The sequence below is a fragment of the Salvia hispanica genome, chromosome 4, assembly GCF_029641045.1.
Source record: "Salvia hispanica isolate PSC_SH4W2 chromosome 4, Shi_PSC_v1, whole genome shotgun sequence".
Lineage (NCBI taxonomy): Eukaryota > Viridiplantae > Streptophyta > Magnoliopsida > Lamiales > Lamiaceae > Salvia > Salvia hispanica.
In genome coordinates this window covers 55,029,645-55,101,733 of record NC_142695.1, presented here as the reverse complement: position 1 = coordinate 55,101,733, position 72,089 = coordinate 55,029,645, and the positions used below count along the sequence as shown (strand labels likewise).

Sequence of the window (72,089 nt, the reverse complement as noted above, 5' to 3'; positions counted from 1 at the left end):
ATACAATGAAAAGGATTATTCGAATTTTCAAACTCATGTAACTATATGTCGTACACCCGAATCCAAATCCTGGATCCGCTGTATAAATTTAAGCTTGCTTGATCTCAAATATTTTGGAAAGAATCTTATTTTGCGCTTTCATTATGAAAATTTTGTGGTTGAGAATCACATGGAAAGTAACTTTTGTTTCTACTATTGAAATTAATTTTGATTTTGCAGGTGGATTCTATCTAATAGCGATATATTCCTTATTTATAACATTAAGATTAACTTAATCAATTGTGACAAATTTATTTGAATCCGTCTCTTATCTTATGAATGACGCTACCAAAACAAATAAAAATTTTGAAACTTTTTAAATGTGGAATGAAATCGACTATATTCAATAAGAATCTTTTCATGCTTAGTAGAGTATTTATTGTAGTCGATTGTTTTTAATGCCACTGAGTTATATATCTAAGAATTGAAGAAACGATAAATACCGACTAGTATTAAATAGATCCTTCAACAAATCTAAGAATTGATTAAACGATCATTCCTCATAAAGTATGTTTAATTCGTTTAGTCTAAACAGACCAATAAATAAAGTTTTGCCAAATTCATTAAAAATGGTACTAGTATTATATGAGGTCACTTGATCGCCGGAGCTTTGCAGAGAGGGCAGAAGTTCTGGCCGTCGACGAGCCACCGCCTTATGCAGTCCGGGTGAAACTCGTGTTGGCAGTCCAAAACAGTCACCGTCGCCGATCCACGGTACAGATTGTCGAGACATATGCTACAAACTTCTTCTTCATCATGTTGATCCGTATCTTAGCAGCGACGCGTCTTGACACCGGAGAGAACGTCGCCTTGGGGCGGATCGCGGGAGGACGGTGGCGGCGTTGGATTTGGGCAAGGGGATCAACAGCAGGCAAGGCCACACGAACTTCTCCCATGCTTGATGGCCACCATCTAGTAGTACTACTTTCTTCAAATTCAAGATCATCTATCTCTGTCTCTGTCTCGTCCATCGCCTTTGATCTTTGGAGAAATTTGAGAATTTAATTAGTGCTTTGAAAAGTATGAGGAATGAGGCCAGAGGAAGGTTACATATATAAATTTTCGTGATTATAAAAAAAACAAAATTAACGGTTATGGCCATGTGAGTGAGGGTGTAATTCTGGTGAGTGAACGAGAATGGCAAGGGTTTGAATATGGTGGAGGCGGATGATGATTTGCTGATTAGATAATATTAAAAATAGTTTAAATAAAAGATAAAACGTTATATTTGGGTTTGAATTGGATTTAATAATGTCTAGGGCTGGCAATTTTTGATCCGACACGATAATTCGACACGAATCCGCACGAAGTTAACCCGACACGAACACGCACGTTTAAGATTTGGGTCCTCTTAAACGTGCATGTTCGTGCCGGGTTAACTTCGTGCGGATTCGTGTCAGATTATCGTATTGGATCAAAAGTTGCCAGCCAATAAGAACCTGAAAATTTTGGGTTGGGTTGGGTCGGATGTGGGTCGGGTTGTGTTATCCGTTAACAAAAATTTTTTATTTTGATTATTTTTATTAATTAAAATAATATATTAAATTTAAATTTTAATTATTTTTATTAATTAAAAATATTAAATTTTAATATTATTAGTAAAAATATGATTAATACTATTATTAATTATTTTTTATGATAAAAAAATATTACTGCATACTTAAATTTTATTAAAAAATAATTATTTTAATTATTTTAACTTTCTTTGTTAGATTTAATTTTAATATACTTTAATTTTATTATTTGGATTTAAACATTATTTAAATAATTAATTATTTTAATTTTTGTAATATCTTATTTTATTGTGTAATATCAAATTTTAATTATATAATATCGTATGTCGGTCGTTATCGTATAACGTTTATATTGTGTACTAACTTACTATCATTAAAAGATGACCAATATTTTTTTGAATGGCACGAAATCCGCACGAATCCGACACGACCAATATTTTTTTGGATGACACGAAATCCGCACAAATCCGACACGAATCTGTTTGGGTTGAACCCGATAAGAACACGATGATTTGGGTTGGGTTGGGATCCGATAAAATTGGGTCGATATTGGGTTGACCCGATAGCGACTCAATCCGCACGATTTGCCAGCCCTATCTATGCTGATAGTTTCTTTCTTTATACTGTTAATATTAATATAATTTATATAACCAGAGCATAAACATTATTTAAGGAGCACGTTGTATAATTTACGCTACTAAAACAAATTCAGAAATAAAAATTGAAACTTTATTTATATATTGCTTTGATTTTATAAAAAACCACTACTAAACAATCTTTTATGTTTACTTTTAATAATTTTGACATAAAAATTACTAGCTCTATTAGTATTAATAGTTGTAGGGTATTTTTTAATGTTAGCATCGTCAGAGAGCAATTATGGAGATACTCCCTTATATTTTGCCTACATGTGCTATATTATGCGATAAATAATGCTCGACTCATTATATTATGGTACGTGAAACACGAGCCATGAATAAGCGCTTGACATACTTGGATTTTGCATGGTTTTAGAGGGTGGTTATGTATGAATTTAATCATATTTTGTCTATTATTGGACATGTTTATATCTACTTTTCTATTATGTTGGTATGTTGACCATTTTGTTAAGAATGTGTAGAAAAGGTACAAAATATGTGGATGTGCAGTAGCCTTGGTTTGAGACAATATTTATTGGAGATTTTGAAGTCCAATCAGCCCCTAATGCATATCAATCTCTTCGTCTCCGAAAGAGCTTCACGTGGGTATCTCGCACATCTCAATCGGAGTTCGGTAGAAGAAGTTATGGCCGTTACAAGAACACTGCGCTGTCCAGAAACTTTCACGCGGCCGGGTGAATTATTACAATATAAATTCACCCGGCCGGGTACAGCAATTCTGCGTGAAAAGGGTCAGAAAGTGGTCGAAAATGACCACCCGGCCAGGTGAATTTTGCTCTTTATAATTCCACCTGGCCGGGTATGCTATTTTGGCGTATTCTCTTGCCAAAAATGCTATTTTTGATGGGAGATTAAAGGGAAAACGCCTAGGGTTCATATCATTCAACACTTACCGCCTCCAACACCCACACACATCTCCAAGAACACTTCTAAAGAGAGAATTGAAGATTGAAGACTTCATTCCATAGATTCATTCTCACAGGAGTATCTTAATCTTTTCTCTATGTATTTCATAGAATCTTTTGTTTTGAACATGGTTTTTATGAAGAACATGAGTAGCTAAATCCCTTTTTGTAGAATTCTTGGTGAAGATGCACTAATTTCATAGTTTTTATCCAATTAATTTTGTTCTTACCTTGCTCTTGTAGTTATTTGATTATTCTTGGGTTTATTCCTTTCAATTGCTTGATCACCACTTGATTGTGTAGGATTAATTAGATTAATCGGGAGATGAAATAATTAATCTGGAAATAGGAATAATTCACACCTTAATCCAATAAAACTCGGGAGAGTTGAGGTTTTGAGTGGGGTCTTTGACCTAATCGAGCTTTTGGGAGTTAGGGGTTTAGGATTAGAAGGGGACTTCAATCCTAGCACCTAATCTACAGGTTTCTCAACTCGGGAGGGGGTTTAATCTATAATTGTGGTCGACTTAGTAATTCTAGAGACACCAAAAGGTAAGACAAATTGATTGGATAAGAGCTTGGAATTGTGCATCGGATCCTTGAGTTCTACAATTTTCTCCATATTATCTTTTCACTCCGTGTTTATTTGCTTTTATTTGTCTATTTATTCATTATATGCTTTTCGTAGCGTTACAACAAAACCAAAACTTTCCTGATTCTCTAGATAGTAGTCAACATTTGTTCGTGGTAGTTAAGTTGATACGAATTTGTCTCTGTGGGATACGATACTCCTGTTTGCTAATTGCTACACTAACCCCGTACACTTGCGGGTATCACTTGTGTTAAAATAAGTTGAGTCAGCGCTTAGATGAGAGTAGAATAAAGTGTTGCATGGATGCATGCAACACGTGTGAACCAAGGATCGAATCACTATAGGCGCAATTGCATGGGATCATAGTTAGTTAGTTTGTTGATTGAGTTGTTATTTCCGTACATGCAGCTATATAAGTTGCTTTATTGTTGTAATTTGACATATATGAATTAATGCAATAGGCGCGATTGCATGGGATCATAGTTAGTTGGTTTATTGATTGAGTTGTTATTACCGTACATGCAGCTATATAAGTTGTTTTATCGTTGTAATTTGACATATATGAATTAATGCAAATTGTATCTCCTTCTTAATTCTTCCTCTCTCTCGCCTATATGTGGTAATCACTCTCTACATATAGGTGGGATCTTGGTCAGCGTTCCAATCATCGGAGACCAATGCCTGGCACCATATTACTCCTATTAAACAAGAAAATACATACTCCAATAAACAACGAGTTGCTTAATACTCCCTCTGTCCCACATAATTTGTCCTATTTTTTCATTTCAGTCCGTCCCACATAATTTATCACATTTCACTTTTACCATTTTTGGTAGTGGACCCCATATTCCACTATCTCATTCCTACTCACATTTTATTATAAAACTAATATATAAAAGTGAGACTCACATTCCACTAATTTTTCAACTCACTTTTCATTATATTTCTTAAAACCCGTGTCCGGTCAAAGTGAGATGAATTATGTGGGACAGAGGGAGTATATCTTTTACGTTTTGGTAATATTGTGTTTTAACCTTGTGCTCTAGAGAGGCACTATCATGTCGAGAACCTTTGGATCTGATTCATGATCCGTGAGTTCGTATCACGTCTCATCTACTATCCGAATCCGAATCCAATCCTCAATAGCTTCGATCCGAACGAGCATATCCGAGTTAGCCGCAATTCATCAATGTCTATCTCTTCCTTCCCCCCTTGTTTAAATGTAGTATCGATTATATAAGACAATAAATATAGAGTTGGTAGATCAAACATGATATTAAATAAACAAATAAAGGTTTGCCAAAATATAAAAACATGACTATAACAAAAACATAGTACTACTATTGCTCTAAGAGAGAAGCTTGCGTTACGCGAGGTCGCTTCATCGGGAGCAGAAGTTCTTACCGTGGAAGAGCCGCCGTAAGCAGCCAGGATGAAACTCGTGGCCGCAATCCAAAGTAGTCACCGATCCACGGTACAGATCGTCCAAACATATGCAACAAACTTCCTTCTCATCTTCAATATCGGCATTGTCGTCGCAGCGACGCGCCTTGATGCCGGAGAGAACGTCCTCTGAGTCTTCGATCTAAGTTTTTAATCAAAGCATGTCAAACGTAAAATATATTTGAAGTCCATGTTTTATTGTTATATGATTGACGCTACTAAAACAAATTCAGAAATATAAGATTAAATAATGTTTAATACTACTCTCAAAACTTTTGGTTGCTTGTGATACTGAGAATATAGGGTCTTATTCTAATGCTTATAGCATCCTAATCAAAAATCAAGACTAAATCTTCACCCTTGGATTTTAAAATGAGTGGATGAGATTAAAGCTCACAAATCTCAATAAATAGTACATAAAATATCAACAAAAGGGTAATATGGTCATTATGTTATCATATGATAATTTTCGTGGGTGTTTTTTTATATCAACATTGTGTATTACAAATATGACATTAGAATATTAATACAAGGACAAGAAAATATCAACACATTTTTATTGAGATTGGACATGCATAATATTGAGATTTTGCCTACAATACATTGAGATTTTTTTTTGCATTTGTTGATAAAAGCTGCTTATCAACATGTACGAAAATTGAAATATAATTTATCAAATTTCATCACCCGAACATCATCGGAACATATGCAATTAAGATCTCGTTGGAATCCTTATTAAATTACCTTTAATTTGATATATTTTTTGCGAAAAAATAATTTAAATTGAGAGAGTTACGTAAATTTAAAGATTTGAGATGATTTTGAGGAGAGAGAAAGTAGTTAGTTATAATTACTACATATAGGATTTGACATTAATACCCTTTTAATTTAATTAATAATTATTTAAATTTAAAATATATTACACTTGACATTATATTAACCACAAGATCTTCTAATTTAATGGTTGAAAATTAGTCTCAATTTGAGATTGGTAATTAGTTAGCAATTGATTACATCCCTATATAAGAATTTTAGTTATGTTATCATATCATAATTTACGTGAATGTTTTTTTTATATCAATATATTGTATTACAAATATCAATAATAAGACATGAGAATATTAACACAAGTATAAGAAGAGGACCCTTAAAGCTTATACCCAACAAACATATTAAAATTAAATGAATGAACAATGAGCTAGGATTTTCACATGTTCACTTCAAGAAAAAGAAAATTTTTAGCTCAACCATTATTAACAGTTGCGGGTATTTCTCGGTTTAGCAAAGTCAGAAGCAGTCGTCGCGGGAAGAACCCTTATATTTTGCCTTTGTGTAAAATTTTTCATCACATACAAAATTTTATAAATAAGAGGATCGACCGTTATCACTTTTGTAGATTTTTAATTAGTGGAATGATAAATTCTAGTTAATACTATATTTTACTAGTTTGAAGTATTTAATTTTTGTAGATAATTGGATAATGCATTACTACTAATTAAGAAATTTGTGACATATAAAACCGATAAACTTGTATCAAGAATGGAAACCTGAATTGCATTAAATAATTACAATGAAATAAATACACAGAACTCCAAACACATGAACCATAAAACCATAAAAAAACCCCTTCTATATATAAACTTGGTTTAAACATTACAATATTCGTATCTCTCAGTTAACCAAAACACAACACAAAACATGGCATAAACGACACATCCAAACACTCGACTCTCCAAATGTGAATCGACGTATCCGATCAAGCAACAAAACCACGGACATCAAGTCTCGAAAACTTATAATCCCGTCGCCAAGGTGAATAACCTCAATATCAGATGCATTTGATGCGAAACTCTTACACACTTGAACCCCAAATCCGACCAGTCGGTAGCTAACGCACTTTCTAGGGCAGCCTTTTCCAGTTCACAACCTTATTTATATTAATCGGTAGAACGGCTTTCACACTTCTTTTTTTGCAGGCAGCTTTTCTGTCATGGCTTTTATACCGGTCAGTATAGCTCTGCGAAGGTAGCCCTTTTTCACCGCTTATTGATCTGATCAGAACGGCGGCTCCACACCAAGAACAGGCAGCTTTTTCCGTCAAAGGAAGGTTAACACGGGGCCCGATTTTTCAAGTTTCGAACCAAATGCATCGTCCGCTTAAGTTATACAAGGCGACAGTAAAATAAATAACCGAGACTCGACAGTATGTAATCTTGTATGCTAAAACCAGATAAATAAATTCAAACTAAGAGAATCTTGAATTCAAAGACATGAACGTGAATACCACGCAATGTGCTCTGCCTGGTCACCGGATTGTGGGAGCTTTGCAGAGGGGGCAGAAGTTCTGGCCGCGGACGAGCCACCGCCTTATGCAGTCAGGATGAAACTCGTGGCCGCACTCCAAAGTAGTCACCGATCCCCGGTACAGATCGTCGAGGCATATGCAACAAACTTCTTCTTCTTCTTGATCGGTTTCGTCGCAGAGACGTGTCCTGAAACCAGAGAGAACGTCGTCTTGGGGCGAATCCACGTGGTTGTCGGATGCAGCTGCGTTGTTGACGGCCCAGACGCGGATATACAATCCGTAGACATTGGGAAGAAGGGAAGAGAAGGCCATACGAGGGGTGCCAAAAGGCACGACCTCAACGGTAGTTCCTTCACGCTCGGCTAATTCATTAAACCTCATCGCGGTGCTTTGATACTCCTCCGTGGTCCATGGCCACCAGAGAATCGCTTGGGATTCAAGAACGAGTGGCTCTGTCTGTGTAGCTTCCATTGCCATTGATCTTTTGGGAGAAATTTGAGAGGGAGTTTTGAAAAGTATGAGGAATGAGGCGATAGAGGTTGACGATATATATGTAGAGTAACTTCAGCCCAAATATTTTGGGTAGAATCTGATTTTGTGCTTTGATTATGGAAATTTGCATGGTTAGAAGTACATGGAGTTGCTTTTTTTCGAAGCTTTGAAGATATTTAATTTGGGTTTTGCGTTTTGATTATGTGAATCTGGTTTGGATTTGATAATGTCAAAGTCGATATATTCCAGCTTATTTATAATATCAAGATTAATTTAATCAAACTTTAAACTTAATTATCTTGAAAGGCCATGTCGCAGAATTTATGCTACTGTAACAAATCAAAAAATTTTAATCGCTGATTTTGACTTATTTTTTTATAAAACAAATTTCACAACTATATAGTCTTTTATTTTTAATAATTTTATCTATTCAAATATTAAAGCTACCCATCAAACATAGTAAAAATATACTCCCTCCGTCCCACGTTACTTGAGTCACTTCTTTTTCGCACTCGTTTTGTAAAAATAATAATAAATAGTTAAAGTGGAGATAAAGTAAAGTAAGAAAGAGAATAATATAGTAAAGACTTTTAACTATATTATTCTCTTTCTTACTTTACTTTATCTCCACTTTAACTATTTATTATTATTTTTACAAAACGAGTGCGAAAAAGAAGTGACTCAAGTAACGTGGGACGGAGGGAGTACTTCAGAGCTAGGATTTTCACATGTTAACTTCAAGAAATATTTTTAGCTCAACGCCTCAACCATTATTAACAGTTGCGGGTATTTCTCGGTATTTCTGGGTGCTAGGAAGACCCCTTATATATTGCCTTTGTGTATGATTTTTCGTCACATACAAAATTTTAAAAATAAGAGGATCGATCGTTATCACTTATGTAGGAGTTTTAATTAGTGGAATGATAAATTCTAGTTAATAGAATTAATTACCACTGATTTTCAAGTCTCCAAGCCTCCAACCAGGAACCGATTCAAGTCTCCGATGTTCTTGAAAACAAATCGAGCATGGGCCACCATCCGGTCTCCGGAATTGTGGTTGCTTTGCAGTCGTCGAAGGCGCCCAGTGCCAAACCACGCACGAAATTCCGTCAGGCTAGGATTAGTATTTTTTTTTCTTGTTAAGTTGTTTTGGCTTTGTATTACTTAATTTAGTATATAAAAATACTTATGTGCTTATTAATACTCCCTCATCCAAAAAAAATAGGGCAATAAGTGTATGACATGAATTTTAATGTAGAATTAGTAAAGTAAGAGAGAAGGGAAAAAAGTAAGAGAAGGAAAAAAAAGTACTCCCTCCGTCCCAGATAATTCGTCCCAGTTTTCCATTTCGGTCCGTTCCACATAATTTGTCCCATTTCACTTTTACCATTTTTGGTAGTGGACCTCATATTCCACTAACTCATTCCTACTCACATTTTATTATAAAACTAGTATATAAAGGTAGGACCCACATTCCACTAACTTTTTCAACCCACTTTTCATTACAATTCTTAAAACTCATGCCCAGTCAAAATGACCCGAATTATCCGAGACGGAGGGAGTAAGAGAGAAGTAGCATTAGTGTAAGAGAGAAGTTTTAATTCTAATGGCACAAGTGGTAAATAAAATGATGTAAAGTTATTATTTTGTTGAAAACTTTCTGCAAATGAATGTGCTCTATTTTTTGTGGATGGCCAAAAATGATAAATGTGTCTTTTTTTTTTTTTTGGAAGGAAGGAGTATTATATTTGACTAGTTAAATTATGTTATTTAATTTTATTTAAAGAATTATAATATCATGCGTAAAATTAATTAGTTGTTAGCAACAACCAATATATTGAGAAGCAAATCATTATAAAAGAAATTGATAAAAAAAATAATTAATAATTATACATGCATGGATATCGATAGGTCCTTGACCTATCAAGCCTAAGTACCCAGATTTGAACAAACACGTAGAGTTAAAGATAAACCTAGTTGAGATGCTAAGGGGCGATTTCCGCCAGAACCGGGAATGAGAACAAGTAATACTTTATTTCTCAATGAATGAAAATACTGCAGAATTCTATTACCTCCGTCCCTGAAAGTTTGACACAGTTTACCATTTCGGTCCGTTTCTGAAAGTTTGACACACTTCACTTTTTACTATTTTTGGTAGTGGACCTCATATTCCACTAACTCATTCATGTTCACATTTTATTATAAAACTAATACTTTAAAAGTAGGACCCACATCCCACCAACTTTTTCAACTCACTTTCCATTGCATTTATTAAAACCCATATCGGATCAAAGTGTGCCAATATTTGGAGGACGGATATAGTATTATTTATAGAATTCTAAACTTTAAAATGTATCTTGCTAATCAAGCAAGATAATTAAATAAAGCTTACAGAATATATGGAAAATAAATAAGAATAACTAATTAAAATAAAAGATACTGAATCAAATAAAATCAAAAAAGGTACTCCCTCCGTCCCCCATTAGCAGTTACAGTTTGACCGGGCACGGGTTTTAAGAAATGCAAAGAAAAGTTGGTTGAAAAAGTTAGTGGAATGTGGGGCCCATTTTTTTATATTGGTTTTATAATAAAATGTGAGTGAAGTGAGTTAGTGGAATGTGAGACCTACTACCATTTATGGTAAAAATGAAGTGTGAATCTTAATTGGGGACGGACCGAAATGGAAAAGTGTGACTCTTAATCGGGGACGGAGGGAGTATATTGGAGATGACCCTATCAGGCATCCATACATCTAACATAAATCACTTGATCGCGGGAGCTTTGCAAAGGGTCCGGCCGCGGACGAGCCAGCGCCGTATGCAATCGGGATGAAACTCGTGGCAGCAGTCCAGAGTAGTCACCGATCCTCGGTACAGATCGTCCAAACATATGCTAAAAACTTCTCGTTTGTGTTGATCCGTATTGTGGCAGAGACTAGTCTTGAAACCGGAGAGAACGGGGTCTCGGGAGGGATCGTGGGAGCGGGGCGGTGTTGCATTTGAGAGGATAGGATCAAAGACCCCATTGAATCGTATAGGACCGGTGACTGCAATAAAAATTCTTCCATGTTCTTCAACTTGATTCCGTCGGTAGTCTTCCATGGTCCATGGCATTGTTGCTTCAGATGGAAGAGCATGTTGAATGAAGATCGTTGACTCATTAATTTACGGCTCAAGACTTATCTAGACTTAGTCTTTGTTAGTTTTCAAAATTCCTAATGTTTAGCTATTTTCTGTTTTCGTAGTGGTCCTATTTCTTAGCTATATTCAGTTTAGCAGTTGCATTTTTATTGTGTAGAGTGCCTATAAATAGCACCTCATTTCAATGGAATAAATAAGTCTTTTGAGTCATTCTTCTAATACACAAAGGCTACGTTTATTTCCTTCTTCTTGCTTTACTCTACTCTCTGTTTCCAACATTTGTGGCATCTAGAGCTGGGTTCAATTACGATGGCCAGCAACGGAAGTTCGATGAGTGCTACACAACCACTCATTCCAGTCTTCAAAGGAGAAGGCTATGAATACTGGAGTATTCGGATGCAGACTCTACTGAGGTCTCAAGATCTATGGGACTTCGTGGAGCAGGGATATGCGCGAACAGATTGCGGGAGAACAAGAAGAAAGACTCGAAGGCGTTGGCAATCATCCAGCAAGCGGTGCACGACAGCGTCTTCTCCAGAATTGCAACGGCGACCACCTCGAAGCAAGCTTGGTCAACTTTGCAGAAAGAATTCAAGGGAGATTCAAAAGTCATCGTCGTGAGATTGCAATCACTTCGACGTGACTTTGAAACGCTGACCATGAAGAATGGAGAATCTGTGGCTGATTTTTTGTCGAGGGCAATGGCAACAGTCAGTCAAATGCGATCTTGTGGAGATAAGATCACGGATCAGACCATCGTTGAGAAGGTGCTCAGAAGCTTGACTCCAAAGTTTGATCATGTTGTAGCTGCAATTGAAGAATCAAAGGACCTATCGGTTTTTTCATTTGAAGAACTGATGGGATCTCTTCAAGCTCATGAGTCAAGGATTAACCGATCGTTTGAAAAGTCTGATGAAAAAGCTTTTCAAGTGAAAGGTGAATTCTCCAATCGGAAGGAGTTCTCTACGGCAAGAGGACGAGGCAGAGGAGGTTTCCGAGGTCGCGGACGTGGCCAAGGTCGAGATCGTGGCGGTCGATCTGATGCAAAGCAATATTTTGGTGGACAGCAAGGCGACAAGAGCCAAATTCAGTGTCATAATTGCGGCAAATATGGGCACGTGAAAGCAGATTGTTGGTCGAAGGAAAAACAAGCAAATTGCGTCCAAGAAGAGGCGAATGATAACAAGTTATTCATGGCGGTTGCAGACGCCGTGGATGTGCCGAATGATGTGTGGTTCGTGGATAGTGGTTGCTCGAATCACATGTGTTCCAACAAGGAGATGTTCAAAGAGCTCGATGAATCTCGCAAGATTCAAGTCAGGCTAGGTGATGACAAATCTATTCAAGTTGAGGGGAAAGGTACTGTTGCAGTAAAGGATGGCCATGGTAATACCAAACTCATTTATGATGTCTATTTTATTCCACACTTGGCACATAATTTATTGAGTGTTGGGCAATTGATATCTACTGGATATATGGTGGTGTTTGATGATCGTTTATGTGTCATCAAAGAAAAGAAATCTGGGCAAATCATTGCAAAGGTTTGCATGATGGAGAATAGAATGTTTCCGCTGCGAATGTCAAATGTGGAGAAATACGCTCTTGTTTCTAGCACGCAAGAGGCGTCGAGGCTGTGGCATTTACGATATGGGCATCTCAACACCAATGGATTAAAGCTTCTTCGTGAGAAAGGTATGGTTCATGGGCTGCCTAAAATTGATGATTTTGATTTATGTGAAGGATGTATCTATGGGAAACAGAGGAGGAAATCCTTTCCTAGTGGTGTATCGTGGAGAGCTTCTAATTGTCTTGAGCTCATTCATGCTGATTTGTGCGGGCCTATAAATACAGAGTCGATTGGTGGAAGTCGGTATTTCTTTCTAATTACCGATGATTATAGTCGCATGAGTTGGGTTTATTTTATGAAAAATAAATCCGAAGCCTTTGAGAACTTCAAGAATTTCAAGGCTATGGTGGAGAAACAAAGTGAGAAGAGCATCAAGGTTCTTCGTACAGATAGGGGTGGTGAGTTTTGCTCTAATGAATTTAATCATTTTTGCGAGACTAATGGAATACGCAGAGAGTTGACAACACCATATACGCCGGAGCAGAATGGTGTGGCGGAGAGGAAAAATCGCACCGTTGTAGAGATGGCGAGAAGCATGTTGAAGGCGAAGCATCTCCCCAACTCCTTGTGGGCAGAAGCTGTTGCTACTGCCGTATTCTTGCTGAATTTATCTCCTACAAAAGCTGTTCAAAATCGCACACCATATGAAGCTTGGGGAGGTACGAAGCCGACGGTGAGCAATCTAAAGGTTTTTGGATGCATAGCTTATGCTTTGGTGAGCTCTCAACATCGTTGAAAGCTTGACGAGAAATCTGAAAAGTGTATCTTCATTGGGTACTCTTCTCAATCTAAAGCATACAAGCTATATAAACCTCTTAGTGGAAAAGTTATTATCAGCAGAGACGTTGTTTTTCATGAAGATGCTGGCTGGGATTGGGAGAGCAAGCAAGATGATTCATATACTCTCTTCCCGCTGGACACGAGTGATGCAGATTCTGGTGTGAATTCGCCGCACAGTAGCCCTCCGAATTCACCACAAAACAACCCCATAAACTCACCAAATACTACTCCTCCAAATACGCCTCATACCAGCCCTATAAATCCTCCAAACTTAAATACACCACCTTCATTAAGTAGTTGTTCATCTCTCGAAACACCCCCTCCACGAGGCTATAGGTCTCTAACTGAACTTTATGAAAGATGTACTTTTGCTCTTATGGTTGCGGATCCAAATCGGTTCCATGATGCTGCTGGAGAAGAGAAGTGGCAGAATGCAATGAATGAGGAGATTGCAGCAATTGAAAAGAATGGAACTTGGATGCTGGAAGACTTGCCGGAAAATAAGAGTGCAATTGGCTTGAAGTGGGTGTTCAAGACGAAGTATAATGCAGATGGGAGTGTGCAGAAACACAAGGCTCGTTTGGTTGTCAAGGGCTATGCGCAGAAGCAGGGCATCGACTATGAGGAAACGTTCTCTCCGGTTGCTCGCTTCGAAACCGTGAGAATGTTCTTGGCTTTGGCTGCACATCTTAAGTGGCCTATCTATCAACTTGATGTCAAGTCTGCGTTTCGGAACGGAGACTTGGAGGAGGAAGTCTATGTCGTGCAGCCGGAAGGATTCGTTGTTGAAGGCATGGAGGATAAGGTCTACAGGTTGAAGAAAGCTTTATATGGCTTGAAGCAGGCTCCGCGAGCGTGGTACAGCAAGCTGGATTCGTTTTTCCAGCGAGATGGATTTGAACGAAGTGCTAACGAGCCTACATTGTATGCAAAGAAGGGAAGTAACGGTAGCTTGCTCCTTGTTTGTGTATATGTTGATGATATAATATATATGGGATCTTCTAACTCTCTTGTTACTGAGTTCAAAGAGAGTATGATGAATATGTTTGAGATGACAGATTTGGGTTTGCTTAATTATTTTCTTGGATTGGAAATTAAGCAAGGAGAAGATGGAGTGTTCGTTTTCCAGAAAAAGTATGCCGAGGATCTTCTCAAACGCTTCAACATGACGAATTGCAGAGCTGCAGTTACTCCCATGAATATGAATGAAAAGTTGCAACTCAAAGATGGTACGGAGGAAGCTGATGCAGTAAGCTTTCGGAGTCTAGTTGGAGGTTTGATTTATTTAACACATACGGGGCCCGATATTGCCTTTGCCGTTGGTATGGTTTCCAGATTTATGCACAATCCAACACGTCAACATTTTGGAGCTGCAAAAAGGATTCTTCGCTACATAGCTGGAACTCAAAATTTTGGTATTTGGTACTCAAATGTTGCTGATTTTGAGTTGGTTGGGTTCACGGACAGTGATTGGGCAGGTTCGGTGGATGATAGGCGAAGTACTTCAGGCTTCGTGTTCAATCTTGGGTCTGGAGCTGTGACATGGAGTTCGAAGAAGCAAGGAGTAACAGCGCTTTCGACTGCAGAAGCAGAGTATGTGGCTGCTACTTCTTCAGCTTGTCAAGGAGTGTGGTTGAGAAGGTTATTGGCTGATTTCGAGCAGGAGCAGAAGGAGGCTACTGGAATTTTCTGTGATAATCAATCAGCTGTTGCGATTGCAAAGAATCCAGTTATGCACGGGAGAACGAAGCACATCGATATTAAGTTTCACTTCATAAGAGATTTGATTAATGAAGGGGTCATCTCTTTGAAGTTTTGCAGCAGCCTTGAGAACTTGGCTGATATTTTCACCAAGTCGTTGTCTTCGGAGAAGCACATCAAGTTCAGAAATATGCTCGGAGTGTGCAATTATGAATCAAGGGGGAGTGTTGAATGAAGATCGTTGACTCATTAATTTACAGCTCAAGACTTATCTAGACTTAGTCTTTGTTAGTTTTCAAAATTCCTAATGTTTAGCTATTTTCTGTTTTCGTAGTGGTCCTATTTCTTAGCTATATTCAGTTTAGCAGTTGCATTTTTATTGTGTAGAGTGCCTATAAATAGCACCTCATTTCAATGGAATAAATAAGTCTTTTGAGTCATTCTTCTAATACACAAAGGCTACGTTTATTTCCTTCTTCTTGCTTTACTCTACTCTCTGTTTCCAACAGAGCACGTGCCCCTGTCTGTGTCTGTTCCATTGCCTTAATATCAACATTAATAATTTAATCAAACCCTATCCATGCCTACTAAAACAAATCAGAAATAAAATAAATTAAATTTTAGTCGCAGGCTGCCTTATTTTTTTATAAAAAATACTAGTCTAAAATGAATTTGGGCTCTTAGATAACTTTCGGCTCACAATCGATGTTCCTTCGAAATCAACTTTAAAAGGATTGAAAAAATCGGGGTTTACACAAAAGTGTGAGGTTTGAAAATATATTGGGGCATATCTTAGAACAAAGGGTACAATTGTTCCCTAAAACTAGTACTCCTAGTATCATGTATTGAGATAATTTAGCAAACACATTTATGTGGTATGCGTAATTCATTTTTTTTATGTTTTGATTTCTTTACCTTTTTCCAGTTTTGTTTTATTCTAACAATTAAAGTTTCTATATCATTTTACTTAGTATTTCAATTTTTTTCTGTTCTTGTTTTTTTAATACAATTTGTTTACCCTTTCTTTACTTTTTATGTTATTCAAACAATTAAAAGTTCAACAGCCTCTTACTTCTTTACAATGCTAACAGATTTACTTTTTTTGTTTAGTTTTACTCAAACAATCGAAAGAATAGTTGTATTATCTTTTTGTATGTTAAAACAATTGAAAGAATAAATTTATATACTTTTTGATTAAATTCTTAAATAATCAAAAAATTTACTTTTAAACTACTCTCTCTGTTCCTGAAAGTTTGTCACATTTTTTCATTTCCACCCGTCCCATAAAATTTGTCACATTTCACTTTTTAATCATTTTTGGTAGAGGACGTCATATTCCACTAACTCATTTCCACTCACATTTTATTATAAAACTAATATATAAAAGTAGAACACACATTCCACTAACTTTTTCAACTCATTTTTCATTACATTTCTTAAAACTCGTGTCTGCTCAAAGTGTGACAAAATTTAAGGGATTGAGGGAGTAGTATTTTATCCATTTTGTAGCAAATATATTCACATCTATAATTTTTTTAAAATAATTGACATTTTGCTTAAATTATTTTGGTTCACAAGGTTTACTTCAAAACCCTATTAGTACTATTTTAATAAAATTAAAAAAAAACTTTACTCAGATATTTTATGTCCAAAAGGTTTATATCTATATTACTGAATCTTGTTTTGCCGTTATATATTCGCATCTATGCATGACATTTGCATTTAATACAATGAAAGGATTGTACGGATTTTCAAACTCATGTAACTATATGTCGTACACCTGAATTCAAAATCCTAGATCCGCCGTATAAGCTTGCTTGAGCTCAAATATTTTTGGAAGAATCTTATTTTGCGTTTTCATTAAGAAAATGTTGGGGTTGAAAATCACATGGAAAGTAACTTTTGTTTCTATTATTGAAATTAATTTTGATTTTTCAGGTGTATCTAATAGCGATATATTCCTTATTTAAAACATTAAGATTAACCTAATCAATTGTGACAAATTTATTTGAATCCATCTCTTATAAATGACGCTACCAAAACAAATAAAAATTGGAAACGTTTTTAAATATGGAAGGAAATCGACTATATTCAATAAGAATCTTTCCATGCTAAGTAGAGTATTTATTGTAGTCGATTGTTTTTAAAGCCACTGAGTTATAATCATCCATACATATATCTAAGAATTGAAGAAACTATAAATTCCAATACAATCAGATTAAATGGTTTAGTACTAAATAGATCCCTTGACAAATCTAAGAATTGATGAAATCATAATTAACAGTACTAATACAATATGTTTAATTCGTTTAGTCTAAACAGACCAATAAAATTTTGCCAAATTCATTAAAAATGGTACTAGTATTATATGAGGTCACTTGATCGCCGGAGCTTTGCAGAGGGGGCAGAAGTTCTGGCCGTCGACGAGCCACCGCCTTATGCAGTCCGGGTGAAACTCGTGTTGACAGTCCAAAACAGTCACCGTTGCCGATCCACGGTACAGATTGTCGAGACATATGCAACAAACCTCTTCTTCATGTTGATCCTTATCGTCGCAGCGACGTGTCTTGAAACCGGAGAGAACATCGCCTTGGGGCGGATCGCGGGAGGGCGGCAGCGGCGTTGGATTTGGGAAGAGTACAGGACCAAAGAACCTAGAATATTGGGCAAGGGGATCAACAGCAGGCAAGGCCACACGAACTTCTCCCATGCTTGATGGCCACCATCTAGTAGTACTACTTTCTTCAAATTCAAGATCATCTATCTCTGTCTCTGTCTCGTCCATCGCCTTGGATCTTTGGAGAGATTTCCGAATTTAATTTGTGTTTTAAAAAGTATGAGGAATGAGAGGCCAAAGGTTAGAGGTTATATATACTGTATCCGATTAATTATGGAAATTTTCATGATTATAAGAAAACAAAAATTACGGTTATGGCCATGTGAGTGGGGGTGTAATTCTTGTGAGTGAACGAGTATGGCAAGGGTTTTGAATCCTGCAAATGCTGATGTGGTGGAGGCAGATGATGATTTGCTGATTAGATAATAGTATTAAAAATAGTTTAAATAAAAGATAAACTTTGTATTTGGGTTTGAATTGGAATTAATAGTGTGTATGCCGATAGTTTCCTTTTCACTGTTAATATTAATATAAATTATATAATCAAAACATAAACTTTAATTATTTCAGGGGCACGTTGTATAATTTACGCTACTAAAATAAATTCAGAAATAAAAATTAAAACTTTATTCATAGATTGCTTTGATTTTATAAAAAATCACTACTAAAAAATCTTTTATGTTTAATTTTAGTAATCTTATTTCTTCCCAGATTATAGCTAAACTTGTCTTTATTTTCATCAAACGTAAACACTGCATAAAAATATACTCCCTCCGTCCCCTATTAGGAGTCACTCTTTGACCGGGCACGGGTTTTAAGAAATGTAAAGAAAAGTTGGTTGAAAAAGTTAGTGGAATGTGGGACCTATTTTTTTATATTGGTTTTATAATAAAATGTGAGTGAATTGAGTTAGTGGAATGTGGGACCTACTTACTATTTATGGTAAAAATGAAGTGTGACTCTTAATTGGGGACGGACCGAAATGGAAAAATGTGACTTTTAATGGGGGACGGAGGGAGTAGTACTCATTCCGTTCCGCGGTAGTTGAGTCAATTTGTCATTTCAGTACGTTCCATAGTAGTTGAGTCATTTCCTTTTATAGCAAAAATCAACACATTTCTTATCTCTTACTATACTCTCTCTTAATTTATTCTTTCTTCATCTCTCTATCTTTTTCACTTTTTACTTTATTCTTCCTTTATTTAACCGAGTTAACACAATTTTTTCTTAAATTCCATGCCGAAAAGAAACGCCTCTACTACCGCGGAACGGAGGGAGTAGTATGTAAGAAATAAAATACTGGCATTACCAGAATTTTGATATAAAAATTAAAAGCTCTACAAGTATTAATAGTTGTAGGCTATTTTTTAATGTTACTCCCTTATATTTTGTCTACATGTGCTATATTATGCGATAAATAATACATTGTCGAGAGCAATTATGGTACGTGAAACACGAGCAAAGAATAAGCGCTTAGATGAGAGTAGAATAAAGTCTTGCACGGATGCATGCAACACGTGTGAACCAAGGATCGAATCACCATAGGCGCGATTGCATGGGATCATAGTTAGTTAGTTTATTGATAGAGTTGTTATTTCCGTACATGCAGCTATATAAGTTGCTTTATCGTTGTAATTTGACACATATGAATTAATGCAATAGGCACGATTGCATGGGATCATAGTTAGTTAGTTTATTGATTAAGTTGTTATTTCCGTGCATGCAGCTATATAAGTTTTCTTATTTATAATATCAACATTAATTTAATTAAACCCTAAACTTATCTTTTAAGGCCATGCCTACTAAAACAAATCAGAAATAAAATAAATTGAATTTTAGTCGCAGATTGCCTCATTTAAAAAAAATCAAAGCCATATAGTACTAGTTTAGAAATAATTTGGGCTACACAATCGACGTTCCTTCGAAATCAATTTAAAAAGGATTGGAAGGATTGAAGATATATATGGCATATCCACTTTAGAACAAGGGGTACGGCTGTACCCCAAAACTAAATACTAGTACCATGTATTAAGATAATTTTGCAAACACATTTTTGTGGTCTGGTGGTTATGCTCCCCATTTTCGAAGTTGAGGTTTTGAGCTAAAAACGCATTAGTTCAGGCAAAGCTGCATAAGAGCATCCGCAACTGTCGTCCGTCCGACGGACGCTGTCCGCCGCTGCGCGTCTGTCCGTCCGTGCCGACGGCACGGCGCTGCTCGATAATAAGAGCACGTCTGTGTCGCTGAGCAGGCTGACGTGGCGGGCTGCGATTGGCCAACGGCTTAGCCTTTAGCATTTTTCGTTTTTTTGTATTTTGAAATTTAATTCAAAAAATCGTTTTTAAATATGAAATTTAATTTATTTTTCAATTTATATTCACATTTTCATCTATAAATACCCCCAACTTCAACACTAAAAAATTCTCATCGCACTACACAATTCTCATCTATTCTCTCATCTAAATTTTCCCATCATGTCTCAATCTTGCACTCTTACGAAAAAAATGTCCGGCTCCGGCGATTACCCCTCCCTCCCGCGGTTGGAACTATGAATGGTTTGACTCACAACCATTCACTAGTCCGGAAACGCAATTCTCGGCCCTCTTCAAACCCAAGGTTCTCAAGTTCCGGTGGACGACCAAGATGCCCCCGATGGGAGATATGGATGGGCACCTTAACCCCCCGGCTCGAGAGGGAGCGGCGGCTCTACTCTTACTCCTACTCCTACTCCTACTCCTACTCCTACTTCTACTCCTCGTGGTACCCGCACCCCATATACTCCGGGGGAGATGGATAAGTTATTCATAGCCTACTTGGCAGTCTCCGAAGATCCAGGCGTTGGCAAGAACCAAACTGTGGAAAGGTTTTGGTGGCGCGTCACTCGTCGGTACAATAAAATCCGGCCGGAGGGAACCATCTATCGCAATGATAGTATGGTGCGCAATGCCATCTTCAGAGCCAACGACGAAATCCGAAAGTTCCAGGGGTATTACCTCCAGGAAGAGCGGGCGACAGGGAGCGGCAAGAGCGAGCTCGACATCATCACTGTCGCCTTGGCGACCTACAAATCCCAAGAGTACAAACCGTTCAAGTACCTAAGCTCTTGGCAGGAGGTGCGCCATCATGAGAAGTATATGGGTGGCATAGTAGCATCCTCCTCTAGCTCCTCCAGCAAACGGTCGAGGTCGGTATCCATATCCGACGCCGGCTCCAATGATGTGGCCAGCCAACTTGCCACAGCTAGCTTGGGTAGCCCCGACGCTGGCCCGAACAGTTTCCAACGCCGGCCGCAAGGAAGGAAGAAGGCGACGGCCACCGCCACCCGCCGTCGCGCTCCCGCTCTTATCCCCGCTCTCGCTCCCGCTCCCTTTGTGCCACCTCAACCCCCCACCAACTCATTGTGGCCCCTCTTGGCTCAACTCAATATGGCCGATAGGTCTCAGATGACTCCCGATCAACTTGGAGCACATGTTGCAATGATATGGGGTCTTCGAAAAACATTGGGGATAAAGGACTAGTCTTCCACGGGGGTATTTTTTAGCCTTTAATTATGTAATTTTAAATTCGTAGGATTTTAATTATGTATTTTTTTTTATTTTCTAGGATTTTAATTATGTAATTTTTATTTTTTAGGATTTAATTATGTAATTTTTATTTTTTAGGATTTTAATTATGTAATTTTATATTTTAATGTATTTTTATATTGTAGAAATGTTTTTAGTAATTGAAGTATTTAAACTGAATAATAGAATGGTGGGACCCTTGAGCTTGTTCTTGCGGAAGAGCATGGATGTGGGTGTTATGCCCTTGCCTAAAAGCAGGGAGTAAAAAATAAATAAAAGTGGGTCCGGGCCCACATCCGTGCTCTTGCCATTGAGAACGGATGGGGATGCTCTAATTCAATAATATTTATGTTTTGATTTCTTTACCTTTTTTCCAGTTTTGTTTTATTCTAACAATTAAAGTTTCTGTATCATTTTACTTAGGGTCTTCTTGGTATAATGGAATGGAATGGTGGAATGGAATGTGATTCCTACTTCTATTCTATTCATTTGTTTGGTGTGATGGAATGAATGAGCGAATGCATGAAAATGCAAAGTAAATCCAAGGAAATTGACATTTCATTCCTATCTTCATTTCATTCCAACCTCCATTCCATTCCACCCTCATTCCATTCCATCGTACCAAGCATTCCCTTAGTATTTCAACTTTTTTCTGTATTGTTAATACAATTTGTTTACCCTTTTTACGTTTTATGTTATTCAAACCATTTAAAGTTCAATTGCCTTTTACTTCTATAAAATAATGGGTTTACCTTTTTTTTTGTTTAGTTTTATTCAAACAATTGAAAGAATAGATGTATTTTCTACTTTTGTTTAATTTTATTCAAACAATTGAAGAATCGTTGTATTATCTTTTTTTTTTGTTAAAACAATTAAAAGAATAAATTTATATACTTCTTGATTTAATTCCCAAATAATCAAAAAGTTACTTTTAAACTACTTCCTCTGTCCCTAAAAGTTTGTTATATTTTTTTTTTCTGTCCATCCGACAAAATTTGTCACATTTACTTTTTACCATTTTTTGTAGTGGACCTCATATTCCACTAACTTATTTTCACTCACATTTTATAATAATAAACTAATATATAAAAATAGAACCCATATTCCACTAACTTTTTCAACTCACTTTCCATTACATTTCTTAAAATTCGTGCTCGGTCAAAGTGTGACAAAATTTAAGAATAGAGGGAGTAGTATTTTATCTACTACTATTTTGTATAGCAAATATATTCACATCTATATTTTTTTATAAAATAATTGACATTTTGCTTAAATTATTTAGGTTCACAAGGTTTACTTCTAAAAATATTAGTACTATTTTAATAAAATTAAAAAAAAAAACCTCAGATATTTTATGTCCAAAAGGTTTATATCTATATTATATAATTCCTTGTTTTGTCGTTATATTCGCGTCTATACGCGATATTTGTATTTAATACAATGAAAAGAGTGTTCAGATTTTCAAACTCATGTAACTATTTGTCGTAACCCCGAATCCAAAATCCTGGATCTGCAGTATAAGTTTGAGCTTGCTTGATCTCAAATATTTTGGGAGGAATCTTATTTTGCGCTTTCATTATGAAAATTTTGTGGTTGAGAATCACATGGAAAGTAAATTTTGTTTCTACTATTGAAATTAATTTTGATTTTTTCAGGTGGATTCTATCTAATAGCGATATATTCCTTATTTATAACATTAAGATTAACTTAATCAATTGTCACAAATATATTTGAATCCATCTCTTATGAAGGACGCTACCAAAACAAATAAAATATGGAAGGAAATCGACTATATTCAATAAGAATCTTTCCATGCTTAGTAGAGTATTAATTTTAGCCGATTGTTTTTAATGCCAATGAGTTATAATCATCCATACATCTATCATCTATGAATTAAGAAACGATAAATACCGATACAAACAAATTAATTGGTTTACTAGTAAGAATTGATGAAACGATAATTAACAGTACTAATACAATATGTTTAATTCGTTTAGTCTAAACAGACCAATAAATTTTGCCAAATTCATTAAAAATGGTACTAGTATTATATGAGGTCACTTGATCGCCGGAGCTTTGCAGAGAGGGCAGAAGTTCTGGCCGTCGACGAGCCACCGCCTTATGCAGTCCGGGTGAAACTCGTGTTGGCAGTCCAAAACAGTCACCGTCGCCGATCCACGGTACAGATTGTCGAGACATATGCTACAAACTTCTTCTTCATCATGTTGATCCGTATCTTAGCAGCGACGCGTCTTGACACCGGAGAGAACGTCGCCTTGGGGCGGATCGCGGGAGGGCGGCAGCGGCGTTGGATTTGGAAAGAGTACAGGAACAAAGAAACTAGAATATTGGGCAAGGGGATCAACAGCAGGCAAGGCCACACGAACTTCTCCCATGCTTGATGGGGCCACCATCTAGTAGTACTACTTCCTTCATATTCAATACCATCTATCTCTGTCTCGTCCATCGTCTTTGATCTTTGGAGAGATTTGAGAATTTAATTAGTGTTTTGAAAAGTATGAGGAATGAGAGGCCAAAGGTTGAAGGTTAAATATATAAATTTTCGTGATTATAAAAAAACAAAATTAACGGTTATGGCCATGTAAGTGAGGGTGTAATTCTTGTGAGTGAACGAGTATGGCAAGGGTTTGAATCCTGCAAATGCTGATGTGGTGGAGGCGGATGATGATTTGCTGATTAGATAATAGTATTAAAAATAGTTTAAATAAAAGATAAACTTTGTATTTGGGTTTGAATAGAATTTAATAATGTCTATCGTGTAGGGCTGGCAATTTTTGATCCGACACGAATCCGCACGAAGTTAACCCTACACGAACACGCACGTTTAAAATTTGGGTCCTTATAGGGTCGACCCAATAAGAACCCGAAAATTTTGGGTTGGTTGGGTCGGATGCGGGTCGGGTTGGGTTATCCGTTAAGAATTTTTTTTTTATTTTGATTATTTTTATTAATTAAAATAATATATTGAATTTAAATTTTATTTATTTTTATTAATTAAAAATATTATAATTTTAATTTTATTTGTAAAAAAATGATTAATACTATTATTAATTATTTTTTATGACAAAAAAATAATTATTTTAATTATTATAACTTTATTTGTTAGATAATATTTTAATATACTTTAATTTTATTATTTGGATTTAAACATTATTTAAATAATTAATTATTTTAATTTATCGTGTAATATCAAATTTTAATTATATAATATCATATGTCGGTCGTTATCATATAAAGTTTATATTGTGTAGTAACGTACTATCATTAAAAGATGACCAATATTTTTTTGGATGACACGAAATCCGCACGAATCCGACACCACCGATATTTTTTTGGATGACATGAAATCCGCACAAATCCGACACGAATCTGTTTGGGTTGAACCCGATAAGAACATGATGATTTGGGTTGGGTTGGGTTGGGTTGGGTTGGGATCCGATAAGATTGGGTCGATATTGGGTTGACCCGATAGCGACCCAATCTGCACGATTTGTCAGCCCTATTTATGCCGATAGTTCCTTCTTTATTCTCATCAAACATAAAAATTGTATAAAAATATGTATGTAAGAAATAGAATAGTGGCATAACTGGAATTTTGACATAAAAATTACAAGCTCTACCAGTAATAATAGTTGTAGGGTATTTTTCAATGTTAGCATCGTTGAGAGCAATTATGGAGATACTCTGTTATATTTTGCCTACATGTGCTATATTATGCGATAAATAATGCTCAACTTATTATATTACGGTACGCGAAACACGAGCTAAGAATAAGCGCAGATGAGAGTATAATAAAGTGTTGCATGGATGCATGCAACACGTGTGAACCAAGGATCGAATCACCATAGGCGCAACTGCATGGGATCATAGTTAGTTAGTTAGTTTATTGATTGAGTCATTATTTTCGTACGTGGAGCTATATAAGTTGCTTTATCGTTGTAATTTGGCATATATGAATTAATGCAAATTGCTTCTCCTTCTTCTTCCTCTCTCTCGCCTCTCTGTGGTAACTCTCTACGTATAGATGGGATCTTGGTCATTGTTCCGATCATCGGAGACCCTGGTCTTGCACCATATTACTCCTATTAAACAAGAAAATAGATACTCCAATAAACAACGAGTTGCTTAATATAGTTGTTGATGGAACTGGCAGCGGAAGCGTGCGTTTAGATTATCATAATTTAACAATTATTAATTGAACAAATAAATCACATAATAATCGGATCTATTTAGCAGATTATTTAGACAAAATCTATTCACGTAATTCTCACATGTATCATGCTCATAACTTGAATCAATCATGCTTTAAGAATATTGAAACCTAAAACATGCTTTTCTAAGGAGCAGAAATAATACCTAATTAATTCTTCAAATAATTGATGATGGCTAGTTGCTTCTCCAAGTGACGCTTTGAATACTAGACCACGAATCTTCTCTCTGGTTCCCGAACTGTACTCTAATATCAGTGTGGGTTGATCTAACCGGAATACTAGGACTTAAATAAAGAAGACAAAAATTCTACTCCATGGAGGAGAAGAAAAATTCAAACCCTTTAGCAGAGAGCGGGACGAAAATTTTGAGGAAAAATAATGAGTTGTGTTATTTTTCTGTCTCCTTTATTCTCCTATTTATATTAAGTTCCTTTTGGGCCCAGACATGGATCTATGGAAAGTTTTGGATATGGGTTCATCCAATTTACTTTTTACTAATTAAATTGAACCCACAATTTAATATAAGCTTTATTTGGAATATTACGAGCAGCCACTACATAAGTAATATTGGACTCTCCCCATCCAAATCCGAAATTATAAGTAATCCGGGTTTCCATTTTAACTTTCATTTCCCGCGCTTAAGATAAAAATGTTCATTAATTAATAATGTCTCATATGGACTTAATCAATTAATTTCTTATTAATTCCAAGAGTGGACTTAGCATGAAATGTTTATTTATTATCCATAGAGTAATCAAACTCCAACTAGCTAGGTTCCGAATAATAAAACCTTGTTTCGCACTCCTCTTGAAGACATTATCAAACGAGACTCACCTCGCGCACGATTTAACATAATAGCAATCCTAGCACCGCTAGATATTAATCACCACTACCCAATATATCAGGATTATTGGGTTACGAAAAACCCGCACCATTTGATAAGTCAAAGTAATGCATAATCAATACCGTATGCTCAATGCTAACCTACATTGATTAAGAAACAAATATTTATCAAGACTTCGCCTTTCAGTAGATAGCCCAAAGACAAGTCTTGTTGTTAGATCCGTTCAGTGCTATACCACACCAATGTCATCTTATTTCAGTAAGGCTTAGAAATATGCGGACTGACATTGCAACCTTTCACGATGGATAGTCTAATTTGATCTAGGTCGTGAGATTTTTCTTTTTCTTTGTTTAGAACTGACCGTGTTACCTTAAAGTGAACGCCGCCCACAACCGATCTACTAAAACAAAGACTTAGACTTTGTTAAGTTAACTTATACATTTAAACATGTATTAACATCCATTAAATGTAAAACATAACAACATTATGACAAAAATAATTTGTTTTATTCCTTGGAAAATAAAATAAGAGTTTTACAGTATTCAATCACTCGAAATGTGATTTCTAGTATACAAACTCTAACGGTTGTATCTTTTAGGTTTTGGTAATATTGTGTTTTGACCTTGTGCTAGAGAGGCACTATTACGTCAAGAACCTTTGGGTCTGATTCATGATCCGCAAGTTCGTATCACGTCTCGTCTACTATCCGAATCCGAATTCAATCCTCAATAGCTTCGATCCGAACGAGCATTTTCGAGTTAGCCGCGGAAGCTAGCGTTACGCGAGGTCGCTTCATCGCTAGGAGCTTTGCAGAGGGGGCAGAAGTTCTTGCCGCGGAAGAGCCACTGCCGTATGCAGCCGGGATGAAACTCGTGGCCGCAATCCAAAGCAGTCATCGATCCATGGTACAGATCGTCCAAACATATGCAACAAACTTCCTTCTCATCTTGAATAACAGCGTCGTAGTTGCAACGACGCGTCTTGAAGCCGGAGAGAACGACGTGCCCCTGTCAGTGTCTGTTCCATTTCCTTTGATCTTTGGGAGAAATGAGGAGGAATAATGAGACGAGAGGTTGAAGATAATGTGCTGATATACTCCTTATATATAATATCAACATTAATTTAATCAAACCCTAAAAACTAGTACTCCTAGTATCATGTATTGAGATAATTTAGCACGCATTTATGTGGTCTAGCTGCGTAATTCAATTCTTTTTATGTTTTGATTTCTTTACCTTTTTTCCAGTTTTGTTTTATTCTACCAATTAATATATCATTTTACTTAATATTTCAAAAAAATTCTATTTTTTTTAATACAATTTGTTTACTCTTTTTTTACTTTTTATATTATTCATACAATTAAAAGTTCAATCTCCTCTTACTTCTTTACAATGCTAACATATTTATTTTTTTATTTAGTTTTATTCAAACAATCGAATGAATAGATGTATTATCTTTTTGTATGCTAAAACAATAAAAAGAATAAATTTATATACTTCTTGATTAAATTATCAAATAATCAAACAAATTACTTTTAAACTACTCCCTTTGTCCATGAAAGTTTATCACATTTTTTCATTTCCATTCGTTCCACAAAATTTGTCATATTTTACTTTTTAATCATTTTTGGTAGTGTACCTCATATTCCACAAACTCATTTTCACTCACATTTTATTATAAAACTAATATATAAAAGTAGGACTCACATTCCACTTATTTTTTTAACTCACTTTCCATTATATTTCTTAAAACTCGTGTCCGGTCAAAGTGTGACAAAATTTAACGGATGGAGGGAGTGATAATTTATCTATTTTGTAGCAAATATATTCACATCTATAATTTTTTAAAAAATAATTGACATTTTGCTTAAATTATTTAGGTTCACAAGGTTTACTTCTAAAATCTATTAGTACTATATTAATAAAATTAAAAAAAAAAAACAAACTTTACTCAGATATTTTATGTCCAAAAGGTTTATATCTATATTATAGAATTTCTTGTCTTGTCGTTATATTCGCGTCTATACGCGACATTGGTATTTAATACAATGAAAAGGATTGTACGGATTTTTATACACGACATTTGTATTTAATACAATGAAAAGGATTGTACGGATTTTCAAACTCATGTAACTATATATATGTCGTACCCCCGAATCCAAAATTCTAGATCCGCCGTATAAGCTTGCTTGTGCTCAAATATTTTGGGAAGAATCTTATTTTGCGTTTATGAAAATTTAGTGGTTGAAAATCACATGGAAAGTAACTTTTGTTTCTGTTATTGAAATTAATTTTGATTTTTCAGGTGGATTCTATCTAAGAGCGATATATTCCTCATTAATAACATTAAGATTAACTTAATCAATTTTGACAAATTTATTTGAATCCATCTTTTATGAACGACGCTACCAAAACAAATAAAAATTTGAAACTTTTTAAATATGGAAGGAAATCGACTATATTCAATAAGAATCATTCCATGCTTAGTGGTATAGTCGATTGTTTTTAATGCCACTGAGTTATAATCATCCATACATCTAAGAATTGAAGAAACGATCAATACCGATACAATCAGATTAATTGGTTTACTAGTATTTGATAGATCCCCTCAAACAAATCTAAGAATTGATGAAACGATAATTAAATAAACCAATAAAGTTTATCCAAATTCATAAAAAATGGTAGTACTAGTATTTCATAATTTCATTGACATATGGAATCCCTAACATTCAAACTAAAAGAGGTCACTTGATCGCCGGAGCTTTGCAGAGAGGGCAGAAGTTCTGGCCGTCGACGAGCCACCGCCTTATGCAGTCCGGGTGAAACTCGTGTTGGCAGTCCAAAACAGTCACCGTCGCCGATCCACTGTACAGATTGTCGAGACATATGCTACAAACCTCTTCTTCATGTTGATCCTTATCGTCAATGCGACGTGTCTTGAAACCGGAGAGAACGTCGCCTTGGGGCGGATCGCGGGAGGGGGCCGGCGGCGTTGGATTTAGGACGACAGGAACAAAGTAATTAGAATATTGGGCAAAGGGATCAACAGCAGGCAAGTCCACACGAACTTCTCCCATGGTTGATGGCCACCATCTAGTAGTACTACTTTCTTCAAATTCAAGATCATCTATCTCTGTGTCTGTCTCGTCCATCGCCTTTGATCTTTGGAGAGATTTCAGAATTTAATTAGTGTTTTGAAAAGTATGAGGATTGAGAGGCCAAAGGTTGAAGGTTGAATATATAAGGTATCCGATTATTTATGGAAATTTTGGTGATTATAAAAAAACAAAACTATCGGTTATGGCCATGTGAGTGAGGGTGCAATTCTTGTGAGTGAACGAGTATGGCAAGGGTTAGAATCCTGCGAATGCTGATGTGGTGGAGGCGGATGATGATTTTCTGATTAGATAATAGTATTAAAAATAGTTTAAATAAAAGATAAACTTTGTATTTGGGTTAGAATTGGATTTAATAGTGTCTATGCCGATAGTCTCCTTCTTTATACTGTTAATATTAATATAAATTATATAATCAAAATATAAACTTTATTTCAGGGGCACTTTGTATAATTTACGCTACTAAAACAAATTCAGAAATAAAAATAAGAACTTTATTCATAGATTGCTTTGATTTTATAAAAAAATCACTACTAAACAATATTTTATGTTTAGTTTTAATAATTTTGACATAAAAATTACTAGTTCTATCAGTATTAATAGTTGTAGGGTATTTTTCAATGTTAGCATCGTCGAGAGCAATTATGGAGATACTCCCTTATATTTTGCCTGCATGTGCTATATTATGCGATAAATAATGCTCGACTCATTATATTTTGGTACGTGAAACACGAGCTAAGAATAAGCGCAGATGAGAGTAGAATAAAGTGTTGCATGGATGCATGCAACACGTGTGAACCAAGGATCGAATCACCATAGGCGTGATTGCATGGGATCTTAGTTAGTTAGTTTATTGATTGAGTTGTTATTTCCGTACATGCAGCTATATAAGTTGCTTTATCGTTGTAATTTGACATATATGAATTAATGCAATAGGCGCGATTGCATTAATTCATAGTTAGTTAGTTTATTGATTGAGTTGTTATTTCCGTACATGCAGCTATATAAGTTTTCTTATTTATAATATCAACATTAATTTAATTAAGCCCTAAACTTATCTTTTAAGGCCATGCCTACTAAAACAAATCAGAAATAAAATAAATTAAATTTTAGTCACAGATTGCCTCATTTAAAAAAAATCAAAGCCATATAGTACTAGTTTAGAAATAATTTGGGCTATTTTAGATAACTTTCGCCTACACAATCGACGTTCCTTCGAAATCTATTTAAAAAGGATTGGAAAAGTCGGTGTTTACAAAAAAGTGTGAGGTTTGAAGATATATATGGCATATCCACTTTAGAACAAGGGGTACGACTTACAAAAAAGTGTGAGGTTTGAAGATATATATGGCATATCCACTTTAGAACAACGGGTACGGCTGTACCCCAAACCTAATTACTAGTACCATGTATTAAGATAATTTTGCAAACACATTTTTGTGTTCTGGTGGTTATGCTCCCCATTTTCGAAGTTGAGGTTTTGAGCTAGAAATGCATTAGTTCAGGCAAAGCTGCATAAGAGCATCCGCAACGGTCATCCGTCCGACGACGGCGCGGCATGCGATGTCCGCCGCTGCGCGTCTGTCCGTCCGTGCCGACGGCACGACGCTCCTCGATAATAAGAGCACGTCCGTGTCACTAAGCAGGCTGACGTGGCGGGCTGCGATTGGCCAACGGCTTAGCCCTTGGCATTTTTTGCTTTTTTTAAAAAAAAATTTAATTCAAAAAATCTTTTTTAAATAAAATTTTTTTTTTCCACTTCTCGATAAATTATATCCTTTTCCTACACACTTTTAATTTATTTTTCAATTTCTTCGCCGAATATTCACATTTTCATCTATAAATACCCCCAACTTCAACACCAAAAAATTCTTATCGCACTACACAATTCTCATCTATTCTCTCGTCTAAATTATCCCATCATGTCTCAATCTTTCACTCTTACGAAAAGAATGTCTGGTTCCGGCGATTACCCCTTCCTCCCGCGGTTGGAACCACGAATGGTACGGCTCACAACCATTCACTAGTCCGGAAACGCAATTCCCCGCCCTCTTCAAACCCAAGGTTCTCAAGTTCCGGGTGGTCGGCCTTACTCGGTGGACGACCAATATGCCCCTGATGGGCAATACGGATGGGCACCCGAACCCCCCGGCTCGGGAGGGAGCGGCGGCTCTACTCTTACTCCTACTCCTACTTCTACTCCTCGTGGTACCTGCACCCCATACACTCCGGGGGAGATGGATAAGTTATTCATAGCCTACTTGGCAGTCTCCGAAGATCCAGACATTGGCACGAACCAAACTGGGGAAAGATTTTGGTGGCGCGTCACTCGTCGGTACAATGAAATCCGGCCGGAGGGAACCATCTATCGCAATGATGGTATGGTGCGCAATGCCATCTTCAGAGCCAACGACGAAATCCAAATGTTCCAGGGGTATCACCTCCAGGAAGAGCGGGCGGCAGGGAGCGGCAAGAGCGAGCTCGATGATAGGCTAGTTTTCGTCACTCGGATTTTATCACTTTTCGCACTTATTCGTTGAATATTTGCATGAAAAAGAAGTTTTTTTGGTAGGGAATGAATCATTAAGTTTGGAAGTTGCTTAATGAAGGCATGAAGAGGAAAACATGCAAAAAAGAGGGCAAAATAACAATGAATAGAAGAAAGTGGAGGAAGAAGGCAAAGAAGACCCAAACTGCCCAAGCTGTTGGACTGGCCAGTTTGAACCTGACGGGAAAATGACTAAAGCCACTTCCACACACTTATCAAGGACAACTCTCACTTGCTACACACGCCCATATCTGCCCTTGGAGAGTAAAAAAAAGAAGTGGAATATCTTTTATTAGATATATGTATTAAAAAGACTTAGTCACCAACCACCATGACTTCATCACTTTAGTTTAGTTTAGTTTACTTAACATTCTCTCTCTAGAAAACTTTCCTCTCTTCCTTAAGAAGAGAGATTTCAAACACAAGGCTGCCAAGATCTTTTGTTCACCATGGGTTGAAGTAGTAGTAATTTAGTAGTAGTGTTTGCTTTCTCTAGTTTGCTTGTTCTTAACTTTGTAGTACTTTTGCACCTTTCTACTCTTAGTTGTTATTGTTGGACTTGTTTTAAAAAACTTATTTCAAGTAGTAATTTCTCTAAGTGTTTGTGTATTTAATGTGCTTTAAAGTTTAGCTCTTGTTTATTTTCGGTTTTAGCTTGTTGTTTAGTTCTAGTGTTGCTTATGTTCTTGTTTAGTTAAAAATCCTTTCAAGCTTTTAAAATCAGTTTCTCAAGCATTACGTGGAGAAAGAGTTGGAAAAGTTTCAAAAAAATCAGCCATGGTTATTGTATGTTTTCGGTGCCTCTGCGGGTGTCATTTTCGTATGATTTGGCATGAGTTTGATGAGCTCGGTTCTTGAGTATTCTTCCACCATGTTTAAGTGTTCTTAAGCTTTCTTTATCTTCTTCAATGAGTCTTTATGTTTCAGCTTTTAGTTTGGTGTTTTCAATGCATGTTTAGGTAGTTTAATTATTGATCTTGTGTTTGTCTAGCATTTTTAATTATGTAGCAGCCATCTACTCTCTTTATCTTCCTTAATTTATGTGCCTTTAGAGTAGAATTAGGAGCCATGATCAGCTTTTAGGAGTTAAGTGGAAGAACCATAGTTGTAGGCTTTTATCCAATGGTTTTACATCTTGGGTAATAGAAGTTGGGAGACAACAAGTACATGATTCCTTTTCACTTTTGGCAGCTCATTTAGCTTAGTTAGTTTCTGTACTCAATCTTCATTTACATATAATTTAGTTTGCCTTTTAGGAGTTAATTAATCTAACCACTTTTAAGGGTCACTATCCTAGTTTCCTAGCTTTCTTTTAGGAGCCAACACTTAGTTTATTTTCCTTAGTCTTTTAACTTAGTTCCTTTTGCTTTCTGAACTTAGGATGCTCATGCAAGTTGCTGCTCTCTTTTCATTTCTGAAATGTTCTTATTTTCGCCATTGCAAAGTTGTCCAGTTTACCAACTTGCCCAGTCTGATTTATACAGTTTAAATGCTTTCTTTTAATTGCATGTTATTTGCGCTTTTAGTTCTCAATCCTAGCTTAAGTGTTATTTTAATTTTGTAGTTTAGTTCCCACCCCCAATTTAAAGCGTGGCGGCATCGCTAAAATCCTTCTTAAGTGTGGAAATACATAACATATGCTACCGTTCCTCGTGGGTTCGACACCCTAACTTACCATATGCTAACTAATAGTATTTTGGAAAGTGGGAACTTATAAATCTTGTTGAATAGGAAGGGACACGTGCCTACGACATGCGCGAAAACCCCTTCCTTTCACTCGACATCATCACTGTCGACTTGGCTACCTACCAATCCCAAGAGTATAAACCGTTCAAGTACCTCAGCTCTTGGCAGGAGTATATGGGTGGCATAGTAGCATCCTCTTCCAGCTCCACAAGCAAACGGTCGAGGTCGGTATCCATATCCGACGCCGGCTCCGATGATGTGGCTAGCCAGCTTGCCACAGCTAGCTTGGGTAGCCCCGACGCCGGCCTGAGCAGTTCCCAAGGCCGGCCGCAAGGAAGGAAGAAGGCGACGGCCACCGCCACCCGCCGTCACGCTCCCACTCCCTTTGTGCCACCTCAACCCCCCACCAACTCGTTGTGGCCCCTCTTGGCTCAGTTCAATATAGCTGATAGATCTCAGATGACTCCCGATCAACCTGAAGCACATGTTGCAATGATATGAGGTCTTCGAAGAACATTGGGGATAGAGGCCTAGTCTTCCACGGGGGTATTTTTTAGCCTTTAATTATGTAATTTTAAATTTGTAGAATTTTAATTATGAATTTTTTTTATTTTCTAGGATTTTAATTATGTAATTTTTATTTTTTAGGATTTTAATTATGCACTTTTTATATTTTAATGTATTTTTATATTGTAGAAATATTTTTAGTAATCGAAGTATTTAAACTGAATAATAGAATGGTGGGACCCTTGAGCTTGTCCTTGCGGAAGAGCATGGATGTGGGTGTTGTGCTCTTGCCTAACAGCAGGGAGTAAAAAATAAATAAAAGTGGGTCCGGGCCCACATCCGTGCTCTTGCCATTGAGCACGGATGGGGATGCTCTAATTCAATTCTTTTTATGTTTTGATTTCTTTACCTTTTTTCCAGTTTTGTTTTATTCTAACAATTAAAGTTTCTGTATCATTTTACGTAGGGGCTTCTCGGTTTGATAGAATGGAATGGTGGAATTGACAAACTCATAGTTTAGGATGGTCTTAGAGGTGTTTAACCCATGTTTTTGTTGAATTAAGGTGTTAATAATACTTTTTCGCTCATATAGTCATCAATTAGATGAAGTAATGAGTTTGTCGGAGTTTTGAAGTAAAAACAGGTCAAAACGGAGCAAAATGGCTGATTCCAGAGAAGAAACCCGACCGGGTATTTTCCATTCTCGGAAAACCCGGTCGGGTGTTTCGTGCAACTAGCGGGTTCCAGAGAGAAAACCCGGTCGGGTGTTTTGCCACCCGCAAATCACCCGGTCGGGTGTTTTTGACAGCTTCAAATACAAAAGGGGTTCTCACTCATTTTCGAACCCGAACTTCCCCCACTGCAAAATTGAGAGAGAAATCGAGAGATTCAAAAGGATTGAAGGCAATGAGGCTTCCATCTTCAAGAGATTGAAGAAGAAGATTCTCCCCAACATCAAGTCCACCTTAGGGAGTTCTATTTTCTATTACTACTATGTTTTCCTTTGTTGCTTTTGTATTTTCTTTTGTTTTAGCTTCCACTATGAGTAGCTAAGTCTTTATTAGGGATATTGGTGAAGTTTGTATGGAATCCATGGGTTAAACCTTGATTTATGCTTATCTAACTCTTTTGTGGTGGTTTTGTTGGTTATTGGGCTTTTTCATTGTCTAATTGCTTAGCTAACAATTGGATGTCTTGTTCTAATCATTGTCATTGAGAGATGCTTGGTTAGATTGTTAAATAATCAACAACTCCGTGCGTTTTATGTTATCGAGAGATGCATAGCTAGAGAGAGGGTTTGGGTCCGTAGGTTTTAGGAGTCGGACTTGAAGTGTAGGGAGGAGACTCCGACATTAGAGGCCGATCAACGCGTTAGATGCACCCGAGAGGGGGTCTAACCAATTAACCCGACCTTCCTAGCCACACATGAGACCCGATAGATGAGCATGATCCCTAGGTGAACACCCGTGATCCATACCAACGGATCCATATCCCTACCTTCCCAATTTGAGTGAAAACTACCCTTTATTTGCTTTAGATTCCTAATTCACTCTTATTTGCTTACTTGTTCTTTGATCTTAGTTAAGAAAAACCAAAAACTCCTTCTGTTAGTCTAGATAGTGTTCAAAGTTGCATCGTAGTACTCAAGCCGGCATTTAGTCTTCGAGGATCGATAATTTAAACTTGCCACGTGCTACATACCCCATACACTTGTGGGTGACATATTGATTGCAAATTTAGCATGAGTCAAGTTTTTGGATGGAATGTGATTCCTACTTCCATTCTATTCATTTGTTTGGTGTGATGGAATGAATGAGTGAATGGATGAAAATGCAAAGTAAATCCAAGGAAATTGACATTTCATTCCTATCTTCATTCCATTCTAACCTTCATTCCATTCCACCCTCATTTCATTCCATTCCATTCTAACCTCCATTCCATTCCATCGTACCAAACATTCCCCTAGTATTTCAACTTTTTTATGTTTTGTTAATACAATTTTTTTACCCTTTTTTCACGTTTTATGTTATTCAAACCATTTAAATTTCAATTGCCTTTTACTTCTTTAAAATAATGGATTTACCTTTTTTTTTGTTTAGTTTTATTCAAACAATTGAAAGAATAGATGTATTTTCTATTTTTGTTTAATTTTATTCAAACAATTGAAGAATCGTTGTATTATCTTTTTTGTTTGTTAAAACAATTAAAAGAATAAATTTATATACTTCTTGATTTAATTCTCAATAATCAAAAAGTTTACTTTTAAACTACTTCCTCTATCCTTGAAAGTTTGTCATATTTTTATTTCCGTCCGTCCCACAAAATTTGTCACATTTACTTTTTACCATTTTTTGTAGTGGACCTCATATTCCACTAACTTATTTTCACTCACATTTTATTATAATAAACTAATACTCCCTCCGTCCCACAAAAGATGTCACATTTCCCTTTTTGGGAAAAGTTCTCTCACATGAATATAAAAATTATATTTTCTCTCTCCATTTAACACACAAAATAAAACCTTCTAAAATCTCGTGCCGTCCCACAAGTGTGACATCTTTTGTGGGACGGAGGGAGTATATAAAAGTAGAACCCACATTTCACTAACTTTTTCAACTCACTTTCCATTATATTTCTTAAAACTCGTACTCGGTCAAAGTGTGACAAATTTTAAGAATAGAGGGAGTAGTATTTTATCTACTATTTTGTATAGCAAATATATTCACATCTATATTTTTTTATAAAATAATTGACATTTTGCTTAAATTATTTAGGTTCACAAGGTCTACTTCTAAAAAATATTAGTACTATTTTAATAAAATTAAAAAAAAAAAACTTACTCAGATATTTTATGTCCAAAAGGTTTATATCTATATTATGGAATTTCTTGTTATCGTTATATTCGCATCTATACACGACATTTGTATTTAATACATGAAAAGATTGTTCGGATATTCAAACTCATGAAACTATTTGCCGTACCCCCAAATCCAAAATTCTGGATCCGCCGTATAAGTTTAAGCTTACTTGAACTCAAATATTTTGGGAAGAATCTTATTTTGCACTTTCATTATGAAAATTTTGTGGCTGAGAATCACATGGAAAGTAACTTTTGTTTCTACTATTGAAATTAATTTTGATTTTTCAGGTGGATTCTATCTAATAGAGATATATTCCTTATTTATAACATTAAGATTAACTTAATCAATTGTGACAAATTTATTTGAATCTGTCTCTTATCTTATGAATGACGTTGGATTTGGGAAGTGTACAGGAACAAAGTAACTAGAATATTGGGCAAAGGGATCAACAGCAGGCAAGGCCACACGAATTTCTCCCATGCTTGATGGCCACCATCTAGTAGGACTACTTAATTCAAATTCAAGATCATCTATCTCTGTGTCTGTCTCGTCCATCGCCTTTGATCTTTGGAGAAATTTCAGAATTTAATTAGTGTTTTGAAAAGTATGAGGAATGAGAGGCCAAAGGTTGAAGGTTAAATATATAAGGTATCCCATTAATTATGGAAATTTTGGTGATTATAAAAAAACAAAACTATCGGTTATGGTCATGTGAGTGAGGGTGCAATTCTTGTGAGTGAACGAGTATGGCAAGGGTTAGAATCCTGCGAATGCTGATGTGGTGGAGGCGGATGATGATTTGCTGATTAGATAAACTTATAGTTGGGTTTGAATTGGATTTAATAATCTCTATCATGTAGGGCCGGCAATTTTTTATCCGACACGAATTCGCACGAAGTTAACCCGACACGAACACGCACGTTTAAGCAAGCCTCTTAAACGTGCGTGTTCGTGCCAGGTTAAACTTCGTGCGGATTCGTGTCGAATTATCGTGTCGGATCAAAGCCAACAAGAAACCGAAAATTTTGGATTGGGTTGGGTCGGATGCGGGTCGGGTTGGGTTATCCATTAAGAAAAAAAAAATTATTTTGATTATTTTTATTAATTAAAATAATATATTAAATTTAAATTTAAATTATTTTTATAAATTAAAAATATTATAATTTTAATATTATTAGTAAAAATATGATTAATACTATTATTAATTATTTATAACGATAAAAAAATATTACCGCATACTTAAATTTTATTAAAAAATATTTATTTTAATTATTTTAACTTTATTTATTAGATTTGATTTTAGTATACTTTAATTTTATTATTTGAATTTAAATATTATTTAAATAATTAATTATTTTAATTTTTATAATATCTTATTTTATCGTGTAATATCAACTTTTAATTATATAATATCATATTAACTTACTATCATTAAAAGCTGACCAATATTTTTTTAGATGTAACGAAATCCGCACGAATCCGACACGATCGATATTTTTTTGGATGACACAAAATCCGCACAAATCCGACACGAATCTGTTTGGGTTGAACCCGATAAGAACACGATAATTTGGGTTGGGCAATAAGATTGGATCGATATTGAGTTGAGCCGATGGCGACCCAATCCGCACGATTTGACAGCCCTATCTATGCCGATAGTTTCCTTCTTTATACTGTTAATATTAATATAAATTATATAATCAAAACATAAACTTTATTTCAGGGGCACATTGTATAATTTACGCTACTAAAACAAATTCAGAAATAAAAATCAAAACTTTATTCATAGATTGCTTTGATGTTATAAAAAATCACTACTAAACAATCTTTTATGCTTAATTACTTTTAATAATCTTATTTCTTCAGAGATTGTAGCTAAACTTGTCTTTATTCCCATCAAACATAAAAACTGCATAAAAATATAGTAACGTAGTACTCCCTCCGTTCCATATTAATAGAGTCATTTTGTCACTTTGGTACGTTCCATAGTAATAGAGTCATTTCTTTTTTTAGTAAAAGTCAACACATTTTCCCACACCTACTTTACTCTCTCTTACTTTTTTCTCGCTTCATCCACTACTATAAAAATGAGCTATTCTCACACTTACAAATATGACACTTCATAAAAGATGTCAATATATATATCCAATTATCACATCAAGGTTTCGTGACATTTTATAATATCTATTATTGTTGCATTTTAAATAAATGTCAAAAGAGGATTCACTTAATGACAATTTTATTACGTGTCATATGATTATAATGCTAAATATTAAACTTAAATTTAGATATAAATTTAAATAGATAATGGAAATCAAAATATGATATGATTTTTAGATTAAATATTGGTTCGTAAAACTAAAAGATTTTATTATACTATTAATTGCTAGTCAAAATGAATCCCAATCCATTTTTAACGGAATTCCAATTCTCGCTCCTTTCTCCCTCTAAGTCCTAACCCATTTTTTCACACCTGCTTTACTCTCTCTTACATTTTTCTCTCTTCTTCTCTCTACCTTTTTTATTTTTCACTTTATTCTCTCTTTACTTAACTCACCTAACACAATTTTTCTTAATCTCCATGCCGAAAAGTTTCGTCTCCATTACTATAGAACAAAGGGAGTGTGTAAGAAATAGAATAGTGGCATAACCAGAATTTTGACATAAAAATTACAAGCTCTACCAGTAATAATAGTTGTAGGGTATTTTTCAATGTTAGCATCGTTGAGAGCAATTATGGAGATACTCCCTTATATTTTGCCTACGTGTGGTATATTATGCGATAAATAATGCTCGACTCATTATATTACGGTACGCGAAACACGAGCTAAGAATAAGCGCAGATGAGAGTAGAATAAAGTGTTGGATGGATGCATGCAACACGTGGGAACCAAGGATCGAATCTCCCTAGGCGCGATTGCATGAGATCATAGTTAGTTAGTTTGTTGATTGAGTTGTTATTTCCGTACGTGGAGCTATATAAGTTGCTTTATCGTTGTAATTTGACATATATGATTTAATGCAAATTGCTGCTCCTTCTTCCTCTCTCTCGCCTATCTGTGGTAACTCTCTACGAATAGGTGGGATCTTGGTCACTGTTCCGATCATCGAAGACCCTGGTCTTGCACCATATTACTCCTATTAAATAAGAAAATACATACTCCAATAAACAACGAGTTGCTTAATATAGTTGTATCTTTTGGGTTTTGGAAATATTGTGTTTTGACCTTGTGCTAGAGAGGCACTATGATGCAAATGAAGCAGGAATGTATGAGATTGATAAACTATGAGATAAAAAGAACTCAACAAATTGAGAACTCGAGAGTATAAAAACTCAATGCAAAATTATATATTCAAAGTCTGTCTTTTAAGTTCAACAATGATGCCTTTTATATAGGCAAATGAAATCCTAAACTTATAGAAAGAAGATAAATAAAAAGATAATAAGCAAAAATAACTATAAGTAAAAAAGAAAAACCTAATTTGGTAGAAGGAAAAACAAATCCTCCTAATATTATTTCCCTCTACTAATTCTATTAACTAGGAAATAAATAAAACCAAATATATATTTTTCTTAGTCTCCAAGACTTGTCTTTTATAACTGCATCATACTCCCCTTCTTGAAAAAGACTTGTCCTCGAGTCTATCCTCGAGTCTGCTTTGTCACGATCATCATCATCTTCTCCATCTCGCACTTCCTCCTTAACAAACCAATTCCAATTCTGGATATCGTGCATCATCCTATTCGGATATCCATCAAACTCCTGCCCCACAAAACCAAATTCTTTAACAGGATCCAGATCCAAAATACCAAAACCCACTTGCACATCGACTTCGTCTTTTACAGCATCAAACTCATAGTCAAAATTCTTTTTTGTATTAATGACATAACTATCTCCTGCAGCTTTAGATACAAAAGTTTCCTTCACAAGTTTTTCCACGACGTCTTCCTGATTCGCTGTGACATCATTCTTCCGGAACTCGGCTTTCTCTCTTGGAAGATCATCAGCGCCATTACCATTCTTAAACATGAACCCTAGGAGACGGTTTTCCCCTTCAGCCTCATCGTCCTCCTCATCGTCATAGACGACAACGCCCTCGTCTTCGGCTACATCGTCAAATTTCATGGAAGGAGACGGGGATTTGCTCGCCAATCCAGAGAGCTCATAGAATATATCCTCGTCGTATACAGGCGTATCATACACCGGCATCGAAAATATATTGCTATTAGTATTCTTCGACGTTTCATCCACAACAGATGATGTGAAGACGTCGATGAATAATGGATCGACCATCGAACGACGCTCCGGCACATTAGACCTCATCGTGTTGGACTTTCCCCGACGCTCTTCCAGTCGCGCCAATCGTCGTTGTAGGTCTCGAACCTGTTGTCGCAGATCACCGTTCTCGATGTCGCGCTGGAGGTCTCGAACCTGTTGTCTCAGATCATCGTTCTCGATGTAGCGCAGATCATGCTGTCGTGCAGCCTCTTTGTTTGGGAGATCTCCATGTCCCCAACCACGACCACCGCCACGAGCATCGCCACGTCTGCGGCTATATCTACGTTCAGCCATTGATAATCAACCTGGATCGTGATACCAAATGATGCAAATGAAGCAGGAACGTATGAGATTGATAAACTATGAGATAAAAAGAACTCAACAAATTGAGAACTCGAGAGTATAAAAACTCAATGCAAAATTATATATTAAAAGTTTGTCTTTTAAGTTCAACAATGATGCCTTTATATAAGCAAATGAAATCCTAAACTTATAGAAAGAAGATAAATAAAAAGATAATAAGCAAAAATAACTATAAGTAAAAAAGGAAAACCTAATTTGGTAGAAGGAAAAACAAATCCTCCTAATATCATTTTCCTCTACTAATTCTATTAACTAGGAAATAAATAAAACCAAATATATATTTTTCTTAGTCTCCAAGACTTGTCTTTTATAACTGCATCACACTATCACGTCAAGAACCTTTGGGTCTGATTCATGATCCGCGAGTTCGTGTCATGTCTCGTCTACAATCCGAATCCGAATCCAATCCTCAATAGCTTCGATCCGAACGAGCATTTTCAAGTTAGCCGCAATTCATCATTGTCTATCTCTTCCTTCCCCGCTTTTTTAAATGTATATCATATTTGTAATGAATATTAATATTGTCACTGGGTTGCGTTTTGCGTTAGTGTGCTAACTAATTTACAATAATAACCTAATAACTTTTAATTTTGTATATTAAAATTATCATCATGGAAAGTAACTTTTGTTTCTATTATTGAAATTAATTTTGATTTTTCAGGTGGATTCTATCTAAGAGCGATATATTCCTTATTAATAACATTAAGATTAACGTAATCAATTGTGACAAATTTATTTGAATCCATCTTTTATGAACGACGCTACCAAAACAAATAAAAATTTGAAACTTTTTAAATATGGAAGGAAATCGACTATATTCGATAAGAATCTTTCCATGCTTTGTGGTATAGTCGATTGTTTTTAATGCCACTGAGTTATAATCATCCATACATCTAAGAATTGAAGAAACGATAGATACCGATACAATCAGATTAATTGGTTTACTGGTATTTGATAGATCCCCTCAAACAAATCTAAGAATTGATGAAACGATAATTAAATAAACCAATAAAGTTTTGCCAAATTCATAAAAAATGGTAGTACTAGTATTTCATAATTTCATTGACATATGGAATCCATATTACTCCTATTAAATAAGAAAATACATACTCCAATAAACAACGAGTTGCTTAATATAGTTGTATCTTTTGGGTTTTGGAAATATTGTGTTTTGACCTTGTGCTAGAGAGGCACTATCACGTCAAGAACCTTTGGGTCTGATTCATGATCCGCGAGTTCGTATCACGTCTCGTCTACTATCCGAATCCGAATCCAATCCTCAATAGCTTCGATCTGAACGAGCATTTTCGAGTTAGCCGCAATTCATCATTGTCTATCTCTTCCTTCCCTGCTTTTTTAAATGTATATCATATTTGTAATGAATATTAATATTGTCACTGGGTTGCGTTAGTGTGCTAACTAATTTACAGTAATAACCTAATAACTTTCAATTCTGTGTATTAAAATTATCAACACAAAAGACGTAACTATATCAATACAACATGTAAATTTAAATATCAACACAAAGACATAAATTAATCAACGCAAGAAGATTGATAAATTTATGTCTCTATGTTGATATTTTTTACATACAAAATTGATATCAGTTATTAGTTATTACTGTAATTTAGTTAGTATTTGATCACACACCGCTTGTCACGTATCGATTATATTAGACAATAAATATAGAGTTTGTAGATCAAACATGACATTTCTCCCGGTACACGACGATAAAATTAATTCATTTAGTTTAAAAATTATACTAGTATACTTATTAAATAAACAAATAAAGGTTTGCCAAAATATAAAAACATGACTACAACAAACTATTGTTCTAAGAGAGAAGCTAGCGTTACGCGAGGTCGCTTCATCGCGGGAGCTTTGCAGAGGGGGCAGAAGTTCTTGCCGCGGAAGAGCCACCGCCGTATGCAGCCGGGATGAAACTCGTGGCCGCAATCCAAAGCAGTCACGGATCCACAGTACAGATCGTCCAAACATATGCAACAAACTTCCTTCTCATCATCTTGAATATCTGAATCGTCGTCGCAGCGACGCGTCTTGAAGGCGGAGAGAACGTCATCTGAGTCTTCCGACAAAACCCTTATGACGAGGCCGAACTCGGGGAGGAGGAGAGAGAGAGGGCGAGGCACAGGCGCGGCGGTGAGTTGAACAAGATCGACCTCAATAGAAGATCCTTGTTGACGATGTTGCGCTACTTGATTCATTGCGGTGTCGTGCTCCTCCAACGTCCATGGCGACCATAGAATTGTTTCGAACTTAAAAGCACGAGCCATCGCCTTTGATTTTTGGCTGAGAATTTAGTGATTTGAGAAGTTTGAAGGTTGTATAAAAGGGGAGAGGTTGGGATTTAAATACCCCAAATATTGGGAAGAATTTGATTTTGAGTTGGGTTAGGATTTGACAATGTTGTGATTACTATCAAAGAAATTTCTACTAAAAAATACTACTACTAATACTATCGCAAAGCAATTGGGATTGTGCTAAACAAATTTATAGTAGTATAAACTTTTTTTACGCTGAAGTATGGATTAAAATTTACGCTACTAAAATATGGACTATTTAGAAATTAAAATATGAATACTTTTTATTTAAATCAAAAAAAATTTTGTTAACTTCTTATTGATTTCCTAACTTTTAAAACTCGAATATACACTTGGCGGAATTTTATATTATTTTTTCCGCAATTATCCCACCATGGTCAAAATTAAAAATAATATGAAAATAAAACAATGTTGTTTTCGATAAAACTATATTCTTTTGGACAAAAAATATCATTTTATTTTTATTGCTGATAATATATCTAAAACAGACACCAATTTATCCGAAACGACATGATTTTGTGCGACAATAGTTTTAGAATTTTTGTAGGACAATGCAAAAAATTACTATGAAAGACTGATGTCAACAAAAAAAAAAGTACTAACTCATTATTCCTAAAAATTAAAACCTTTTTAATATAGATGGAAATTAACCAGTAGCAAAACTACTACCCCACTAAAGTCATCGTGGAATTAGTTTTAGTAAAAAAAAAAAAATGAGACGCGCATTTCGCACAACAGTAAATTATTCAATTTAACGTTATCGGTTTCGATTGAAATTTTGTTTACTCTCTTTATCCTCCAAAGGGAGCAGCTTAAACCCAACCGAAATTCATGTACTACTAAAACCCAAGAATTTATTGGGGAATTTATCCGTTCGGAAAATGGCGTCTGTTTCTCCTTCTTGGCGTTATCAAGGTCATTGCTTTTTCTCTTTTTTTTATGGGTTTTTACTTCGTTTTATTTTCGACTAATTGAATTTTTGGATTCTATGGTTTCAGATGGAGGATTGAGAAGGATAGTTTCAGTGGACACCAAGAATCTCAAGGTTTGTATTTGATTTATTAATTCTGGCTAACTGTTTGAATTGTTGATGAATTTTGGACTTCAAGTGTTGTCTCATGTTCTTTACTTGAGCTGTTTCTTGAATTCAATAATCCTACTCTGTTTATTGGATGATTAGGTTTTTGTTTCATAATTAGTTGCTAGTACCGTAAAAATCGTGTCTTGATTGATAGGTGAGCATAGTTTTGAATGATGAAATGTTGCCAGTGAGGTATAAGAATCGTATTCTTTCAGACAATTTATTGCCAGTGAGGTATAAGAATTCCACCCGTGAAATGTTGAAAATAGAAGATGGAATATTTTCCTATCAAAATATGGAAAATGAGGTCAACTAGAATACTGAAATCAATATGAAAGTTCCACAGAATTAATACATAGATTAATATACTTACCTTGGAGATCGTTATCATATATAGATAAAAATGTAAGCATACTGAGATTCCCAAATTCGGTTGGTATGTTTCCATTGAACATATTCATTGATAAGCTCAACTTCTCCATCTTGCTACACTTATATATACTCCTTGGAATTTTTCCATATATTTGATTCGCTCTAAGAAATAATATCTTCAGTTTCGGAGTATTATTGCACATATCACTTGGCAGCAAACCTTATAGGTTATTAAACCTCAGATCAATATATTCCAATACCGACATGTTTGCAAGGATACCTCTCGGTATTTCTCCACTGATGTTGTTAGATGATGCGCTTAGATGCTTCAAGCGATGTAATTTGGACAGCTCAGCTGGTAAGACGCCTGTGAAATTGTTGGAGCTGATGTCCAAGGATTGGAGAAACGTTAGGTTTCCAAGATGTGGAGGGAGGTTTCCATGGAGGCCGAAATTGGAGAGATTGAGAGATGTGACTCTGTTGTGTTTGATGCCACACGAGACACCGGCCCAGTCACAGATGGAAGTGTTGGTGAGCCATTTCTTGCTCAACGCGCCACTTGTGTCAACAGTAATGGCTTTTTTGGACGCGAGAAGAGCATCTCGATCAGTGGTGAAATCGGTGATAAGTGGTGCAGATGAGGTGAGCATGAAGAAGATGTTTATTTTAATTAAAAGCATGAGTTGCAAAGGCAACAAGAAAGAGGTGGCCATGAAATGGTAGTAAATTGGTATTCAAGTTTGTTAATGATGATGAGGTTGTTGGTAAGTTGAATGAAGCCATGCATGGAGGAAGGTAAATACTCCCTCCGTCCCCTATTAGGAGTCACTCTTTGACCGGGCACGAGTTTTAATAAATGTAAAGAAAAGTTGGTTGAAAAAGTTAGTGGAATGTGGGACCCATTTTTTTATATTGATTTTATAATAAAATGTGAGTGAATTGAGTTAGTGGAATGTAGGACCTACTTACTATTTATGGTAAAAATAAAGTGTGACTCTTAATTGGAGACGGACCGAAATGGAAAAGTGTGACTCTTAATGGGGGACGAAGGGAGTATTATATTTATATAACCCCATGGCGATCACTTTAATAATTTGAACCTCATAAATCTAATTCCTTGCATTAACATAAGTCTTGAGCATGTGAAATGTGGTACACTAGTACAGCCTGCAATGTTTCCACCACATATTTCAAAAAGTTAAGTCTTGGTCAAGCTAAGTCTTGGTCATGCTTTTTAACACTGAGTGATCATCTAATTTTTCTTTATAGTTCTCCATAAATCTAGAATATGTAGGTTAGTATTAATCTAATTATTTATTTTCATAAATTGTTAAAATTTGTTTTGATTTAGTTTGATTTTTTCTATTTATTACTCCCCCGTCCTGAAAATTTATCACTTATTTCTATTTTTGTCCGTCCCTAAAAATTTGTCACCTTTCACTTTTATCATTTTTGGTAGAGGACCCTACATTTCACTAACAGTGGCGGAGGGAATTCATAACAAGGGAGGACGATGGTACCCCCAAATTTTTTTTTTACTACTGTAATATTAGTATATAATTTTATTAGTAATGTATTTTACAAAAATTTCCAAATGATAGCTACCAATATTGAAGTAAGAATCATCTAAGGAAATAAAGCTTCTCTTCTTTTGACAAAGAAAGTGTACTCAAACTTGCAACTTTTTATCCTTTCGATTTTCAAGCATTGATTTGAGGTCTCTTGATTGTCAACTTGGTATATTCATGGAGGATATGAGAAGAGATAATGGCTTTCAGAATTTGCAAGATCTTAGTTCTCTTTCAATGACGCTTGTTGAAACAAAGAGGGATGTGACTTACCCATTGTCTATCAAGTTGATTTTGATTCTTCCGGTTGCTACTACAAATGTAGAGAGAGTATTTTATGGAATGACGTTTGTGAAGAATAAGTTGCGAAATAGAATTGGTGATCAACCTTGAATGATTGTTTGGTTACTTTCATTGAGAAAGAAATGTTTCTACAAGTCTTTGATGATGATATAGACCATCACTTTGAGGAAATGAAGACTCGTAGAAAAATATATTAGGATGTTATGCATAGTTTTTGGTTTATTTTATTTTAAAATACACGAGTTCAAAATTGAATGATATTTCAAATATTATTTTACTGTTATTTTCAATTTTTTTAGTATTATGTAATTATTTATCATACGACTCGTACTCCCAGATGACAAATCCTGGATCCGCCACTGTCCACTAACTAATTCACACTCACATTTTATTATAAAACTAATATATAAAAGTAGGACTCATATGCCACCAACTTTTTCAATCCACTTTCTGTTATATTTTTTAAAATCTGTGCCGGATCAAATGATGACGAATTATTAGGAACAGAGAGAGTACTATATCTTTTTATAACTCGAGTCTCAAGGTATTAACCCGTCTCATACGTATTAATGCCTAATTGAATTAATAATTGTCTTATATCTAGTGTATTTCTAAAAAGTTTCAATTTCTTCAAAATATTAGCGAAACAAACATATATTTTTCAATAAAATAATAAATATTCATTCATAAGTTTTCATCCATACCATTTTCTAACTTAATCATGACGATAGTCTATAAAAAGACCCTCTCTACAATATAAAGTGGAAAACACTTAAAAGTGAGTCTACAAACTTCTCCTTCCATCCCATCCCATAATAGATGTTGATGACAAATAATATACATTTATAAATCAGAGAATTTTTTTCTAGAAACAGAAATATAACATCTTTTATAGAACAAATTAAAATAACAAATATAACATCTATTATAGTAGTAAATACAGAATTTGTGATATCCATTATGGGATGGAAGAATTACTACTTCCTCCATCCGTTATTAGGAGTCCGATTTCTTGGTGGCACGAGTTTTAAGAAATATCAAGAAAAGTGGGTGGAAAAAAATTAGTGGAATATAAGTCTCACTTGTATATATTAGTTTTAATGAGTTAGTGGAATGTGGACCCTATTACCATTTATAGTAAAAATAACCGAGAATCGTATTGCGGACAAACTAACATGAAAATGGTACTCCTACTCACGGACAGAGCACATTGGGATGTTGGAGCAAAAAAGACAAGTCAAACTACTACTCCTACTATTTTCTACGTATTGCTCTTACTACTGTGCAACATAAAATAAAAAATTTGTCGAAATATGAAGCTGTTATTTCCTCGGTCCCATAAGAGTATATACTTTCGATTGAGCACGAGTTGTAATACATAATTAGTAAAGTAAAAGAGATATAGAAAAAAAAGGAAATTAAAATATTATTAGTAAAAACAAAACTCACCTCATTATAAGAAAAAAAGTTTCTAAAATTCGAACGTGCATGTTCTTCGTGAAACGAAAGAAAAGAAGTAAAGGTATAATAAAGCACATGAAAATCTGCATGGTAAATTTGAGCAGTATTAAGTGAGCGTATCAAAGAGATTTTAACAATTTAATTTATCCCTCATAAAATTGCAACTCATAGAATTATAATAACACATGGAAATGATGGAATCAAATTTTATCGCTTGCTGTTGAAGGAAATATATTACTCCCTCCTTCCAAGGAAGATGACACATTCCTTAGGCGACACGGAGTTTTATGCAACTTTACTTATGTATTAAGTCGAGAGAGTAAAGTTAGAGAGAAAGTAAAGAAGAGATAAATGTATTTCCATTTATAGTAATGAGTCATCTTAGATGGGACAAACCAAAAAAAAAAAATGAATCATTTTGTGGGACGGAGAGAATAAAATTTATTAAAATATACTGGAGCACTAATTTAGTTTGTAGAAATATATTAAAGTTTGTCTATGTATAAGAAATATATTTCTTCTGTCTATTTCTAAGCAATTCATATTTCTTTTGGGAGTCATAAGTTAAGGGATTTATTTTCTTTTTTTTTGGTATTCTCTCTTAATTTATTAATAAATTTTAATTTCATAAATCCAGTGCTAAAAATAAATGCATCTCTTAGCAAGGTATGGAGAGAGTATTAAAGAACCAATTTAATTATGTGACACATTTGCATCAATTTGGACACGAGCCAAAATAAGCAATTGCATTGAAACATATCTATAATTGCATTTTCACATATGCCGTTTAATTTGGTTGAAACTAAAGTATTCTAGTAGTCAATGCGTATGCAAAGGTTTTGTCGTCAACTCTGTTATTTACGCGTGTGGGAGCCCTCTAGGCATCTACATGGTTGGATATTTTAGACTGACAATTTGCCATGATTTAATAAGTTTGGGAAAAATAGGAAAAATAAAGAAGTAACATAGATCAAGAAAGAATTTTAGATTTCCACCGGTCCCCAATAAATGTTTGGTTTCACTTTTACTATTTTTAAAAAATGGACATCACATTCTAATAACTCATTCCGCTCACAATTATTATATAACTAATACGGAGTATATAAATATGGGGTCAACATTCTACTATATTTTTCCACCCATATTCTAATATAGAGTCAAACAATGTTTAAAACCCGTACCGATCAAATATGAGATATTTAATAGGGATCGAAATAAATGGAATAAGTTTTAATGTGATGATTTTATCTTCGACTAATTTTAATAGATATTTTAAGATTAAATAGACAAATTCGAATTGATTTTGTAGAATGTGATTAATAAGGCATAAACACATAGATAAGTCATTCATGTAAGATATCCAATCTCCTTCGGTATGCCACCAATCAATTTTTCCAAATTCCAATGATGTAAGATGTCCAATGCTATTATTCGTTACTCCATGTTGATGTTTTTAAGCAGTACAAACTACAGAGTCGTTTTATTATATAATCAACAGAATCAAAACTGGTTGATGAAGACTAAGGTTGAAAGAAACACTATAGTGAAAAAATGAGAAATATAAAGGGAAAAAATCTTATCTTTCCTAAAATGATAAAATTACAATCAAGGAAAATGAACCTTATACTATAAAGAATCACGACAGTTGATCAGCCCATGTCATAAGGATTAATTGTTAGTGGAGGCCCAATCCATCTCATTTGAAATTGAAATTCCCAAAAAGCGTAACTGAAAAGCACCATTCATTAATATTCAACATAATTTAGGAAGTTCAGTATAACATGCAAATAAATCTAAGAAAACAACAATACGGGACGGCAATACCCATTATTCAACATCAAAGGCTCAAACCTTCTTATCTTCTTCTTCTTCTTTGTGGTGCCACATTTCCTTTACGGCTGCTCATCTTTATCCTGTAAAATCTGTAGATCCATTCCACCAACCATTTAGGCCTTCCATACCCAAGAACCAGACCACCCACAATCCCACCTACTACGAATCCACATCCATAACCCAAAACAACAGCTTGCCAACAGAATCCATCCAGAATACCATAATCATCATCACCATCTTCTTTCTGCATAACTGGAGGCGAAGGCTCTTCACATTTTCGTGATAAAGGAATTCCACATAGTCCAGAATTCCCAATATATGATGCATTTTCAAATGTGGAAAACTGGCCATTGGATTGAGGTATCTTCCCTGAAAGATTATTCATGGAAAGGTTCATCACCGAAAGAAATGTGAGATTTGTTAGCTCTGTTGGAATTCCCCCTTCCAATCGGTTTGAAGACAGGTCCAACGACTCGAGTTCTGTAATGTTTCCAAGAGATGCAGGTATACCTCCTGTGAGGCCATTGTGAGACAGATTCAAATATATCAAGGAATTCAATTTTCCTATGGAACTTGGGATACTGCCTGAGAATCTGTTGGATGACATGTCGCTTGTTGTCAAGATTGTCAACATTCTCTGATATTCAAGATCTGAACCTTTCGCAGTTAATGTCAATGAATATCTATAAAAGTAAGACATTTTTGGATCATACGGATAATACACATGTGCACCTATCATCCCTTTGAAGTTCCTCAAATATTCATTCGGCAGATTTCCAACGAATGCATTATGTGATACATCAAAAACTTGCAACTTGGGGAATGGAAGAGTAGTATTGGAAGCGAGAGAAGTAATGGTACCACTAAAGTTGTTGGACCTCAATACCAGGATCATAAGATCGGTAAGATTTCCGGTCCAAACTGGAAAGGTGTCTTGTATTCTATTGTTTCCAACATCAAGAACCTGCAGTATTCCACAATTTGAAAGGGATTGGGGTAATGTTCCTGCCAACTTATTACCATTCAAGTCGAGTGACATAAGCCTACAATCCTTTGAAAATGTAGTCGGCATGAATCCTGTGAGTTGATTATTGGATAAACCCAAAATCAGAATAAACCCCACTGGAAATGTAGTTGGGATGGATCCTGTGAGTTGATTGTTGGATAAATCCAAAACCTCCAAACTCCTCAAATTTCCAATTTCAGGAGGAATTATACCTCTGATGCTGCAGTTATATGCTGTAAATCTGATAAGAGATGACAAGTTTCCAATGGAAGCTGGAAGGATACCATTCATCATCGGATTGTTACCAATATCCAAACTCGTCAAATTTGGGCAGTTAGTTAAAGAAGAGAGAAATCCCAATTCTTGATTCGGCGATTCTACCCCACTCAGATTATTATCCCATAGACCAAGGTCCTGCAGCTGTCTTAGGTTACCGAAGTCGGGGATAGGGCCGGCGAATGAGTTATTGCTCAAGTTTATATATTCAAGCTGAGAAGCATTGGTGATAGAGGTTGGAATTTTGCCTGTGAGTGATTCTGTTATGATAAAGATCAAGATAGAGCGTGGACAGTAATAATTAAAGTTTGAATATGGAAGAGTGGATAGTAAAGTAATAACTAAAGTTTGATAAATTTATAAAGCTTTGTTTTTTTGTATTTTGTCCGAGTTACACCATTTTGGAGCAGCGTACAATTTACAAATTTATACGCCAATATATTCAAACCAAAATTCAATAGGTAGTAATAGGAAAGGTTCTAGATAACATAAGTTTAAGATTTATATGGAATTTGGTTAGAACATTAAATTAGATAAATTTAAATTCGAATTCGACTAAGGAAAGTGATTATGACGGCTATAATCAAATCATACGAATTTGTTTTCGGAACATGTACAAGCATGAGATAATATATAATGCGGCGAATAAATCACAGTGTAGTACTCAAACTATATATTGAACCATATAAAAACATACCTTTGAACTTATTGTTTGCCAAATTCAACCATCCTAGCGAAGTGAGGTTACCAACTTGGTTGGCTATGGAACCTGAGTTGAACATGCATTAGATAGACTTAAATGACTTCTTGCGGGAATGGAACTTACAGATTAAGCAAACTTATTTAAACCAAAATCCAGTGGTAGTAATGATTAGAGGTTACAGATTAAAACAATTCTAATATTATACTTCATCCTTGCCTCTATCATAAAGACGTTTCGTTTTGGCACGGAATTTTAAAAAATTGTCTTAATAAAGTAAGGGAAAATGTAAAATAAGAGATGAAAAAAGAATAAAATAAGAAAAATAAATAAATAAAGAAAATGAGAATATAATTTTATCAAAAAAGAAAATGACTCACCTTCGATGGGGTAACCTAGAAAGGTATATGATTACCGGGGGATGAAGGGAGTACAAAAGAGGTAAATATACATTATTCAAGATTAAGTAAGATTATATTGATGTGATATACGAGCCAATATGGAGTTTGGTTACAAATTAGATTAGACAAATTCAAATTCGACTTTGAGTATGGAAAGTGATTGTGGCAGCGTATTAAGTTTAGTAGTTGGTTTGAAATCAAAGTAGTAATGAAATTGTAATAGTAATCAAATTATATTGATGGGACGCAAACCAAGTCATGTGTTGAAAAATGAATAAAGCTGCAAGCAATATATAAGAGTAAGAGTGTTGCAAAACCATGATGTATGATTCAACGCATACCTGTCAATTTGTCTACAACGCTTACACATAATTTAAGTATGTAAAATAATAATGCGGATAGTAAATTATAGATTAATACTCAAACTATATGTTGAATCATATGTAAACATACCTGTAAACTTATTGGTACCCAAATCTAGATATTTTAGCGAATTGAGATTGCCAAGTTGCATCGGTATGGAACCTAATTGAACATCGATTAAATACACTTAAATTACTTCTTGCAGGATTGAATCATATGTAAACATACCTGTAAACTTATTGATACTCAAATCTAGTAAGTTCAGGGAATTGAGGTTGCCAAATTGCATCGGTATGGAACCTAATTGAACATCGATTAAATACACTTAAATTACTTCTTGCAGGATTGAATCATATGTAAACATACCTGTAAACTTATTGATACTCAAATCTAGTAAGTTCAGGGAATTGAGGTTGCCAAATTGCATCGGTATGGAACCTAATTGAACATCGATTAAATAGACTTAGATGACTTCTTGCAGGATTATAGTAAAACAGAGAACATCGAATCCTGACTATATTGTAAAGTTCATTTCAACTTTTCAAGATCTAAAAAAATCAGGAACAAGCCAAGTAGTTTTTGGATTGTTTTAGATATATAAACATTTGGAATATTAGAATTAGTATTGAATATAATATAAACAATATAGTACAAATTTAGCAATATACAGGCCTAATAGTGAAGAGAGGTCAATTTTAAGTTTCAAATAACTTAGAACATATTGCAGAGATAAGACAATTGTCTAAAAATTATGTTAATTTAAAATTGTAGAATATATTCCTGGCCAAAAGAGTACTAGATATATAAGTTGCTACTCGTACCTGTTAAATTGTTGCTGCTAAGAGACAACTCTTGGAGGTTCCGTAAATTTCCCAAATTCGTGGGTATGCTTCCATATAGTTCATTACCGTTAAGGTGTATGTATTCCAACGATGAAACGTTGAGGATAGAAGACGGAATTATTCCTATCAAAATATGAGTTCTTGAAGTACTATTAAAACATAGAACATTGAATCATGAATAGATAGTAAATTTCATTACAACTGTTCAAGATCGAACTCAGGCATATGCCAAGTAGTGGTTAGAAAGTTTTAGATGCATAAACTTTTGAAATATTAGAATTAGATTGTGGAAAGTGATTAATTCATCAGCGTATTAAATTTGAACTTAAATCAAAATAGTGATCAAATCAAATCATACCTGTCAAGTGATTGTCGTTAAGATACAAATTAATCAAGGATGTAAGATTTCCAATCTCCTTCGGTACGGCACCTATTAATTATTTGCATAGTAAGCATAGCAGTGCATGGTTGCAATTAATTACACCTATACATAATATGCTTAGAAACAACTTTGGCAGTTAATATGTTAAGGATTTGGCCTCCGATTAAAGTTTAACATAATTTTATCAAATAATTACGAAATAAGACGCTGACCCAAATAAGATTTATTTACAAATACACCATTCATTTGGGGCCGCAGGAATAATAGATATATATACTCCTACAAGGTTCTGTTCAACTGTATGGCCAGCTGGCAAGAATTGGTTATAAAGACGAAATTTCTCAAGTGAGTGGAGTTGGAGATTGACAAGTGAGAGCCTCATGTTTGAAGGAAGACTATGATACGAACATATATTCAAAAATATCCCCAATATCCTATTAGTTATTTAGTACTCTAATTATCATATCTTTTTCCATAGTGTATTGAGATTCATCATATTATTTTATGCCCATATATGAAGTACAAGATATAATTTGTTTCTCGTACCTGTTAAGTTGTTGCTGCTTAGATACAAGGCTTGGAGGTTGAGTAACTTGTCCAAATTTGTGGGTATGCTTCCGGATAGTTTATTGCCATCGAGATTTATGAATTCCAACGAGGAAACGTTGAAGATAGAAGACGGAATATTTCCTATCAAAATGTAACAAATAAGGTTGACTGAAGTCGTCAAATTAATGTGAAGACTCCCAATTTTAGTTTGTATTTTGCAATTGAAGTACTACGCATTAATTGAACAAAAAAACGTTGTTTGCTTCACTCAGGTCAAGGATTTCTAGTTGTCTTAGATTACCAAAGTAATACTAGTAGTACAAGATGTTTATTAGGAATATGTAATGTACGTGTTTATAAATATATATGCCAAGTTCTTATAAGCAAGATCCAACACTAATACTACTAATATAGAGTGGGTTATATCAATTGCTAACTAAATAGCAATTCCATCAAATCTTAATCATTAGAAGATGTAGTGGTTGAAATAATATCACGTTGATTATATTTTAAATTAAAAAAATTATTAAATAAACTAAAAGTAGGGTTATGATCAATTGCTAATAAAAAGCAATCCCACCAAATCTTAATCATTAGAAGATGTAGTGGTTGAAATAATATCACGTTGATTATATTTTAAATTAAAAAATTATTAAATAAACTAAAAAAGGGTATTAATATGAAGGGTCATCTTCTATTGCTTATAGCATCATAATCCAAAATCAAGACCAAATCTTCATCCTTAGATTTTAAAATATGCGGATGAGATTAAATTTTACGAATCTCAATAAACAGTACTTCCTCCGTCCCACAAAAGATGTCACAATTTCCTTTTTAGTTTGTCCCACAAAAGATGTCACATTTCCATTTTTGAAAAAAGTTCTCTCACATGAATGTAAAAATTATATTTTCTCTCCATTTAACACACAAAATAAAATCTCCTAAAATCTTGTGCCGTCCCACAAGTGTGACATCTTTTGTGGGAAGGAAGGAGTAGATAAAATATCAACAAAGGGTAAGATCATCATTTTGTTATCATATCATAATTTTTGTGTTTTTTTATATTTACATGACATGAGTATTTCAACACAAGTACACGAAAATATCAATCCAGTTTTATTGAGATTTCACATGCATTATATTGAGATTTTACATGCATAATATTGAGATTTTATATGCATTATGTTGAGATTTCATCAAATCATCAACATATACGAAAACTGAAATAAAAATCATCAAATTTCATCATTCGAACATCGTCGGAACATATGCAATTGAGATCTTGTTAGAATCGTTATAAAATTACCTTTAACTTGATATATTTTTTGCAAAAAAATAATTTAAATTGAGAAAATTACGTAAATTTAAAGTTTTAGGATAATTTTAATAAGAGGGGATTGACATTAATACCCTTTCATTTTATTTAATAATTAATTAAATTTAAAATATAATACACTTACATTATATCAACCACTAGATCTCCTAATCTAATGGTTAAAAATTGGCATTAGTTTTGGATTGCTAATTAGTTAGCAATTGATCACCTCCCTTATTATCAATTCTTATATACACTAGTTAAAATTAAATACCATCTCTCTCTTCAAAATCATATTAAAATTTCAAATTTACATAACTCTCTCGATTTAGATTATTTTATCATAAATAATATATTAAATTAAAGGTAATTTTATAAGGATTCTAACTAAACATCATTTGCATATGTTTTGACGATAATGGGATGATGAAATTTTATAATTTTTATTTCAATTTTTGTATATGTTGATAAGCAAATTTTATATAAATAAATGCATCAAACAATCTCAATATAATGCATGTACAATATTAATAAAATTGTGTTGATATTTGTAATACACTATGTTGATATAAAAAAATCCATGAACATTATTATGTTATAGCAGGTTGACTATTTTACCTTTTTGTTAATAATTTATCTACTATTTGTTGAAATTTGTGAGCTTTAATCTCATTCACTTATTTTAAGATATAATGATATAGGATTTGTCTTAGTAGATTTGATGATTCGAGATTTACTAGTAAAATATTGAAGATATAGTTGATTACAACTTTAATAAAGTCCATGTTTGATTTTGATTTTGACTATACTAGAAATAGATTATTTACGTATTATTAAATCCATTAGAGAAAATGTTATGCAAGCTACCTTACGAATCACCTTATATGAAAATAATTAAGTACTAACAGAACATTTATTTGGCGCCAAAAGATTATTAGAGTATATTTAGTCTTCGCACCTGTCAAGTAGTTGCTACTAAGATTCAACTCTTGAAGGTTGAGTAAATTGTCCAGATTTGTGGGTATGCTTCCAGATAGATTATTGCCATCGAGGTATATGAATTCCAACGAGGAAACATTGAAGAGAGAAGACGGAATATTTCCTATCAAAATGTCGAAAAATGAGGTTAACTAGAGTGTGAAAGCTCCATTTCATTAATACGTAGATTAATATGGTTACCTTGGAGATCATTATGAGATATAGATAAAAACGTAAGCATACTCAATTTCCCAACTTCGGTTAGTATGTTTTCACTGAACGCATTCATTGATAAACTCAACTGCTCCATCTTGCTGCACTTATATATATTCCTTGGAATTTTTCCATACATTAGGTTCTCTCTGAGAATCAGTATCTTCAGTTTCGGAGTATTATTGCATATGTCACTTGGGAGCTCGCCAGATAGCTCGTTAAACTCCATATCAATGTCTTCCAATAAAGACATGTTTGTAAGGACACCACTCGGTATTTCTCCGCTGAAGTAGTTAGATGCCACATTTACTTGCTTCAAACGGCATAGTTTAGACAGCTCAGCGGGTAAGACACCTTCGAAATTGTTTGAGCTAACGTCCAAGGACTGGAGAAAGGTTAGGTTTCCGAGATGTGGAGAGAGGTTTCCCTTGAGGCCGAAGTTGGAGAGATTGAGGCTGCCACTCTGTGGTGTTTGATGCCACATGAGACGCCGTCCCAGTCACAGATAGAAGTGTTGGTGAGCCAGTTGTTGCTCAACACACCACTTGTGTCCACTGTGATGGCTTTTTTGAAAGCAAGAAGAGCTTCACGATCAGTGGTGAAATCGGTTATTGGTGCAGATGAGGTGAGGGTGAAGAAGATGTTTAATGTAATAAAAAGTATGAGTGAAAAAGGAAGTAAGAAAGAGGTCTCCATGAAAGTAGTAGTAAACTGAAATTTAGGTTTGTTAATGATGATGAAGTTGTTAAAGAAACAGGGTACTAAATAGTTGCAATCGAAAGCTATATGGAGTGGAGATATTTTGTCTTCTCAAGAATAAAGTGAACAAAGAAAAGTCTTCACTTTCACGATGCAATCATCTAACACGATTTCCTATTTCAGTGTTTACTAGTATTTCTCAGTTATGATTTTATGATCATATTCACAATTTAATTAGAATAGATGCATCATGTATATACTCACAAAATAGATTTAATATAACATAATATTCAAAAACATAACATGGACTTAATATATAGATTTAATTGACCTACAAAATCAAAACATGAACACAAGTCCACATAATATACAAAAACATAACATGGACTTAGGTCCACATATTATATGCATGGCCAGAAAATGCTAAGAACAGGTCCCACATACTGAGAAACTTGCTATATTGCTTTTGGACTTGGGTACACTTGTATGGATGCATCTACTTTTTCCACCGACGACTATTAAAGTGAAAACAACACTTTGGTGGCACTCCCAACATGAAAAAATAATTTTTGATACTCTCTCTATTCCATCTCCGTTTCATAGTAGTAAAATCATTTTATTATTTTGGCACGTTTCATAGTAGCGAAGTCATTTCCCTTTTAAGTAAAAGTCAACACATTTCTTCTCACTTACTTTACTCCCTCTTACTTTATTATTTCTTCAATTCTCTACCTTTTTTCATTTCCTACTTTATTCTTATTTTACTTAACTCACTTAACATAATTTTTCTTAAATTGGATGCTGAAAAGAAACATCTCCACTATTATTGAACGGATGGAGTATATTGTTCTGGTATATAATTGCATTTTGGTAATATTCGAGGAAATTGATGAGATTGTTCGTTATGGGCCATATATTTACGACTTTTAGCAGTACAAATCCTAATGTACAATTTAAAAATTGATTGAAAAAAGAAGAAGAATGACTAAGAGTTGTAAACTAATGACATGTATTTCAAAATTTGTGTATGGAATTAGCTCCTTTATGAATTCAACGTAGAATATTCATATTAATCAATATAAAAAAGATTAGCATTTTACAAACTTTTAGTTTTAATGATTCCGAAGCTTGGAGAATAAGTCATATATGAAGAAAAGTTTAATCCTACGAAGCTAGTGACTTCGCTAGTGGGCCTGCTCACTTTAAGGCCCAATGAGGCAGAAATATCGGGCCTAATAAACCTAATAGAAGATGGTTTCCAAATTATTTTAGTATTGCACCTGAATTTTGCCATTATATATAAAATAGAATAAAGATTTGTAAATACGCACAAGTTGTTACAGTTCCAGAAACAGTAGTCGTTGAGACATTTTCACAAACACCTTAGCGCATCGGTATTTACAATACAAAAAGTAAGCAGAAGACGAGACTGCACCTTCAAAAGAGAAAAACTCAAAGCAGCCTCAAATTCCCAATTTCAGTAGTTATCCTACGGCTGAAACTGCTACAAGGAATCTCCCCATAAATCTGCAATGACAGCGAATGTGTGCGTGATCGGTTTAAATGTAAGAATGGAAAATTAGAGGAAATCAAAATTGGAATTGACCTTGTGTTTAGATTACTCTTCTAGGCATTAGATACACATTGTGCCAACACCTTCATCTTTTTTTTTAATTGACACTTAGCATTAGGGTAATCCTAAAGCCTAAAGCAACACTTTTGTCACGCCATTGAATAAGTTAATTGGCGAAATGATTAGTCAGATATCCATTAACAAAATACAAGTGAGAAGTCTTTGCTATTTTTTAAACCCAATTGATAATAGTTTGTTGAGGCCCAAACCATCGTACTCGATAAGCCCAAGTAATAATATTTAGGTGAGGCCCAAACCAACGTATTTGATAAGCCCAAAATACTACTTTTTTCTCAATAAAAAGTCATTAATATTAAAAAACAATCAGTATCCAGTTGTATAATCCTATACTATATGGATAACGCATTCTGCCTCAGTCCTTAAAAAAAAGGTATTGATGAATGGAATTGGGACTGCAAAAGCGGAACGGAGAGAGTACATAATTAATAAAATAATAAATAAGAAAAAATACGTAGTTAAAATGGTATTAGTGGATAGTGAGACCATATTATTATTAGTTAATTTTTTACGTAAATAGAAAGTACACATATTTTTATGAACGAATAGAGTACTAACCCCTCCGTCCTTGAAAATTTGTCATTTATTTCCTTTTTCGTCCGTCCCTAAAAAATTTTCATCTTTCACTTTTACCATTTTTGGTAGTGGACCATATATTCCACTAACTCATTTCCACTCACATTTTATTATAAAACTAATATACAAAAGTAGGACCCACATACCACTAATTTTTTCAACTCAATTTCAATTACATTTCTTAAAACCTGTGTCGGGTCAAATGGTGACAAATTATGGGGGACGGAAGGAGTACTTTTTAAATACTATTCCCTCCTGTTCGACGTAGAAATTATGTTTTTCGCTTTTTCTATTAATAGGAGTCTTATTGGGAAAAAAATTCTAAAAAACATTAATCCAACTAGGGGTGGGAATATGGGTATCCGTGGATACCCGACCCGAAAAAACCGAATATCCAAACCCGAAAATCACCAAAATGTCCATCCAAAACCCACCCCGATATATTTTCTGGTACTCCAATACCCGTCCCGGGTATCCATACCCGACGTATTGGGTACCCAAATACCCGACTCTTTACATATGTTAATAACTAATACAAAAATTAAATTTTATATATTAATGGAAATATAGAAATATCTAAATTGACTAATGTCTTTAATGTTTCATTTATTTTGTAGTATAAAACAAAAAAAATGGATCACTTTTATTTTAAAGTATAAGATTATTTAATGCAAAATGACTAAACTTAATTTAAAATATGCTTAAAATAATAAATTGGATATTCGGGTAATACCAATATCTAGTCGGGTTATCCAATACCCGATTTATCTTATATTTCAATACCCAATCCCAAATTAATCCCATAAAATTGGATACTGGGTATCCAAAATTCAGCGGATATCGGGTCGAGTACGGGTAAATCCAATACCCGATATCCGTATTCCCACCCCTAAATCCAGCAACTAAATTTCCTAAATGGATCATTTGTTTTATGCTACTGAAAAACATTCTCAAAATACATGTCACACTCTACAAAATATAATCCCGGGGCATATTAAATTAATGTATTAGTACTTACCATGCTTGCCTACCATTTAAAGAGCTAATTTACCAATTTAGGTTGTCTATAATTTATAAATTTATTTATTCCATTTTTAGAATGCATACCAAACATTCGGATATTCCACACTTTCTACACTCACAATCAATCTATTATAAAACTAAATAATAAGTTACTAAAAATCACATTCTCCCTTCACATCAACAGCAGGCAAGGCCACACGAACTTCTCCCATGCTTGATGGCCACCATCTAGTAGTACTACTTTCTTCAAATTCAAGATCATCTACCTCTGTCTCTGTCTCGTCCATCGCCTTTGATGTTTTGAAAAGTATGAGGAATGAGGCCAAAGGTTGAAGGTTAAATATATAAGGTATCCGATTAATTATGGAAATTTTCGTGATTATAAAAAAACAAAATTAACGGTTATGGCCATGTGAGTGAGGGTGTAATTCTTGTGAGTGAACGAGTATGGCAAGCAGCGGCGGAGGGAGGTGGGGTCGAGTGGGGTCGGCCGACCCCACCGCCGTCCCCCGAGAACAGCCAGAAAATTCCTCCCAATGGGTCCCGACCCCACGGCCTCTGGAATTCTGTTCTTGACTCGATGCCGGATCCAGTCACGGCGCCATGGCTCGTGGTGTCTGCGCTGAATCTGTGAAAAATGAGAGATGGCTAATTGGGGAAGAAAGACTTCAGTTGGGCTTGGGCCTTGTACAATTAATTTTAGTATTGAATAATTAGAATATGCCTCATAATTTAATCCACGTTTCCGTTAAAATATATGGAAAGATGAGTATAAAAGCGTAAATTATCTAATTATCATTTTGTATACTTATTTAATGTTAACAACATTAAAAAAAAATTATACTCGGACTATATTTTATGTAACATCATTTATAAATTATTACTAAATAATTTGGTCATGTCATGATAACATATTTTTGGATTTTTAAGTAAAACTAGTATCACAGCTGTGCTATGCATAAATTAATATATTTTTAACACATTAATTTTTAATTTTAAATTAATTAATAAAATTAGAATCAATATTAACAATGAACAATATGAGTAACAATTTTAGTTATATGAGAAAAAAAATCCACACAAATCAACATTGAAGCATAATAAATTTGAAACAAATCACATAAGATAAAAATATACTATCACAATAAAAGATTACTCATAATTTTTAAAACTTCTTTATACACTACATTAACTTTAAAATTAAAATCAACCTCATCATTATAAACTGAAGGCATAAATTGAACATGATCTTGAGAGAGTTGTCTCAGCATCCTAAGAAACACTTGATCAGGCGTATTCAGTGATGAATTACAGCAAAATTCATCGAACGTGAACTATACAAACAATTAGCTATCAGTATTGCTAAGCCCCGACCCAAAAGTGCTTACTTAACAAAAGGCAACTTCACCATCAACTGCACCAAAGCCATGTTCTGAAATAGTACATATTGACAAATCCATCAATTACTATATTTTTTCCACTACACACCTCTAGAGTCAGTCAAAACTATACCACTGTATAAATTCTCTCCAAACTTGGCAGTAATTTCTCTTTATCATATCGGCTACGGGGCGGATCTAATGTGCAAGGAGGAGGGGCAAATGCCCTCCCTCAAAATTTCATATCTATGTATAAATTCTATTGTAGAAAAAAGTTAATATTAGTTTCTTCTTTAAATACCCCTCCTCAAACACTTCAAATATCCCCACATGTATTTTTGCTCCTTCTATGATCATTTTCTAGATCCGTCCCTGCGGCTACCAGTTATAAAACATCAATTATTGGTAAAAAAAAAACTAATATAGTGCAAATCGAAATTGGAATGGAATTAGTAAGTACAAAAAATGAATTGAAGGAGATACTATTTCATCAAGGACATTAGCGTTGTGGCGTACGTACTTACAGAGGCGGTAGTGGACGACGACGCGCGCAAGCTTCTCAGTGCTGGTGTTGGCGGAGCGTAGGAGCGAGAGCTTCCCGGGATCGAGGCTGGGATAGTAAAGGTAAACGAAGTTGGCGACGGCCAAGCCAAGAGCGGCGTCGCCGACGAACTCGAGGCGAGGCGGAGGGGGAGTCAGCACAGGATGAGTGCGTCAAGGCCTCTTCCAGACGCTTCTTCTGCTTGAAACAATAACCAAGGAGATTCTCCACTGCTCCTACCGATGCTTCAATGTCCGATATTTCTTCAACCTCGTCCATGTCCATCGCCTCCATCTCGTAGGAGCAACAACAATGCTATACTGCCTTTGTACGTATTGAAATTTCGTGAGAAGAGGTATAAAATTTTACTATTGTTTTTGAATTGATTACGTCTCTTATCATAAGCAATGTGGACGAAATCAATCACCGACTCACTATTGTCAGTTTGGAAGTGAAGAGAAACTTCTCACTCACTCCACTTAGTAAACCCTCCAACTCACCCCATAATCACACATTTAATTGCCTTTAAATTATATATATTTAATTTAACATAATTTTTTAAATTAAATGGCAATATAATTTTTTTCCAAAAACTCCTCTTCTATATATTGTATAGATATTAGTTTTTGAAATTTGGTTCCACATTTTTTATGGTGTGATTTGATTTTGAAAAATCAAACATAACGATAAATAAATTATTTTTATATTAATAACATTATTATTATTTTGAAATTTGGTTTCACCTCTTTAATCATGTTTTATTATTCTTTTACTTTGATTATAGCAATTATATTTTTCCCTAATTTTAATAAATATGATCAATATATTTTGTATTATTAGTTACCTTCCACTTTATATTAATGATTAAATTTCTTAAAAAGACCTTGAGTTTCTGTTAGTTGTTCTAGTTAATGTTAAACAAGAACCATAACGGCTAGAAGAACGTGGGATAGTTGATGATAATTCAGACAAGATTGAAATTGATGAACAAGAAATTATGAAAATATATTGATAGTTTTGATGTGAATATTTTGTATCATACACGTAAGAGCCAATTATAAGATAGATTTATTTCATTTGTAATGTATTTTTATTAAAAGAACATATTTAAATATTATTATATTTATTTCTCGTTCGACTTCACGATTTTTAATTCCTGGATCCGCCATTGATGGCAAGGGTTTGAATCCTGCGAATGCTGATTTGGTGGAGGCGGATGATGATTTGCTGATTACATAATAGTATTAAAAATGGTTTAAATAAAAGATAAACTTTGTATTAGGGTTAGAATTGGATTTAATAGTGTCTATGCCGATAGTTTCCTTCTTTATACTGTTAATATTAATATAAATTTTATAATCAAAACATAAACTTTATTTCGGGGGCACGTCGTATAATTTACGCTACTAAAACAAATTCAGAAATAAAAATAACAACTTTATTCATAGATTGCTTTGATTTTATAAAATATCACTACTAAATAATCTTTTATGTTTACTTTTAATAATTTTGACATAAAAATTACTAGCTCTATCAGTATTAATAGTTGTAGGGTATTTTTCAATGTTAGCATCCCGGGAGCAATTATGGAGATACTCTCTTATATTTTGCCTACATGTGCTATATTATGCGATAAATAATGCTCGACTCATTATATCATGGTACGTGAAACACGAGCTAAAATAAGCGTAGATGAGAGTAGAATAAAGTACTGCATTGATGGATGCAACACGTGTGAACCAAGGATCGAATCACCATAGGCGGCGCGATTGCATGGGATCATAGTTACTTAGTTTACCATTTTTGGTAGTGGGTCTCATATTCCACTAACTTATTTCTACTCACATTTTATTATAAAACTAATATATAAAAGTAGGACTCACATTCCACTAACTTTTTCAACTCACTTTTCATTACATTTCTTAAAACCCGTGCCCGGTCAAAGTGAGACGAATATGTGGGACAGATGGAGTATATCTTTTACGTTTTGGTAATATTGTGTTTTGACTAGGGCTGACAATTTTTGATCCGACACGATAATCCGACACGAATCCGCACGAAGTTAACCCGACACGAACACACACGTTTAAGATTTGGGTCCTTATAGGGTCGACCCAATAAGAACCCGAAAATTTTGGGTTGGGTTGGGTCGGATGCTGGTCGGGTTGGGTTATCCGTTAAGAAAAAAAATATTTATTTTGATTATTTTTATTAATTAGAATAATATATTAAATTTTAATTTTAATTATTTTTATTAATTAAAAATATTAAAATTTTAATTTTATTAGTAAGAATATGATTAATACTATTATTAATTATTTTTTACGATAAAAAACATATTACTGCATACTTAAATTTTATTAAAAAAATTATTATTTTAATTATTTTAACTTTATTTGTAAGATTTAATTTTAATATTCTTTAATTTTATTATTTGGATTTTAACATTATTTAAATTAATTATTTAAATTTTGTAATATCTTATTTTATCGTGTAATATCAGATTTTAATTATATAATATCATATGTCGGTCGTTATCGTATAGTGTTTATATTGTGTAATAACTTACTATCATTAAAAAACAACCAATAATTTTTTGGATGACACGAAATCCACACGAATCCAACACGATCGATATTTTTCTGGATGACATGAAATCCGCATGAATCCGACACGAATCTGTTTGGGTTGAACCCGATAAGAACACGATGATTTGGGTTGGGTTGGGTTGGGACCTGATAAGATTGGGTCGATTTTAGGTTGACCCGATAGCAACCCTGTAACAGCCCACCCTCCTAGGGTACAATAAATGCGGCGGCTGTTACCCAAAACCGACTCCAAGAAATCAATACATAGGCTAGGGTTCATTCAAAGAGTACCGACCAAAAGAAATGGAAGAAATATCAGAGTATTTAATGCAACAACTCAACCTATAACTTAAGTAGGTAATCAAAAAGGAAATTTCATAAATCGGCGATAAAAACTTAGGAGTACGACATAGGTTTCAAGAATAAGGTCATAAGAAAAGTATTAAGGCCTCAAAACAAGAAAAGAGTGCCAATCGACCGAATCAATATCAGAGTATCAAAAACTTAGCGGAAAACGACCAAGAGATAAGTATAGCTATGTATGGAGACACAACTACATCTAGAGTTCAACAAATCCATATTCATTAATTAAGCTGCTCAACACCCGCCACCGCTCGTCATCATTCAACCTGCACATAGGAAAAACACATGCAGGGCTGAGTATTTTGAAATACTCAGTGAGCTCGTTGCCAAAACATTTTATTCAAAAAAATTATGCCACCCTTACCAAGTGAACTCGAGTTTTAAGCAGTTAAGAGAAATATCACGAGTATCACAAAATATATTTTCATAGACTGGCCAGTCAAAATATCTCCCCATTTTCCTCATCAAAATATCAATCACAATCATTCCATGGTGCGACGAAAGTGTGGCCACACTTTTCGCCCACGAGACCGGCCGACTAGCTAGGACGGCTCCCGATCCCCTCGTGTACACAGCCTGGTAGGGCTTGCGACCCATACTCAGACCCGAATTCGTATCAGCATATCAAGTATCACATTAAAACAGACATAGGCATGGCATAACAGTTAAACCACCCTTATAGCTCCGATAATTAATTTGACAAAATAAAAGAGAGTTTTTGAGAGTAAAGCCCACCTCGGCTGCTTAGATTTCAAGTAGTTTCGCTTTTCCGTTATCTGGCTTCGCAACCGAGGTTTCACCTTTAAATTCACATAGGCACGTATTCACGAATTAGGTTCAATTATAATTCTTAACTTATGCATGTCTCGTTACTTCCCTCTTTCCCAACGATTCACCTTAATCTCCATAACTCATAGAATTCAAGTCACACTTATCATATTTCACTAATTTCAAGTCATGCTTATCATACATACATATATTCCTTTGCATCTCAACCCTAGATCTATCATCATATCATACAAAAGTATTTAGCCATCAAGCACACACTACACAACACATACTTCGACACACACACACCACATGCATAACACACACACACGGAACACACACACCTCACCCTCTCGGCACACACACACACACACACACACATTCCCATATCCCTTCTTATCCCTTTTTTTCTCTCAATTAATATGCATGAAGGTTCAAGAACACCGATTAAATCGGTTGGAAGAAAAAGAAAAGAAGAGGTAGAAGAAGAACAATATAAGTCTTAAACGAAAATACCTTTTTAGAGAAAATCAATTGGTAGAAACAAAGTATAGGCTTGGTTCTTCAATATCCACGGATTAAACTTCGATTTCTTCTCAAAAGATGAAGGATTTATGGAGTAAAGTGGAAGAAAATTGAGAGAGTATATGGGGAGGGGATTTTCGAAAACTATGGGGGCTAGGGTTGGGGTTTTGGTTCTTATTTATAGAGTCCAATGAGATCTTTAGGTAATAAGAATAGAATATTTGGTAGGATCTTTTGCCTTATAAATAAATAGAATAAAATAATAGGGTGAAGTAGGGAAGGAAAATTAACAAAAATAGGAGATGGCCATATCTCCCTATTTTCGAAAATTAGGCTAGTTTAATTAGCCATGGTTTTGTTTTTGGTATTTTTCCATATAGAATATAATATCATGGAGCAAAATAAAAATAAGAAAAATCCTCCATGGAACAAGGTAATAGGCGATTTCTAGCCTATTTAAATAAGGTATGGATTTTGACTATCAATTAAAATAAGGTATGGTAAGGTTCTCTTGAAATATGGAAAGATTTGGTAGGATAATTAAATTCTAGGTATGGAAGGAAATCAAGTAAAGAGTCAAATAAAAATAATTCTTTCCTTCCCAATCATAGTGATTTTCGAAAATCACTAGAGAAACAAGGGGCTCGATTTTTCCATCTTTAAACAAGGAAATAATTGGCTTTTGGATTTAATTTGAATAAATATCCCAAGGACTAAATAAATTCCGGAAGAAATGGAATTTCTCTTCAAGGGGGCTAGGGTTCGAAAATTCCAAGAATTAGGGTGACAAGTATTTATGGAAATTTCTCTAATATTCTCACTCACCCTTAGATAATTAATTTACCACAAAATTTCACAAATTAATAAATCACATGCCACATCATTAAATCAAAAAGTTTGACTTTTCAAACTTTCCACACAAACCCTAGTCTCAAATTAATTATGTCACCTCGTGAAATAAGTGCATTCTCGATTCCACGTCATCATCATTAAATTCTAGGGCTCTAAAATTAGGGTTCTAAATTCCGAGATGTTACAAACCCAATCCGCATGATTTGTCAGCCCTAGTTTTGACCTTATGCTCTAGAGAGGCACTATCATGTCGAGAACCTTTGGGTCTGATTCATGATCCGTGAGTTCGTATTACGTCTCATCTGCTATCCGAATCTGAATCCAATCCTCAATAGCTTCGATCCGAACGAGCATTTCCGAGTTAGTCGCAATTCATCATTGTCTATCTCTTCCTTCCCCGCTTGTTTGAATGTAGTATCGATTATATAAGACAATAAATATCGATTACGGTACGCGAAACACGAGCTAAGAATAAGCGCAGATTAGAGTAGAATAAAGTGTTGCATGGATGCATGCAACACGTGTGAACCAAGGATCGAATCACCATAGGCGTGATGCATGAGATCATATTTAGTTAGTTTGTTGATTGAGTTGTTATTTCCGTACGTGGAGCTATATAAGTTGCTTTATAGTTGTAATTTGACATATCTGAATTAATGCAAATTGCTGCTCATTCTTCCCCTCTCTCGCCTATCTGTGGTAATTCTTTACATATAGATGGGATCTTGGTCACTGTTCCAATCATCGGACACCCTGGTCTTGCACAATATTACTCCTATTAAAAAAGAAAATAGATACTCCAATAAACAACGAGTTGCTTAATATAGTTGTATCTTTTAGGTTTTGGTAATATTGTGTTTTGACCTTGTGCTAGAGAGGCACTATCACGTCAAGAACCTTTGGGTCTGATTCATGATCCGCGAGTTCGTATCATGTCTCGTCTACTATCTGAATCCGAATCCGAATCCAATCCTCAATAGCTTCGATCCGAACGAGCATTTTCGAGTTAGCCGCAATTCATATCCGCTTATTTAAATGTATATCGTATTTGTAATGAAGAAGATTGATAAATTTATGTCTTTGTGTTGATATTTTTTACATACAAAATTGATATTAGTTATTAGTTTATTTGATCACACACTACTTGTCACATATCGATTATATAAGACAAAAAATATAAAGTTGGTAGATCAAACATGATATTTCTCCGGGTACACTACGATAAAATTAATTCATTTAGTTTAAAAATTATAGTATATTAAATAAACAAATAAAGATTTACCAAAATATAAAAACATGACTACAACAAAAACATAGTACTATTGTTCTAAGAGAGATGCTAGCGTTACTCGAGGTCGCTTCATCGCGGGAGCTTTGCAGAGGGGGCAGAAGTTCTTGCCACGGAAGAGCCACCGCCGTAAGCAGCCGGGATGAAACTCATGGCCGCAATCCAAAGCAGTCACCGATCCACGGTACAGATCGTCCAAGCATATGCTACAAACTTCCTTCTCGTCTTCAATACCGGCATTGTCGTCGCAGCGACGTGACTTGAAGCCTGAGAGAACGTCGTCTGAGTCTTCGTACGAATCCGACAAAACCCTTATGACGAGGCCGAACTCGGGGAGGAGGCGAGAGAGAGAGTGAGGCACAGGCGCGGCGGTGAGTTGAACAAGATCGACCTCGATAGAAGATCCTCGTTGACGGTGTTGCTCTACTTGACTCATTGCGGTGTCGTGCTCCTCCAACGTCCATGGCGACCATAGAATTGTTTCGAACTTAATAGCACGAGCCATCGCCTTTGATTTTTGGCTGAGAATTTGGTGATTTGAGAAGTTTGAAGGGTGTATCATTAAGGGGAGAGGCTGGGATTTAAATAGCCCGAATATTGGGAAGAATTTGATTTTGAGTTGGGTTAGGATTTGACAATGTTGTGATTGCTATCGAAAAATAATATCGTACATGCAAATATTGGCATTGTGGATTGGCTTTCCATGCTGTCTATATTGCAGATATATTCTTTATTTATAATATTGAGATGAATTTTTATCATAATTTAAACTTATATTTGAAGGCCTGATGAATTGGATCAAATTGTATATTTTTATTTGAAGGCCATGTTTTACAATTTACGATACTAAAAAAATTCATAATAAATAAAAATTTGAAACTTATTTTAATATGGCAAACTGAAATAAAAATTGCAAATTTTTTATTAACCACATAATTTTAAAAATTTGGTTAAATATGATCAATCTCATAACTTTAATACTTTGCGGAGTGTATAAATTTATAAAAAAGTTAAGGATTTCAGCTGCCACGTTGAACACAATATTGAAAAATATCAAAATTAATTATAACATAATTATTTTTTTAAACAGAATTTTATTAAACTTTATGATTATATTAAAAATTTCCTTTTAAATTTGATTAAACTAAATGATTATTTTAAAAATTTTCCCTTTTAAATATGAATATATGATAGTAGTAGGAAATTGGCCAATAACCAAAATGAGATAAGTCGTTGAAACATTTCCTGAAATGAGTAGCGCTTTTCCCACAACAGTAAATTACTAAATTTAACGTTATCCTTTCCGATTGAAATTTTGGTTGCTCTCTTTATCCTCCTAAAGGAGCAAAACCTTGTCTCTGTTCTGCTTAAACCCAACTAAAATTGATGTACTAAAAACCCAAGAACTATTTTGGAATTTATCCATTCGGAAAATGGCGTCTGTTACTCCTTCCTGGCGCTATCAAGGTCATTCCTTTTCCCCTCTTTTATGTTTTTTTTCCTGAATTTTATTCTTTACTTTAAATTTTTGGATTCTATGATTTCAGATGGAGGATTAAGAAGGATAGTTTCAGTAGACGGGGGCGTCACCAAGAATCTCAAGGTTTGAACTTTATTTATTTATTCTGGCAAACTGTTGATTAATTTTGGAGTTAATAGAATTGTCTCATGTTTTTTACTTGAACTGTTTCTTGAATTCAATAATCGTACTCTATTTCTTGAATAATTAGGCTTTTGTTTCCTGATAAGTTGCTAGTACTCTAAAAATCGTGTCTTGGTTTAGAGTATAGATTGGAATGATGAAGTAATATGGATTTGTTCATAATTGTAAAATGGATTAGGTATTTTCCACATTTCTTTTTGTTTTCCAAACAATGGTTGCTTTAAGAAGTTGCAATTCTATGCTGGTTATAAATACATGTCATTCTCCTCAGCGTTTTATCCGTTGGGTTGGTGCAGCTTCCTTTTGCAGGTCCATTTTCTTCCCCAATGTCAAATTTTAGAGTTGTAACCATCTCTCCGTTAAAGAGGGACCCTT

General features: G+C 34.7%; 1 protein-coding gene and 2 pseudogenes across 3 annotated transcripts in view; 1 reads left to right on the top strand and 2 right to left on the bottom strand.

Moving 5' to 3' along the window:
• Window positions 1-45,495: 45,495 nt before the first annotated feature.
• Window positions 45,496-46,258, bottom strand: LOC148929471 (uncharacterized; annotated as a pseudogene).
• A 4,407-nt stretch (window positions 46,259-50,665) lies between these two features.
• LOC125197118 (uncharacterized) lies at window positions 50,666-58,521 on the bottom strand (annotated as a pseudogene). Its single transcript, XR_016137781.1, has 10 exons — window positions 57,787-58,521; window positions 57,566-57,709; window positions 55,290-55,433; window positions 54,720-54,791; window positions 54,341-54,484; window positions 53,886-53,957; window positions 53,748-53,819; window positions 53,610-53,681; window positions 52,753-52,824; window positions 50,666-52,303 (listed from the first exon to the last, which is right to left on the bottom strand). The product of XR_016137781.1 is annotated as an uncharacterized LOC125197118 (transcript).
• Window positions 58,522-71,399: 12,878 nt separating this feature from the next.
• The window catches only part of PTAC12 (plastid transcriptionally active 12), a 3,689-nt gene continuing 2,999 nt past the window's right edge, over window positions 71,400-72,089 (top strand). Inside the window, exons 1-3 of one of the 2 annotated variants that reach the window (XM_048089197.2) lie at window positions 71,400-71,518; window positions 71,599-71,654; window positions 72,011-72,089. The exon at window positions 72,011-72,089 is cut by the window's right edge and continues 596 nt beyond it. In XM_048089197.2, the coding sequence (XP_047945154.1) occupies window positions 71,485-71,518; window positions 71,599-71,654; window positions 72,011-72,089 (169 nt within the window). In that variant the 5' untranslated portion in view covers window positions 71,400-71,484. The remainder of the gene's footprint in view (window positions 71,519-71,598; window positions 71,655-72,010) is intronic. The other variant, XM_048089196.2, reaches the window with a different exon arrangement.